This window comes from Lolium perenne, chromosome 7 (assembly GCF_019359855.2).
Source record: "Lolium perenne isolate Kyuss_39 chromosome 7, Kyuss_2.0, whole genome shotgun sequence".
Classification (NCBI taxonomy): Eukaryota; Viridiplantae; Streptophyta; class Magnoliopsida; order Poales; family Poaceae; genus Lolium; species Lolium perenne.
Genome location: NC_067250.2, coordinates 64,702,946 through 64,775,034, shown reverse-complemented (window position 1 = coordinate 64,775,034; position 72,089 = coordinate 64,702,946). Strand labels below are relative to the sequence as shown.

At 44.8% G+C, this 72,089-nt stretch overlaps 3 protein-coding genes across 3 annotated transcripts; all 3 read left to right on the top strand.

Moving 5' to 3' along the window:
* The first annotated feature begins 24,001 nt into the window (after positions 1-24,001).
* Positions 24,002-25,622, top strand: LOC127317249 (UDP-glycosyltransferase 89B2-like). The gene has a single exon (XM_051347774.2). The coding sequence runs from the start codon at positions 24,002-24,004 to the stop codon at positions 25,448-25,450; it is 1,449 nt and encodes a 482-aa protein (XP_051203734.2). The 3' UTR covers positions 25,451-25,622.
* An 11,795-nt stretch (positions 25,623-37,417) lies between these two features.
* On the top strand, positions 37,418-38,978 carry LOC127315980 (VAN3-binding protein-like). The gene is made up of 5 exons (XM_051346407.2): positions 37,418-37,658; positions 37,754-37,807; positions 37,909-38,425; positions 38,515-38,631; positions 38,715-38,978. The coding sequence occupies exons 3-5, from the start codon at positions 37,924-37,926 to the stop codon at positions 38,900-38,902; spliced, it is 807 nt and encodes a 268-aa protein (XP_051202367.2). The 5' UTR covers positions 37,418-37,658; positions 37,754-37,807; positions 37,909-37,923; the 3' UTR covers positions 38,903-38,978.
* Positions 38,979-48,008: 9,030 nt separating this feature from the next.
* Positions 48,009-61,657, top strand: LOC127317250 (uncharacterized). The gene is made up of 21 exons (XM_051347775.2): positions 48,009-48,292; positions 48,575-49,593; positions 50,159-50,810; positions 50,927-51,013; positions 51,955-52,001; positions 52,514-52,623; positions 53,070-53,170; positions 53,938-54,030; positions 55,485-55,568; positions 55,694-55,777; positions 55,906-55,974; positions 56,540-56,599; positions 57,072-57,143; positions 58,281-58,388; positions 58,551-58,627; positions 58,786-58,869; positions 59,056-59,170; positions 60,406-60,495; positions 60,567-60,632; positions 60,707-60,802; positions 60,986-61,657. Exons 1-21 carry the CDS (start codon positions 48,197-48,199, stop codon positions 61,109-61,111), a joined length of 3,336 nt encoding a protein of 1,111 aa, XP_051203735.1. The 5' UTR covers positions 48,009-48,196; the 3' UTR covers positions 61,112-61,657.
* The last annotated feature ends 10,432 nt before the right edge of the window (positions 61,658-72,089 follow it).

Genomic DNA, 72,089 nt, shown 5'->3' with positions numbered 1-72,089 from the left:
ATCCATGCTAAGCATGACAGTAACACACTGTTAAGCAACACAGTTAATCTATAGCCACTAGAACAAGTCTAGGTAGCTAAGATAAGCAACAGCACAAGTAAGCAACAGCACGGTGATGCTTGAGCATCAGCATCACCAGATAATTAACTCATATAGTCATAGTATTAGCCAGTAAGCAATCACTGACAATTAATTGATCAAATGGACCAATCATAGCAAGCCAAGTTACACAGAGAGGTTAACCAACAAGCAAGGAATGATCCAATGGATCATTGGCTTGCAGAGATAGCACTGAAGCATATCACAGACACCTCTGGCACACACACAAGTGTCACAGATGCAACACAAGTACACCTAGACAAGCAAGCATGATAGACCAGTAAGCATAGCAAGCTCATAAGCATGAACAACATGGTATATCAAGCCCATAAGCAAGCACAGCATAGCATAGCAAGGTCAGAGCATGCTAGAAGCAATAGATAATTACCACCTGGCATGTACAGCAAGCAAGGCAGCAGACGGTACCGAGAAATTGGTAGATTGGCCATAGCTTGCGTAAAAATGGAAGCACGGGCAATTTAGGCGATCATGGCAAGGCTCTGTGTGATCACGGGATCACCGAGAGAAGCGATAAAACGGGGAGGAAGAAGAGGCATAGTAGCTTGGGAGGAGCACAGACATGGAGAAGAGAAGGAGGAGGAGCAGAACACTTACATGCGCCTGGTGGCAGAGGCTATGGCATGGCGAGGCAGTGCTCGCGCGGCCATAGCAGCTGCAAGACCCAGGGTAGGCACCGGCGTTACACCGACGAGCACGAACACCACCACAGCAGCACGGCACGGAGACGACGGCACTGGTACTGCGAGCAGCACCGCACCAGGTTGGTCTCAGGGGGCGCGTACGTCGACGGCGAGGACGAGAATTCACCGGAGACCACCAAATCGTCCGAGGCGATTCTCTAGTGGATCCAGATCGGAGGCGATTCGCCAGGAGAGGACGAGAAGGGAGAAACTGCACGGACAGATCGATAGATCTGCTCGTGGCGGTTCAGGTTCGGTAGGTGGCTACGGCGGGGGAGCCCGGCGATGGCCGGAGCAGGGCGGCGGCCATGGCGGCGACGCCATCGCCACGGGAGTCGCCAGACGGTTAGGGTTAGACGAGCGAGTGAGAGGGCCGAGTGAGGAGAGTGAGGTGGGCCGCTTCGGCGCCACCGAACCCAAAAGGGGGCCAGCCTTATTGGGCCGTCCCTGGGTTAAGTTATTGGGCTGGGCCCAATAGGGGTCCAGAGGGGTATTTTGGTCTTTTTACATTTAATAAAAGATCAAAACTTTACCAAATTTTAATAAATCATAAACAACTCTAAAAATCCAATAAAAATTGGATTTATGAATGAAAAATAAATCTTAACAAGAATAAAATATGAAATGAAATTTATGAAACAAATTCAAAATTATGAATTTTTAGAATTTAAATAATAACTTGGAATTTAGAATTATTATTTCCTTGTAATTAAAATTCAAGGAAAAATCTCAAATAAGTTCAAATACTTATTTTCAAACATTTCAAAATGAAATTCTACTAATCCAAGTCATTTCTTTTGAAAGAGGGTATTTTTCCCAGAAAAAAATACTATACTCCTTTTTATTCCAAAAACTATAGAGTTCACTCTATAATTTCAAATTATTTTGGAATGACTAAGGTAATCATCAAGTAAAAATCATTTTACTTTGAATTGTTGTACTTTGTGTGAATCACAATGATTAATACTTTTAAATCAATTGTAAATTACCGTCAAAGACATAAATCTTAAATACAACCCTAAATTGTACTAACTCATTGGGGTAAAGGGACTCAACATAAAATAATCCATCCATGATTGCATTATTTGGATTTTTATAACATTGTCCTTACCGGACAATGATGCTTCTTCTGAGAACCCGAGGTCCAGGTTCCATCAACTGCATTGAACTGCACTATCTCGCAGTCCACAGGCAAGTTCACCCTTGCTCATGTCAACTTGCTTATTTTCTACTACTTTAATACAAAGCTATATACTTATCATTCCTGCATCGCAAATGAAATGTTATTTTCCAACTATGAATATGACTATGTGGCTGGCAATGGAACCATGGTATGTGTTGATATGGTGGAGGTTCCATTGCAATGGGTTATATCACCCTAGGATTAAATTACCAATGCCGTCCAGTGATTCTAGCGCCGTACAAACCGCGTTGACCATGAGATCTATAATGGCTCTGGAAAAGCCAGCTGTATCTTTTCCCTTCTGCACGCCAACGGATTGGTAGAGCCGGCGGGGTCTTTGGAGGCACCGCCGTAGGTTGGGATAGCCTTTTAAATCCCCATCCATTAGTGATGATGGCTCTACGATCTATGAAGGATTGTCCAAAGTACACCATGAGTAAAGCCGTATTATCGGGGAAGTCTGGAGGTGTGCGGGTGGACAAAAGGGTGGGTTTGCAGTCGCGGAGAAGGCGGTGTGGGCTTGGATCTTTATACCTGGCCTCACACCAAAGGAAGTGTGAACGGGGGCAAGTCCCTGCGGATGGCAAAAAGGGTGAGATCTCTTGTGGGAAAAGTAACGCACCTCTGCAGAGTGTATCAAATTGTGGCTGTCACTCCTTGTTCCGGGAAGGGAACTGCGAACGCGGCAGGAAAGGAACTCCACGAAGTTCTGGTCAACCTGTGAAGACTGACGGGCATAGTTTTCATAATAAAAGCAACCTTTTGAAGAAATGTTTTCAAAACATGCATTGACCTGCGATTTCCTGATCAATGGTCGTAGCTAGTGCATCAAACACCTTTTATTCTTTTAGAACTTGCTGAGTACCTCTGTACTCACTTTCTTTCGACACCCTTGCTAGACTGTGATCCGGAAGTGGAGGCTATCAACGATGGAGCACCAGAAGGAAGCTACGAGCTGGTCTACGAAGAACCTGATCTTACCGGCGGAGTGGAAGGCGTAGACTATGGAATAGTCTACGGACCAGATGACACGGAGGTGGAGGAGTAGTGACATACCCTAGCATCATAGAGCCGAGCAGCGTAGAACTTACCTAAATAAGTTGTTGAGCTCTTTATATTTGTTATGAGTTGTAATCGTACTTAAGTAGTATCTTAGGGTGTTCTCATAGGACCTGTGAGAATACCAACTTGTTAAGACAATGTTTGTAATAAAGTATGGAGTGTTATGACCTGCAATGTTTCTGTTATACCACTCTGAGGGATATGGCAATTTGTGAGGAAGCCCCTCCACAAGGATCATATCAACGACTTGTATACTACAACATGCAGTGGTATGCTGGGTCACCGCAGCTGGTATCAGAGCAAATGTTGCGACCTTAGGTTGGAAAAACCTAGTATAGGGAAGAAACCTGTAGGAGTCTAGTAGAAATAGTAAAGGATTCTCTAGAAATATGGTGATTATTCAGTTGAGAATAGCAAAACCATATATTTTAGTGCGATGATTCTTTATTATAGCTATTATGCTGCATTATCACCACTAATATTCTGCTTTTGTATACAGCCATAATGGCGAATACTTTTCCTAAGAGGACTTTGAGGAAGGTTGAGGGTTGGCTCGGTGATTATGATGGACCAATAACAGCTCTCCTGTGTGGGATCTTTGAAGGAACTTCATTGTGATCCACGGATACCTGTTATCAAGTGTACCTATTATGATGGGGAAATCCTAGCCAAGTGCAGAGTATCGGTTCAACTACCAGAAAAACTGCTGATGAGTCATATAATGCCATACGGAGAAGCCAAAACTATCACCACAGCCTACCATATGGGCCTATTCAAGGCAATCCTTGAGATAAGGCAGCACAAGTCAGTAGAACTGCTATGTTCAGAGTTTTCTCATATACCTCATGCCGAGGAAGATGAGGATCCCACTCTTAATCATTTAGTGTTAGCACACAGAAGTCCTGAAGCTGCAGCACAACACATGGATAGCTGTAAGTCTTTATTGACCACGATGTATCTTTTACACATGAAGATGAGAGGTGAGATTGACCACATGCTAGCTGAGTTCACGGACCCTGATAAAGTCCAAACTCGGATGCGTGATTTGAGGGCACAACCACAACATACTACACCTTTCTTTAACCCAGACAGCGATGTAGATTTGAGTGACCAGTGGTCCAAGAGAAATCCACTTACAAGAGATCCACTTACACCTAACTTTGTTCCGCACTATCCACACGTGTCAGCATCGTATGATACTGGATATGGGGGAGACCATTCATGGAACATAAACTGCTCGGAGTCACCGATTGAGAACTCGACGGGTTGGCGTTTCGGGGAACCTTTCGGTGATGAGGAGGAGCCAATTCCATGTGATACAGGAGATGAGAGTGATGCGGTTAACCAGAATGTTAACCAAAGCTATGGGCGAAGCGAAAGACACCAACTCCATTTCTTTAGATTTGGAGATGGGATTACCCAAAACATCCCAGTACGTCGTAGGTGAGAGCTCTGGAACAAAGAAAAAGAAGAAGAAGAAGATGAGGGGTCAAGTGAATAGGAATCCTCCATGGATGACTGGAGAAGAGGAGCTGTATTCCACTGGGGATATGTATGAGTCTTTATCTAGTTACTTTGGCATGACAGATCTCTGTCTCGGCACTTCGTCCGATTCAGACTACATACCTACGGGAAGAACTTTCATTCCGGACGGTCTTCGGAGGGACAGACCGTTGTACCGGATGGACCCCGAGGATGTACGCGGAGGCGAGCTATGATGAGGAGGAGTAGAGCTCCAGGGAAGAATAAAGTAATCTAGGTGGTATTGTAATAGAACGTATTTTAAATTCCCGTTGGCTTGGGCTTTGAGCCAAATAAGTGGTTTATATATACCACATGTAATATAAGTTTGTGAGTGTGTTATGTATTATACAAAGTATATACATAATAAATGTTTGCTTTGGATTTGCTTCTTGATTTTATTGTGTGACTAGTTACGGGCAATGAGTTGAGCTCAGAAAACATTCGCATGGTGTAATTATGAGTAATCGCTCTTTGTTGCAGGACTAGGGGGAAATGGCGTTAGTAGAAACCGAAGAGGCTCGTAGAGAGCGGGAAGCCAGAGAGAAAGAGGAGGCAGATGCAGCAGCTAGAGCAGAGAACGCACCACCACCACCACACCCAATGTTGCACCCAGACTTCCAACAAGATATGAGGTCAATGGAGGAGGATAGGAGGCGTTACCAAGAAAGCCAGAGCAAGAACATGCAAGATTTCTTTACCCACGTCATCAATGATAGGGGTAATGAAGGCAAGGGGGTAACACTATCGGACTTTCAAAATGCAAGACCACTACCATTTACATCAGCTCCAGAACCAATGGACGCTGAAGATTGGCTCATGGATACGGAACGGAAGTTGAAGACCGTTGGTTGCAACGATGAGGAGAAGATTAGATACACCACTTATCTGTTGTCAGGACCAGCAGCATCATGGTGGGAGAACCTTGTAGCAGTACACCCTCCAGATAAGGTATTCACACAGGAGGAGTTCAAGAAGAAGTTTCGGGATGCTCATGTTCCGGATAGCGTGGTGGAGCTGAAGAAGAGGGAATTTGAAGAACTAAGACAGAATACTGCACCAATCATGCAGTATGTTCGGGATTTCAATAGGTTATCCAGGTATGCACCGGAGGATGTAGATACAGAGGAGAAGAGGAAGAAGCGGTTCATGAAAGGCATGAATCCATACATGAAGATGCAACTGAGGTTGGCACGGACTGCCGAATTCCAGGAACTGATTGACTCGGCAATCACTTTCGAGGATGATTACCGGCAAGTTCAGGAGGACAGGAGGAAGAGGGCTCGTATAGAGCCAAGGAAGTACCCAATCGGTAAACCAATACACGATCGGAGTTTCAAACCCCGATACCGACCTACTACTGGTAACCAATACAACCGGGGAGGTCAGAGTCAGAACCCAATCAACCAGATCATCTGCAACAATTGTGGTCTAAAGGGTCATTTGCAGAAGGATTGTCAGAAACCCAGAATCATTTGTTATGGTTGTGGGAAGGAAGGACACATCAAACCGGAGTGTCCAAACAAGTCATCCTGGAGCGGACAGAGCTCTGGAGGACGAGGTGGAAACAACAACAACAACCGCAACAACAACAACAACAACAACAACAACAATCGCAACTACAACAACAACAACAATAAGAGGGGAAAGCCTTATGGAAAGCTGAATTGCACATCTTTGGAACAAGCGGAAGAGTCGGATCAAACAGTCTTAGGTACGCTAAGCATTCTTACTCATCCTGGCAAAGTATTATTTGATCTTTGGAGCAACCACATCATTTCTTGCATTGGAATTTGTGGAAAAATTCGGGCTTAGATGTTCTAAGTTAGAAACCCCTATAAACTGTTCTATCTGCGGGGGAACGATCTTAGTAACCCACGTGAAAGAAGCACAAGTCCTAACCATATGTGACTGTGTGTATTTCGCGGACCTATTCATTATACCCATGAAGGACATATCAGTCATCTTAGGGATGGATTGGTTGACAGAAAATGGAGCGGTGATTAACTGTGGAGACAAAACAGTATCACTTCGCAACTCCATAGGAGGTCGAATAGTGTTCCAAGGAGATAAGTACAGTGAGTTGGAGATCGGATTGGAACTCAATAGCTTGAAGGAAGTGAGAATTGAAGATATTCCTGTAGTGAATGAGTTTAAGGATGTATTTCCTAAGGAACTACCGGGAATGCCACCCGATAGAGAGATAGAATTCACAATCGATCGATTCCGAGCACAAGACCAATAGCACAACCACCATATAAGATGGGGCCAAAGGAGTTAGTGGAACTAAAAGCTCAGATAGATGAACTGGAACATAAGGGATTTATTCAAGAAAGTGTGTCACCATGGGGTACACCAGTTATTTTTGTGGATAAAAGAGATGGAGGAAAGAGAATGTGTGGAGATTACAGAAATTTGAACAATGTAACTATCAAGAACAAGTATCCTTTACCCAGAATTCAAGATGTTTTTGATCAAGTTCAAGGAGCAGGAGTCTTCTCAAAGATAGATTTAAGGTCAGGATACCATCAAATCAAGATCAAGAAGGAGGATGTACCAAAAACAGCATTTGTATCAAGGTATGGACACCATGAATACTTGGTTGTACCATTTGGACTAACAAATGCACCAGCAATTTTCATGAATTTGATGAACAAGATATTCATGAAGTACTTGGACAAGTTTGTGATAGTGTTCATAGATGATATTCTAATCTATTCCAAAGATAAAGAAGAACATGCCAAGCATTTGAAGATAGTTCTGCAAACTTTGAGGGAACATCAGCTATATGCGAAGTTCAGCAAGTGCAAATTTTGGTTAGATAGTGTTGAATTTCTTGGACATGTCATAACCAAAGAAGGCATAGCGGTGAATCCAAGCAAGGTTCAGTCCGTATTGGAATGGAAATCACCTAAAAATGCTAAGGAGATACGAGGATTTCTGGGTATGGCAGGCTACTATCGGAGATTCATAGAGGGATTTTCGAAGATTGCAGGACCAATGACCAAGTTACTCAAGAAAAATACTCCATTTGTGTGGACTGATGAGTGTGAAGTCAGCTTCCAAACCCTCAAAGATAAGTTAACCACAGCACCAGTGTTAGCAGTTCCTGAACCTGGAAAGGATTACACGGTGTATTGTGATGCTTCCAAGAATGGACTTGGATGTGTTCTTACGCAAGATCGAAAGGTAATAGCTTATGGATCAAGACAGTTAAAACCACATGAACACAACTACCCAGTACATGATCTCGAGTTAGCGGCAGTTGTGTATGCTTTGAAGAGTTGGAGACAATTTCTATATGGATCCAAGTGTGAGTTATACACCGATCACAAAAGTTTGAAATATTTCTTCACCCAGAAAGAATTAAACATGAGACAGAAGAGATGGTTGGAGTTGATTAAGGATTACGACCTTAAGATCAACTATACACCAGGCAAAGCTAATGTAGTAGCAGATGCCCTAAGTAGGAAGAGTACGGAGAATCAACCTACGGAATGGGAGATTCCAAAAGAACTTCGGAAAGAATTAGAAGATGCTCAAATTTTGTTTATTCAAGGTAACGTCAAAGGAAGTATAGCAACCATGAGGATTATGGATGAGATGTACTCCGACTTGAAATATGAGATTATCCGAAAGCAAACGGATGATTTGTTCATCCAAGAGGAAATCAAGAGGATTGGCGAAGGAAGACCATCGGAATTCCATCTAGGGGATTTTGATTCATTATACTTCCAAAAAAGGATCTATGTACCAGATGATCCAGAAGTAAAGTCAATCATATTAAAGGAAGCACATGAAACCCCGTATTCAATACATCCGGGAAGTACTAAGATGTATATGGATTTGAAGGAGATGTTCTGGTGGAACAACATGAAAAGAGAAATAGCACAATATGTCTCGGAATGTCATACATGTCAACGAGTAAAGGCAGAGCATCAGAGTCCTGCGGGATTACTCAAACCACTAGAGATACCGGAATGGAAATGGGATGAAATAGGAATGATTTTGTTACTGGTTTACCAATGACTAGTAAGAGGAAGGATATGATATGGGTAATAGTGGACAGACTTACCAAGAGTGCTCATTTCATAGCCGTAAACACAAAAGATACTGCAGAAAAGCTTGTGGATATTTATGTGAAGGAAATTGTGAGTAAGCATGGAGTACCAAAGAAGATAGTCTCAGATAGAGGTTCGATTTTCACATCAGCATTCTGGAAACAACTACAAGAATCTTTGGGATCCAAGTTGGATTTCAGATCTGACATACCATCCACAAACCGGAGGACAAACCGAAAGAACCAATCAGATACTTGAGCACTTGCTTAGAGCTTGTGCTCTGAACTTTGGAGGCTCATGGGAGGATCATTTACCTTTAGCAGAGTTCTCATATAATAATAGTTATCAGAGTAGCATCCAGATGGCACCGTACGAAGCATTGTACGGAAGGAAGTGTAGATCGCCAATTTGTTGGTATGAAACCGGAGAGAACAAGGAATTTACACCGGACTACATCAAGGAGAGACAAGACGTCATTGAGGTGATCCGGGATAGACTTAAAATAGCTCAGAGTCGTCAGAAGAGTTACGCTGACTTAAAGAGAAGAGATTGGGAACCGAAAGTGGGAGACATGGTTTATCTGAAGGTTAGCCCAATGAAAGGACTTAAGAGGTTCGGAGTAAAAGGAAAATTAAGCCCTCGATATATTGGACCATTTAAGATAATCGATCGAGAATCGAGGAACAGCTTTTGAGTTGGAGTTACCGGCACAACTAAGTCAAGTTCATAATGTATTTCATGTTTCACAACTCAGAAAGTGTTTGAAGGCACCGGATGATCCTATCACATATGAGGAAATAGAATTGCAATCTGATTTAACTTATGTGGAAAGGCCTGAAAAGATCTTAGAAGTACAATGGAAGAAGTTAAGAAACAGGGCAATCAAATACTATAAAGTGCAATGGCAACATCATCCGGAGCGAGAAGCAACTTGGGAGACGGAAGAAGAATTAAGGAAGTCTTACCCCGAGATGTTCAGGTACCAATCTTAACTTCGGGACGAAGTTTCAATTAAGGAGAGGCTGTAATAACCCAGAACATAGGAACAACGAAGGGTAGATTTAGAAATGGGATGTGCATTCCATCGCAAAACGGGGGAAATTTTCGCGCTTTATTGCAACTAAACCTAAGAGGGATCGAGGTTCTCTCTCATTTTGCACTTAGGGTTAGGCAATGTGAGTTAGGGCAATTTCGACATGATCTCTTTTGTATCTTGTTGATTTGGGGAATTGATTTCATTTGACAAGTGCTAATACATTTAACAATAAGCATTGAACAATATAAAAGGAATGCATAATTTAAACACAACTCATGAATTCAAACAACTTTGAATTTCAAAGTGAATCTTAAATACAATGTATATTCCAGAATATAAACATTATATACATCAAAAGCTCATAAACAAAAACTTGGGCTTTATTGATATCACAACACAAATTACATTGTCTTTACAAAATTCTTGATACAAGAATTGATGAATAATAAACAGAAATAAAAATGAAGATTACAATATGATTCCTAAACTAAAACCTAGACTATATGACTTGAAGTATTTCTTCATGGTCATGTCCATCTTCAAACACTGCAAAACAAAGAATCAACACTAGCCGAGAATGTTAGTGTTAGCCAAAGATTCAGTTTGGACGGTTAGCAAATAACACAAGATTCAGTTTGGACGGTGCAAGCTGTCACAAGACACTTGTGCTTGTCCAAAACCAAGGACAAGACAAGATAAGGGCAGCAGAGACCAAACCTGAGCACACCAGGGGCTCAAGTTTCAGAATATGAGAGCACACAGCTCAAGTGTGCTAGGCGACAACAAGAAGGCCATGCAACAGCATAGTCACCAAGCAAGCCAGGCTTGTGTGTCAATGCAAGGATAGAAGCAGGGTTCATATAAAAGGGGCACAAACCCTAGAAATCATAATCGATCGACCGAGATAAGATTCACCGAGGTAAGGGTGAAGCAAGAACAAGCTCAGTTCATCCAGTTCTGGAGCAAGAACAGAATCAAACCACACAACCACTTAAGCCACCAAAAATCATGGTGACCTAGAAGATCAACTAGACCTGGAGGTGAAGGGCTGTGAGCAAACCACAAGTCTGCATCAACACAAAATCTCATACTAGGAGCCGGAACAAGGTATACCAAGTTCTGGAGTAGATCCAATGGATCTAATCCATAAAATATGCATGACATAGTCATGGGGTTGAGCAGATGCTCAACGAGGGTGAATCATCACTTGGTTTTCACCAAGGATCACCGCTAGTCTAAAAAGCCACCAAAATAGAAACCATCTAGATACGAGATCTTGTGCACGAAGCAAGATCGATGCACGAATAGCACCGGTAGATGTATTGCAATAAATAGCAGCTAGTATAGACTACACGAGAAAATCCTAGGCACATAACCATCGGTAAAACCCTAGATTTCATCACGAGGCAAGCATATTGGCATTCATAGTTAGTATGATCCCCAAATATGCAAGCAAAGTTGAGTAGCCCACAAGATCCAACCAAATAAGTGAGCAACCAATCAGTAGCAAGGCTACTGAGGTCACATCACACATAGCATCAAATAAGAGAAAGCCAAATATATCACATCACTATCCAGAAATGGATTCAGATTCTATTTTGCTTGCTAGATAATCATGAACAGTCAAATCATTTGCAAGCAAGTAACTTAATCATCACTTTGCATAAGCGAGTTCATCATCATTTAAGTAATACAAGCATGAATTTATCACAGATCCATGCTAAGCATGACGATAACGCACCGTTAAGCAACACGCTTAATCTATAGCCACTAGAACAAGTCTAGGTAGCTAAGATAAGCAACGACACAAGTAAGCAACACAGGTGATGCTTGAGCATCAGCATCACCAGATAATTAACTCATATAGTCATAGTATTAGCCAGTAAGCAATCACTGACAATTAATTGATCAAATGGATCAATCATAGCAAGCCAAGTTACACAGAGAGGTTAACCAACAAGCAAGGAATGATCCAATGGATCATTGGCTTGCAGAGATAGCACTGAAGCATATCACAGACACCTCTGGCACACACACAAGTGTCACAGATGCAACACAAGTACACCTAGACAAGCAAGCATGATAGACCAGTAAGCATAGCAAGCTCATAAGCATGAACAACATGGTATATCAAGCCCATAAGCAAGCACATGACATAGCATAGCAAGGTCGAGCATGCTAGAAGCAATAGATAATTACCACACGGCATGTACAGCAAGCAAGGCGACGCAGCGATGCAGAAATTGGTAGATTGGCCATAGCTTGCGAGAAAAATGGAAGCACGGGCAATTTAGGCAAATATGGCAAGGCTCTGTGTGATCACGGGATCACCGAGAGCAAGAAACGAGGAGGAAGAAGAGGCATAGTAGCTTGGGAGGAGCACAGACATGGAGAAGAGAAGGAGGAGGAGCAGAACACTTACATGCGCCTGGTGGCAGAGGCTATGGCATGGCGAGGCAGTGCTCGCGCGGCCATAGCAGCTGCAAGACCCAGGGTAGGCGTCGGCGTTACACCGACGAGCACGAACACCACCACAGCAGCACGGCACGGAGACGATGGCACTGGTACTGCGAGCAGCACCGCACCAGGTCGGTCTCAGGGGGCGCGTACGTCGACGGCGAGGACGAGAATTCACCGGAGACCACCAAATCGTCCGAGGCGATTCTCTAGTGGATCCAGATCGGAGGCGATTCGCCGGGAGAGGACGAGAAGGGAGAAACTGCACGGACAGATCGATAGATCTGCTCGTGGCGGTTCAGGTTCGGTAGGTGGCTACGGCGGGGGAGCCCGGCGATGGCCGGAGCAGGGCGGCGGCCATGGCGGCGACGCCATCGCCACGGGAGTCGCCAGACGGTTAGGGTTAGACGAGCGAGTGAGAGGGCCGAGTGAGGAGAGTGAGGTGGGCCACTTCGGCGCCACCGAACCCAAAAGGGGGCCAGCCTTATTGGGCCGTCCCTGGGTTAAGTTATTGGGCTGGGCCCAATAGGGGTCCAGAGGGGTATTTTGGTCTTTTTACATTTAATAAAAGATCAAAACTTTACCAAATTTTAATAAATCATAAACAACTCTAAAAATCCAATAAAAATTGGATTTATGAATGAAAAATAAATCTTAACAAGAATAAAATATGAAATGAAATTTATGAAACAAATTCAAAATTATGAATTTTCAGAATTTAAATAATAACTTGGAATTTAGAATTATTATTTCCTTGTAATTAAAATTCAAGGAAAAATCTCAAATAAGTTCAAATACTTATTTTCAAACATTTCAAAATGAAATTCTACTAATCCAAGTCATTTCTTTTGAAAGAGGGTATTTTTCCCAGAAAAAATACTATACTCCTTTTTATTCCAAAAACTATAGAGTTCACTCTATAATTTCAAATTATTTTGGAATGACTAAGGTAATCATCAAGTAAAAATCATTTTACTTTGAATTGTTGTACTTTGTGTGAATCACAATGATTAATACTTTTAAATCAATTGTAAATTACCGTCAAAGACATAAATCTTAAATACAACCCTAAATTGTACTAACTCATTGGGGTAAAGGGACTCAACATAAAATAATCCATCCATGATTGCATTATTTGGATTTTTATAACATTGTCCTTACCGGACAATGATGCTTCTTACAGAACCCGAGGTCCAGGTTCCATCAACTGCATTGAACTGCACTATCTCGCAGTCCACAGGCAAGTTCACCCTTGCTCATGTCAACTTGATTATTTTCTACTACTTTAATACAAAGCTATATACTTATCATTCCTGCATCGCAAATGAAATGTTATTTTCCAACTATGAATATGACTATGTGGCTGGCAATGGAACCATGGTATGTGTTGATATGGTGGAGGTTCCATTGCAATGGGTTATATCACCCTAGGATTAAATTACCAATGCCGTCCAGTGATTCTAGCGTCGTACAAACCGCGTTGACCATGAGATCTATAATGGCTCTGGAAAAGCCAGTTGTATCTTTTCCCTTCTGCACGCCAACGGATTGGTAGAGCCGGCGAGGTGCTGGAGGCACTGCCGTAGGTTGGGATAGCCTTTTAAATCCCCATCCATTAGTGATGATGGCTCTACGATCTATGAAGGATTGTCCAAAGTACACCATGAGTAAAGCCGTATTATCGGGGGAAGTCTACTGGAGGTGTGCGGGTGGACAAAAGGGTGGGTTTGCAGTCGCGGAGAAGGCGGTGTGGGCTTGGATCTTTATACCTGGCCTCACACCAAAGGAAGTGTGAACGGGGGCAAGTCCCTGCGGATGGCAAAAAGGGTGAGATCTATTGTGGTAAAATTAACGCACGTCTGCAGAGTGTATCTAATTGTGGATTTGACTCATTGTTCCGGGAAGGGAATCGCTGACAGCGGGCAGAAAGGAACTCCACGAAGTTCTGGTCAACCTGTGAAGACTGACGGGCATAGTTTTCATAATAAAAGCAACCTTTTGAAGAAATGTTTTCAAAACATGCATTGACCTGCGATTTCCTGATCAATGGTCGTAGCTAGTGCATCAAACACCTTTTATTCTTTTAGAACTTGCTGAGTACCTCTGTACTCACTTTCTTTCGACACCCCTGCTAGACTGTGATCCGGAAGTGGAGGCTATCAACGATGGAGCACCAGAAGGAAGCTACGAGCTGGTCTACGAAGAACCTGATCTTACCGGCGGAGTGGAAGGCGTAGACTATGGAATAGTCTACGGACCAGATGACACGGAGGTGGAGGAGTAGTGACATACCCTAGCATCATAGAGCCGAGCAGCGTAGAACTTACCTAAATAAGTTGTTGAGCTCTTTATATTTGTTATGAGTTGTAATCGTTCTTAAGTAGTATCTTAGGGTGTTCTCATAGGACCTGTGAGAATACCAACTTGTTAAGACAATGTTTGTAATAAAGTATGGAGTGTTATGACCTGCAATGTTTCTGTTGTACCACTCTGAGGGATATGGCAATTTGTGAGGAAGCCCCTCCACAAGGATCATATCAACGACTTGTATACTACAACATGCAGTGGTATGCTGGGTCACCGCATATCCCTAGTGGCAACAACACATCCATAACCTTAGGGGTTTCTGTCACTCCCCCAGATTCACGGAGACATGAACCCACTATCGAGCATAAATACTCCCTCTTGGAGTTACAAGCATCAACTTGGCCAAAACATCTACTAGTAACGGAGAGCATGCAAGATCATAAACAACACATAGATTGATAATCAACATAACATAGTATTCTCTATCCATCGGATCCCAACAAACACAACATATAGCATTACAGATAGATGATCTTGATCATGTTAGGCAGCTCACAAGATCCGACAATGAAGCATAATGAGGAGAAGACAACCATCTAGCTACTGCTATGGACCCATAGTCCAGGGGTGAACTACTCACTCATCACTCCGGAGGCGACCATGGCGGCGTAGAGTCCTCCGGGAGATGATTCCCCTCTCCGGAAGGGTGCCGGAGGCGATCTCCTGAATCCCCCGAGATGGGATTGGCGGCGGCGGCGTCTCTGGAAGGTTTTCCGTATCGTGGCTCTCGGTACTGGGGGTTTCGCGACGAAGGCTATATGTAGGCGGAAGGGCAGAGTCGGGAGAGTCACGAGGGGCCCACACGCTAGGGCCGCGCGGCCAGCCCCTGGGCCGCGCCGCCCTACTGTGGCGCCGCCTCGTGGCCCCACTTCGTTAGTCCTCCGGTCTTCTGGAAGCTTCGTGTGAAAATAGGCCCCTGGGCGTTGATTCCGTCCAATTCCGAGAATATTTCCTTACTAGGATTTCTGAAACCAAAAACAGCAGACAAAGAATCGGCTCTTCGGCATCTCGTTAATAGGTTAGTGCCGGAAAATGCATAAATATGACATAAAGTATGCATAAAACATGTAGATATCATCAATAATGTGGCATGGAACATAAGAAATTATCGATACGTCGGAGACGTATCACCATGCAAGGTGGAGTCCCTCCGGGACTCCACTTTCCATGGTGATTTCTTTCGGACTTTTCTAGAACCTTCTAGAACCTGCCATAAATGCACCGGATCATTTCCAAACTTGGAATATGACTTCCTATATATGAATCTTATTCTCCGGACCATTCCGGACCTCCTCGTGATGTCCTGGATCCCATCCGAGACTCCGAACAAAACTTCGAACTCCTTTCCATATTCCATATCTACTTAAACGACATCAAATCTTAAGTGTGTCACCCTACGGTTCGTGAACTATGCAGACATGGTTGAGACTTCTGTCTGACCAATAACCAATAGCGGGATCTGGAGATCCATAATGGCTCCCACATATTCAGCGATGACTTTAGTGATCGAATGAACCATTCACATACGATACCGATTCCCTTTGTCACGCGATATTTTACTTGTCCGAGGTTTGATCATCGGTATCTCTATACCTTGTTCAACCTCGTCTCCCCAAGTACTCTTTTCTCGTACCGTGGTATGTGGTCTCTTTATGAACCATTCATATGCTTGCAAGCTAATTAGACTACATTCCACCGAGAGGGCCCAGAGTATATCTATCCGTCATCGGGATGGACAAATCTCACTATTGATCCATATGCCTCAACTCATACTTTCTAGATACTTAATCACACCTTTATAACCACCCATTTACGCAATGGCGTTTGATGTAATCAAAGTACCCTTCCGGTATAAGTGATTTATATGATCTCATGATCGAAGGACTAGGTAACTATGTATCGAAAGCTTATAGCAAATAACTTAATGACGTGATCTTATGCTATGCTTAAATGGGTGTGTCCATTACATCATTCACATAATGACATAACCTTGTTATTAATAACATCCAATGTTCATGATCATGAAACTATGATCATCTATTAATCAACAAGCTAGTTATACAAGAGGCTTACTATGGACTCCTTGTTGTTTACATATCACACATGTATCAATGTTTCGGTCAATACAATTATAGCATGGTATATTAACATTATCACAAACTCAAAGATATATTATAATAACCATTTTATTATTGCCTCTTGGGCATATCTCCAACAATGCAACCCTAAATCTAGCGACTTGCAGCGGAGCGAGGACGAAGAAGCCATACCGGAGGTGCGCAGCCACGTGAATTCGGTTGTTCCTCTACGAATCCCGGCAGATTCCATCGGTGTCAGCGGCGGATTTGCTCGAGGTTGCACCGCCCGATTCAGTCGATATAGGGTGTCTGCGGCTACGCAGAGAGGGTATGAGGGTCAAAGGAGCCTACGCGCAGTCGACGGTGGTCGGCTCTTGTCGCCGGACTAGTCGAGGAGCAGCCATCGTCGGCGATGTGAAATTTCGAGGGGGGAGGGGGCGGAGGCGAAGATGAAGGAGCAAAATTTTAGGCGAGCGACCGTAAAGGAGGATATTTAGGGGCCACGGAGGCCGATGAAGCAAAAAAAATTCTCCTCTAAAGCCGTTAGGGTTTCTGCTAGATTAGGTTCTCTTCTAAGGCCTTTTTTTTTGGCTTTGGCTAGAGATGCCCCTAAGGCCTTTAGAAATTCGTTTGTTTGATTCAAAAAGAAGTTTCACAAATTGATACCTTCGAGCTTAGGAAGGCCGAAGCACACGGAGACGCCGATGTATCCCGATGTTCACTTCCTTGAGGGGAAGCTAGTCGTTGTTGGAGAGGTGCGGTACCACGAAGGGCACCGAACGTCACGAAGGCACACCTTTTTCTCCGTGAGCTCCTTCCACGAAGTAGGAGCCCTTTTCCACTATGTGAAGACCTTAGGGAGGCCTTCGATCCCGTACAAACTTTCCGGCTCGATCACAAGTTGATCGCTCCCGACCACCGCTACTGACTAGGAGTCCTCAACCTCCAAGAGAAATAAGATCGGAGAGGGTAACTTGGTACAATGGCTCAAATCGAGAAGTGTATGGTTGATAGAGAGAGGATGAAGAGATCTTCGAGATGCACGGATGAACTCTCAAATTTGTTGGACGAATCTCTCAGAAATCAAGGATTTGAGGTGAAAGTGATAAAGTTCTTAAGACCTTTGCAAATCAGATCTGGATCAATTAGAATGGCAAAGGTAATAATCCCAAAAATTAGGGTTGCCTTATAAAGGAAAAAAGTAGCCTTTATAGGTATTTTTGTGCAGGAAAAAGTTAAGGCTGGTATAACCGGCTCTGGGCCCGGTTGTACCGGTCCAACCTCTTGAAAAACAGGAATATTGGGATGGTTATACCGGCCCGAGCGGCTGGATCGAACGGAGACGAGGCGAGCGAGCAGCGCGCGGACCAGACGGGGAATCGCGAGCGCATGCAGGCAGCAGGCGCGTGGGGCCAGGGGCGCGCGAGGCGAGGCATCACAACAGGGCTGAGATCCAGTGACATGTTGTGGGCATGTCACCGGTGAACAATGTCGTAACATGCGCTGCAGGCCGTTGGATCAAAAATGGATAGACAAGATCAAGCACTGTAGCGATGCACTGTAGATGATCATGTAGCGATGCACTGTAAACCCTGTAGCGGCTACTGTTCATGTTCATCTAGCCATCCATTTTCAATCCAACGATCAGAACATAGTTGCATGTCACATTGCATGTCACAGTACTGTTCATCCGTGACATGCATGTCACCTGATCTCTGTCCATCACAGCGGAGGAGCGGGAGCGGGAGCGGAGGCGACCAGCGTGCGGGAATTGAGGGAGTGCAGAGAGAGCGGCGCGGCGTGCGGCAGGAAAGCGAGTGGAGCGAGCAGCACGTGCGGCTACCAGCGGCAAGGGATCCAGCAAAACGTCTGGCTGCACAGTGCACTGCGTGCAAAAAGTACAGCGTGAGAAGAGATGGGCCATCCGGTTTGACTCCTTTTTTCTTTAATCTCTTTTGACAAAAAGCGGAGCAAACTTTTGAGTCTCTTTTAAATAAAATCTGAGCAAACTGAGAACCAACCTGAGGTTGAGTGGTTAGGAGGATGGTTGTATCCCCAGCCCACCAGAGTTCAAACCCCAGGTTTGACATCTGTGTGTCTCATAAAGGCGGAATATTCATTCAGTGGGAGGCGACGTTCCCGTAGACAGCGAGGCGCCTGTGGTGACTTCGTCAATTTCAAGATCCAATCCGCCGGCTCAGTCTTCCGGAGGTGCTCATAGGGGTAGGGTGTGCGTGTGTGCGTTCATAGGGGTGAGTGTATACGCGTCTATGTGAGCGTCTGCGTTTGTACTGTGTTTCTCAAAAAAAAAAAAAATCTGAGCAAACTTTAAATCATCATCGGGAGCAAAATATTGGAGAGAAAGAAAATAGATGTAATAGGTGAAATACTTTTGTGGCGAACAAGAAACGGTACAAAAGAAATGGCAAACACCGAGAAAAAAATCGAGCCACCTTTCGAGAGGCGGAAAAGAGGAAACCAAAGGTGACATTTGGTGGCCAAGATAACGTGGATGATAGATGACAAACGAATAGGATTGATTTGAGCCAAAGAACCAAATAACTGCTCCGACCCGACCCCCCTCTTAACAGTGCGGGGTCCTATACTCAAGAAAAACCGAGAAGAGGAGACTACCTTGTCGCGCTTCGCCTTCGGGCGCTCATTCGAACTTCGTCTCGAGCTCTTCCTCTCTCTTTTCACACCGTGGCCCGACACCATAAGAGGGTGAGAGAATTAACCGCGTCCCGCTTGATCTTGATGGCGGCGCTCATGCTTCGTTCAAGCTGAAACATTTAATTTGATTGCATGCTCTAAATCTTGATCACCAATAGCTCAATTCATGAGCCTTGAATGATTGTGACACCGACTTCGAGCCAAAGCTTCTCTCTTGACATCACATATCTTGAATCCAACATATGAACTTCAAGCAAAACCTATGGAGTATTCCTTCCAACAAAAACCTCAATATTGAAAACATTAGTCCATATGATTTATCATCAATTACCAAAAATAAACATAGGGGCAAAGTACCCTTTCAAATGTGGCAGAGGGGTGGTGGACCATGTCTTTGACGCAGGCCAGTCGGCAGTGGCTTTGAGAGGTGACTGGTCGTGGCTACACCGAAAGCTTCAGAGGTGGCGTCGGCAACGGTGAGCTCCATCCGTGGGCGAAGGAGGCCACAGTTCCGTTCTGGAACACGAAGCTTGTTCAAAAAAAAAAGACACGAAGCAGACTGCGAATTTGAGGAATTAAACTGTGCTGAATGTCATAAGAAAAACTCTGCTGAATTTGATTGTTATTTGATTTTCACCTCCATCCTCAACCTGTACCTGTCCATGCTGAATGTGCGAAGTTGCCGCTTCCTAAGTTGGCTGCATGCCTATTGTCATCGTTATAACATCATCATGCGGGATGAATTAGGATTGGGTCTCTCAGCGCAATGGATTTAGCTATCTTCTGTCGTGTGGCTTGCTTAGTTGATTATTTGGAGAGGCATGGGAAGACAGCGCGCAGAAGATCATATATAAATTTTGTCAGTCCGCTGAAGTGACGGTGATAGGGGTATTCCCTGATTCTTCAGGTTGTGTTCACTTCAGCAGCATTTGCATGTATGTATATCTCAGTGTATTAACAAATTATACCTTCGGGGCAGCCTATGTGGGCATCCCAGTAGCAACATACTAATGCTCAGCGTGTGCAATACGTGCTTCATTGCACACTGCAACGACCTTTGCAATAATCTGGAGATTATCAGCCATGCTCAAGCTTGGCCAGTTATGCATGTATCTTGCCATCACTCGGATCAGAATTGGTTCCATCGTTCTTAAAGTTCCTGAGAGTATCAGGCCACCTCCCAAGTCCCAACTGCCACAATCCTTTACCGCTGGCATCTGGTTGGTGGTCAAAGTTACTGCCATAATCAGTTTAAATTTGAAACCACGACACGTATTACAAATTGGAGGGGGTATGTTTTTTGGAAGTAGTACATCATCTTCTCATTAGTAGACTTGGTCTTAGGACATCTCAGCGCCCGACATAAAATGGACACCACAGTTTTGGTCGGGCCGCGGACACTAAAGAAGGTGGTTTTGAAACAAGCTTAAACAAGAAGAAGATATAATTAGAGTTCATGGCGAAGAAGATCACATTTTATTCATGAAAAACGACTCGCAGATGGTGCATGCAAAATGGGGCGAAGGTGATATCACAACCGTTCATGTTACTTATGTGTCTTGAGATTCGGTCAGACACGGTCCCACTTGAAAAGAGAATCTACAGCTGTCATATCTGTAAAATTAACAGTACTTTTGACAGGACTGTATGTACCATCTAATAAATTCGGACGGACTCTATAAATTTAGCACGCCATATCGCAGGACTACATAGTCATGTCATAGGAACTTCATGCGCAAATAATAGAGGACTCTATAGATATAGGTCACGAAATAAATTTTAAAATATTAAATATTACACTCATTTTGACGAGCTCGTCGCGAGGAAGTCAAATATGCAAATAAAATCTCATTTACATTTGTTCCCGGAAAGTTGTGCCCGTTTTTCAATTTGTAGTGTAGTTGGAGAAGGGAATCTAATGGTATGAGTGGTCACATGTGCGGTCCCCACTGGTGGACATCCCAATGACATGCAATGGCTCAGATTTCACTTGCGCCCCATTTCATAAGTGAGAACGCATTTTCGCATGAAAAATGTAAATAACTAATAGGATCGAAAGGCTCATTATCGAAGGGTTTTATCGCCGGGCGCCCATGTCGGTGGCAGTTCTTATGCTTCGTCGTCGGCGTCCCGTATGAATGCAACTTGGCAAGCATCGTCGATGACTTCCTTTGCCATAACGCGGTCCCACCAAGTTTTAGTACCTTCCCTAGTTCCGCGATATGATAGGCCCGTTGTTGCCTGTCATAGTGATCCTCTAGGAGCCACACCCTACATTTTTTCATAAATACACCATATTATCACCATACATGTTCTAAATTTGGGTTTTTCTAACAAATATGAGCCATTCCTAAGCAAATACTACCCATATGTAAGATAATAGGATGCATTTCCTAAGCAAATACTAGCCATATGTAAGACAATAAATGCATTTGCTAAGCAAATATTAGCCATTTCAACACATACATACATAGGATTTCAACATATACATGTAAAATTTCATATCTAGGGTTCCAACAAATCTATGGTTCAAACACATACATACATGAGGCTATGGCTTTCAACACATACACTACAATATAGATTCCACCAACCAAAATTTCAAATCTAGGTTCCATGTCTAAATCGAATTAAATCGGAGCAAAACTTGGAGGAATCGAAGGGGAATACCTTGAGAAATTGATGGGAAAGAATTTGGTCGGTCAGATCTGTCGAATTTGTGGCCAATTTGGTGCTGGCGGAGGAGAGGCGGCCGACGGCGGCGGTTCCGTGTCTCCAGAGAAGAAAAGAAGAGGGAAGAAGAAGAGGCTCGGGTTGGGGCAGTCTCGGGCGCCACACATAAGTGGATGTGTGGCGTCCTTCCGAACGGCGCCACACATATGTGGCGCCCGTGGAAACGGCGCCTACCACGTCGGCTGGTCAACAGCGCGCAGCGTCGACCGCGCCACCTCGGCCTGGATGTGTGGCGCCGTTCGCATGGGCGCACAAAGACAAGTGTGGCGCCGATGCAAGGACGCCACACGAAAGGGTTAGTCCAATAAAATAGTTTAGCTAAAGAATCATTCCGTGTTTTTCTTCGCAGAATGGGTTATTTTCGTTAAAATTGCCTCACTCGGATCAGAAGTGGTTCCATCGTTCTTAAAGTTTCTGAGAGTATCAAGCCACCTCCCAACTGCCACAATCATTTACCGCTGGCATCTGGTTGGTGGTCAAAGTTACTGCCATAATCAGTTTAAATTTGAACCAATTTAAACTAAAACCACGACATGTATTACAAATTGGAGCGCACATCTTCAGCGGCCCGGCATAAAATAGACACCACTGTTTGGGTCGGGCCGCGAACACTAAAGAAGATGCTTTTGAAACAAGCAGAACAAGATATAATTAGAGTTCATCAGATCATATTTTATTCATGAACAAATAAATAACTGATAGGATCGAAAGGCTCGTTATCGGAGGGTTTTATCGCCGGCCGCCCATGTCGGCGGCAGTTCTTAGAGCATCTCTAACATAACCCGTAAAACAGACAGGAACCGAAAAAGTCCGGCGGATTTACGGGTTCGGACTGAAACTGGACCAGAACGGAGCCCAAACTCGCGGCCTGGCCCGTAAAACGAGTTCGGGGGCCCGAGAAACTCGGTGGACACCCCGTATTAAAAGGGGCCGCGGAGGGGAGTTCGATTTCTAAACCCTACTCCCCTCCGCCGCTACCACTTCCGCCGCCCCCACTCACCCTCCTCTCCGGCGAGCAATTATGCCGCCGCTGACGCTGCTCCGCCACTGCGGCCACCACCCCTGGCGTGTGCGCTCCGATGACGCTTGGAAGCGGGCGGCACGGAAGTGGCCGCGTGCTTTCGCGCACCGGGCAGCACGCGAGAAGGCGCACGAATGAGAAGCCGAGGAGGCGCCCCCGCCGGCTCGTGCAGCCCGCCGCTACCGGTGCTTTCCCCGCGCGGCGACGGCAACGACGACGACGACACACCCGGGCCTCCTCTAGCCTGCGGGAGCTCGGCGGAGGCGGCGGCATTCGAGGTGGCCATGCTCATCTTCGCGTAGGAGTCGCCGGCACGGAAAACCGCCGCCGCAAGATCTGCTTCGGTGACAATCCGAGGCCTAATCTAATAGTTTAGGTCTAAAATTATTGAATATAGCTAGAACTGCTACGTATTTTAGCAAGTTTAATGTAAATTATTGACGAATGTTGCTCGATCGGAGCAAAATGGGTTCAATCTCGCAAAATCATCGTATCATAATTTTCCCGCGTTGTTTGATTTTAGCTTTTCAGTTCGCCTTTTTCGGTTTCTAATATGCGCCGAGACAAACAACTAAACTGAAGAGTTCGGAAGAACTTCAGATTTTCGGTTCGCAGATATACGAGGTCTGCTAGTGATGCTCTTATACTTCATCATCGAAGTCGGGATGGACGATGCCGGCAACCGTGGCCTCCCGTATGCAACTTGGCGATGACCTCCTTTGCCAGAACGCGGTCCTCTCCGCCTTGTTCTTCTCCGGCGAGACAGTGTGACGAGCAAGCCAGCCATAACGCCATTGCCATGGAGAAGAGGCAGAGTAGGATGAGTAGATTAATACGGAGTATAAACGTGTCAAAGATTAAAAAAGAAGAGCAACGTGCCATTGCTTGGCCTAGTAAACGTCAGCACGTTCTCCCGCTTGAGCGCAATCAATCAAGTGCTTCGGACAAAAACGCACACAGATCGACATCTTGCTGTCGCCGCTCACGGACTGCTCCGCCTCCCATGCCGATGGCCCCAGCCGCCGGCACCGCCGCAGCGCCACACGTCCTGGTGGTCCCGTACCCGGCGCAGGGCCACACCATCCCGCTCCTGGACCTCGTCGCCCTCCTCGCCGCCCGCGGCCTCCGCCTCACCGTCGTCGTCACGCCGGCCACCGCCCCGCTTCTCTCCCCTCTCCTCGCCGCCCACCCGGAGGGCGCCGTCCGCGCACTCACCCTCCCGTTCCCCTCCCACCCGGCCTTCCCCGCCGGCGTCGAGTCCGCCAAGGGCTGCCCGCCGGCCCTCTTCGGCGCGCTCATCGTGGCATTCTCCGGCCTCCGCGGCCCGCTCCTCTCCTGGGCCCGCGCGCGCTCCGACACCCCCGACCGCGTCGTCGCCGTCCTCTCCGACTTCTTCTGCGGCTGGACGCAGCCGCTCGCCGCCGAGCTCGGCGTCCCGCGCATCGCCTTCTCCTCCTCTGCGGCCTACGGCACCGCCGTGCTCCACTCCCTCCTGCGCCGGCTGCCCCAGCGCGAGGACGAGGGAGACGACGAGTGCTCCATCGCCTTCCCAGATCTCCCGGGCGCCCCGGCGTTCCCGTGGAGGCAGCTCACCATGCTGTACCGGACGTACGAGGAGGGCGACGAGGTCTCCGAGGCCGTCAGGAGCAACTTCCTCTGGAACCTCGACTGCTCGGCGTTCGTCACCAACACCTTCCTGCGGCTCGAGGCGCCGTACCTGGAGGCGCCGCTCGCCGACCTGGGCTTCCGCCCCGTGCGCGCGGTCGGGCCGTTGGCGCCGGAGGCCGATGCCGGGGGCAGCCGCGGAGGGGACACGGCGCTGGCCGCGGCCGACCTGTGCGCCTGGCTGGACCGGTTCGAGGCGGAGGAAGGCTCCGTCCTCTACATCAGCTTCGGGAGCATGGCCGTGCTGCAGCCGGCCCACGCGGCAGCTCTCGCGGCTGCGCTGGAGCGCACCGGCGCAGCGTTCGTATGGGCGGTAGGGCCGACGGTGGTGCTCCCGGAGGGGTTCGAGGGGCGCGCCGCGGCAGGCGGCAGGGGCAAGGTGATCCGCGGGTGGGCGCCGCAGGTGGCGGCGCTGCGGCACCGTGCCGTGGGGCGGTTCGTGACGCACTGCGGCTGGAACTCGGTGCTGGAGGCGGCCGCGGCCGGGGTGACCATCCTCGCGTGGCCCATGACGGCCGACCAGTTCGTGAACGCGCGGCTGCTGGTGGATGACCTCAGCGTGGCCGTGCCGGTGTGCTGGGGTGGTCTCGCGGTGGCACCCAGCGCCGACGAGCTGGTGCGCGTGCTGGAAGACACCATGATCGTTGGGAAAAAGGAGTGGGGCGGCGTGGAGGCAAGGGCGAGGGAGCTGGCCGAGCAGGCCGCCGCGGCTGTAGGGGAAGGCGGGAGCTCGTGGAAGGAGGTGGAGGAGCTGGCCCGGGAGCTTCGTCAGCTCGGGAACCCATCGAGATAGCAGGTCAAAGTTGTCAAAAACTAAGGATCAGTTTCTGCAGAATGCACCGAGGCGATATAATCTCGGCTTGGTTTCTTCGATAGATTCCGTTTCTTTATGGCATACCTGGCATTTGATTTCCTTGATATGCAACTATTTTTCCTTGATTGACAATTATTTTCTTTGCGTTTAACTCTGAGTTCAGGAGCTTCCTATTACCTCCATCCCAACTATATTTTTTGTAGAAAGTCAAATTATATTAAGTTTAACTAAACTTTTATAAAAAATCAATAACATGTTAAATAGAAAATTAATATTATTAGAGAGATAATGAAATATATTTTCATGTGCTATCTACAAAATATTATATTTATTGATAGATTGTTTTAAAATTTTGGTCAAACTTTATTTGCTTTGACTTTTCCAAAATCCAAAAAAATATATGCCTGAAGCCTTCATTCCAAGGCTTAAGGCCTACATTTTTCAGAAAGTCAAACTATATTAAGTTTGACTAAGTTTTTATAAAAAATCATTAACATGTGAGATACAGAATTAATATTATTAGATAGATAATGTAATATATTTTCATGTGCTATCTACAAAATATCATATTTATTAATATATTATTCTGAAATTTTGGTCAAACTTTACTTGCTTTGACTTTTCCAAAAATATATAAGCCTTAAGTCTTGGGATGGAGGTAGTATATGAAAAATAGGAATACGTAGTACACTGCCAATACCATTTTTCTTCAGTAAGAATATTCTTAGAGAGCAAATAACTTGCAATATTCTACAACTTATTACTGAATGATTTGAAAATAGACTGTAAATTGTTTTTTTAGCAACTGGTGCCTGTTCATTAAGAAGAGGGAAATAACACACACACGGAGGGCATGTTTATATTTAGGTGGAACATGCTGAAACCACCCCAAATATATGGTGAAAGCGTGCTAATCCGGTTCAGTGGGGATGACCGGTGCATAGCCATTGAAAGGCCGTTCTCTCTTTAGAATGACCTCTCTGGCAGTAGATGCCACTTCGATAAACATGATTCTTTGCCTAGTGAAGATCTCGCGGTTCCTTTTCCTTCCAGGCGTAGAGGAAAATAGAGTGGGGCGGCTTGGAGGCAAGGGCAAAGGAGCAGGCTGAGGAGGCCGCGGCAGCCATAAGGGAAGGTGGGAGCTCGTGGAGGGAGGTGGAGGAGCTGGCCCGGAAGCTTCATGAGCTCGGGAACCAGTCGAGACAGTAGGTCAAAGTTGAGAAAAAACGAGGATTAGTTTTTGCAGAATGCACAGAGGCGACATAATCTTTGGTTTGGTTTCCTCGACAGATGATTTTTGTGGTATACTCGGCCTTTGGTTTGCTTGATAGATAATTTATTTTTGGGACAACCTTCTATATGAAAAATAGGAGCAGTACATTGGCGATGTCATTTTTCATCACCAAGAATGTTCTAAGAGAGCAAATGACTGGCAATATTCTAGAACTTTGTACTGAATAATTTGAAAATATACTGCAAATTGCAGTTCAGCCAGTACCCAAAAAACTATCTGCATTGTCGAGCCAAGTACAATTAATGATTGTTCTGCATATCGCTCGCACCTCAAGAAGAAAGTATTAGAGCAAGTACAATAAGTCCTAGTCAACTGACTATAAATGATTAAAATAGTATATTATTTCTTAGTTGAAGGAGAGAGAAAATGAGAGAGAAGGATAGTGGGCTTTTATGCAAGAGTCGGCTCTAGTACGTGCTCATAGCACTTTGTGAGAGTGAAAGATGGATCATAAATTGATAAAGTACTACAATTTTATAGTTCACTATTGTATATGTTGACTCTAAGTTGGCTATATGACATGCTGGCTACACTATTGGAATTGCTCTTAACCTGTATAGCTTTACTTGGGCGACACAGAGCATCCACAATTACTCCCGACCGTTCTCAAATGCAAAGGTCCTGGACCAAGTGGATCAACCAGGTGAAGGTAAAATCTTCTGATTCATCCTAAGCTCTTCTGCTAAGAGTAGCTGTAATTAATCTACAACTAATTTCTATTTGTTCTAGCAGCTAGTAAGTCAAGTCTTGTCCATTGGTGATTCTGAACCATTCTGAATACACCATTGCAATGCCAATAGCTTATTACTTCACATTTGAATCAAACATTATACCGCCATGTTGCAACTATCGTGTAAACTTGGAAATGCCAATTAATCTTCTAACCTTGAAAAGTGAGCATTTTCAGCTCGAAAATGATTAAAACATAAGGTTATCACTGTTTTCAATTTTTCAATCTATGAGACTAATTTTATAAACATGTTTTCATAGACCTACAAAAGACCACACATGCAACCTTTTTCTTTAATAGACTTGACACTTTCTTAACAGAAGACTACCACTAGTAGGATATCTTCAATTCTGAGAATAGAAGTAAGAGGATATTGAGTTATTTTTACCTCCCTGTTTTTAAATGATAGTGGTTTATCCTCAACTATTTTTATGTTATCTAAAAAAAATATATTTAGAAATTAGAAACAATTACTCCCTACGTCTATAAATAGATGTATGAGATTTGTCTAAATCTAGATGTATGTACACACTAAATAGCGTCTGGATACATCCAGATTTAGACAAATCTCATATATCTATCGTAGTACTTCAGATTAAACAAAAGCTTCTCACAGATCTGATTTGTTTTTATCTATGAGAAGCTTAATCCTAACCTTAACTCTAACCATGGATGCCAGCTGCTTTTAAGGTGCTTGCTCACATCCATCGGATGACATGAATGGTTACCTGACGTTCTCAAATGGAAGACAACTCTTCTGATTCATCCTCAATTCTTTGATAGAATATCTGTGATTAATCTTATCACTCTTTCTATTTGTGGAAAGATCTTTTTTAGGATAGCTCCTGAACTCGAAGTTAGAAGCAAAGATTTTGAAACCATAACACTGCTGTGGTTCACCCCTGAGTTGTGTGTGTTTGTCCAATAAGGCAGCGAGAACATTAAGACTATAAGAAGTCAGGCTGTGTCATCTTGTTGTATGGAGAAAATTATCTTGCTATTGTTGCAACGACACTTTCTCTGTTTTATGCTACAACATCCCAAGACCCAAAGTATTTGGAATTAGAGAAGGCCGATATCCTGAAATTTTACTAGTAGGACGTATTTATACTACAGTACTTAATTGTTTTCAGTCTCTTGATTGCCTCAAAAGGAAGTTGGTCTATGCTTCCATGCGTGCTACATCACGACTGAGTTCTAAGTGTGTGCTAAAACTACGAAGCTGTGTTTCCAAGCCAGAACTCCAAATACCTTCACTGGATTTATGAAAATGGACCGGCAGAAAGTAACAGAATGTTGGGAAAATGATCGATAATTATCTTCTCTGTGACATACCCACAGCTGCCTGCAAAGAGGAGTGTGGACAGAGGTGAGGGCCTAACCTGAGGTAGGAGGCTGCAGGGAGGAACTCTCTCTTCTTAGGGTTACAGAGATAGAAGCACCTTATATATGTCAGGACTGGGCTGGGCCAAATGGGCCATAACAGAGAACAAGAAGACAGCCCAACAGATACACCAACAGTTGTCTAACACTCCCCCTCAAGATGGGTGATAAATGTCAATCATCCCCATCTTGGCACAGGCAAGATTACACTCCTTTGAGCCCAGTCCCTTTGTTAAACAGTCTGCCACTTGTTGTCCTGATCTCACATAAGCCAATGAGATAATCCCTGCATCAATCTTTTCTTTAATAAAGAATCTGTCTATCTCCACATGTTTAGTTCGCTCATGCTGGACAGGGTTATTTGCTATGTTTATGGCAGACATATTATCACACCACACTTTCAAGCTTTCTTGCCTTAAAATTTTCAGCTCTCTTAGAAGGTTTCGTACCCACAACATTTCACCCAGGCCCTGTGACATAGCTCTGTACTCGGCTTCTTTGTTGATTTCGAGACAACAGATTGTTTCTTACTTCTCCACGACACCAAATTTCCTCCAACAAAAACACAATACCCTGAGGTGGATCTTCAATCATCTAAGCAGCTAGCCCAATCCGCATCACAATATCCATCTACATTTAGGTGTCCATTACTTTTAAACAACACTCCTTTTCCCGGAGTGCCCTTCAAGTATCTCAAGATTCTTTGAGTACGCTTCCAGTGTCCATCCCTCGGATCATGCATATAGCGACTCACTACACTTACGCAAATGATATATCTGGTCTCGTGTGGCATAAGTATATTAGTCTCCCAACAAGTCTTTGATATTTCTCCTTGTTTATGGGTTCTCCAGATTCTCGTGATTTTAGTGTTCTGGTCAATAGGTGTTGAAGCCACTCGGCACCCCAAAGCATGCCCATATCATCTAAGAGATCCAATGTATACTTTCTTTGAGATAGTGATATCCCTTTTGACGATCTTGCAACTTCTATTCCAAGGAAGTATCTAAGTTTTCCCAAATCTTTCACCTCAAAGGCACGACTCAAGCATCCTTTCGGTTTGCGATTTCCACAACATCATCTCCCGTGATGATAATATCATCAACATACACGGCAAGGATAGTGATTTTCTGCTCCGATATGTTCAGAAATAAGGTATGGTCTCCATTGCATTGACCATAACCCATGCCACACACCCCTTGTCCGAACACTGTCAAACCAGGCCCGTGGAGATTGTTTGAGACCATATAGAGATTTCTTCGGTCTACATACCTTCCCTTTAGTTTTAGGTCTCGACAAATCCTGGTGGCATCTCCATATACACCTCCTCTTGAAGATCACCATGCGTAAATGCATTTTTGACATCAAGTTGATGCAAGGGCCATCCGAAATTTGCCGCACAAGAGATCAAAATTCGACAAGTGCTCATTTTTGCCACCGGTGCAAATGTCTCATCATAGTCAATGCCATAAGTCCGACTATATCCTCTTGCCACAAGTCTTGCCTTATATCTCTCCACTTTTCCTTCGCATTTTGTTTCTGAGAATAGATCCACTTACGACCCTCATATTCTTTCCTTTAGGGAGATCTGTTAACTCCCATGTTTTATTTTTCTTCAAGGCCTCTAACTCTTCCATCATAGCATTGCACCATCTCGGGTCCAACTTTGCTTCCTTCCAATCCTTAGGAACAGATACGGTTGCGGTGAAGCAACAAAAGCCGAAAAGTGGGTGACAATGCCTCGTAGGAAATATAATTTCCTATGTCATAGTCATCATAACTCGATCGCTTTGGGGGCCCAACATTTCTTATCCCTTTCCTTATTGCAATTGGCAAGTCTAGGCTATTATTGGACTCGGTCGAGATTGATTCTCCTCTGCAGAATCTACACTTGTACTTCCTTGATTTTACGGTCCAATGGGTTGCTCCCCACCTCGGTCTTGTTGCTCCTCAGGTGCATCTACTTGTTCCCTTTGTACTTGTCTTCTAGAGTACACAAGTGGATTCTGCAGCCCATCTTTGTGGTGGTACAGTCTAGGTGGTGTAGGTGTACCAGAATTGCAGGAATCTCCGCAACAATAGGAAATTGTTGATGTTGTTGTTGGTCACCATCTTGCTGCTCTTGATCAGCACCTTGCTTTGTGCTCCCCCTCTTGAGCATCACCAAGATGGTCAAGCCCACAGAACAAGCCACTAAGATCACTCTCACCGTCATAAAATGGTTCGACTCGCGAAACGTAACATCCATGCTTACAAATGTCCTCCGTCGGTGGGACTCCAACACTTGTAACCCTTCTCGTCTGGAGGAATAGCCAATAAAGATACATTTGATAGCCCGATGATCTAGCTTGCCAACAGATGGCTCGTGATCCCTTACAAAACATGTACACCAAAGAGTTTGGGTGGTACAACAAAGTCATTGTTATTTAGAAGGAGTTGGCAAGGAGACTGCATACCTAGAATCTTTGAAGGCATTCTGTTGATCAAATATGTAGCAGTCATAATCGCCTCACTCCATAAGAATTTTGGAACATTCATGGTAAACATAAGAGATCGAGCCACTTCAAGAATGTGCCTATTCTTCCGCTCGGCAACTCCATTAGGGAGGAGTGTCGGGACATGAAGTCTGCAGTGCGGTATACCTTGCGAAGATAAGAAAGCGACAAAAGGTTTGTTGATATATTCGGTACCATTATCGATTCGATCACTTGCACTCGAACATTGAATTGGTTTTTCACATAGGCACAAAAACTACGGGAAACAAGTGAACACTTCATCTTTGTGACGCATAAGATAGATCCAAGTCATTACGGAATAGCAGTCAATAAAAGTCACAAAGTACTTCATGCCACTTATCGACACAACAGACACGTCCATACATCGAGTGCACTAACACAAATGGGGATACACTTCGATCCCTCTACTAACATAAGAGGTTCTCGTATGCTTAGCATATTCGCAGGCATCACAACATAATTTGGTTTTGTCCACTCCATTCATTACATCAGGAAAAACTCGAAACATTTTATCAAACGCCATGTGACCCATTCGACAATGATGAACTAGTGCCATACTCTCCTTTCCTCCAACAATCGCAGCAAGCACGTAACTAGCATCATGCCCCATCTTGTCACGATCTATGTGCCAAAGACCTCTATGCCTGGTTGCGGTCCCAATCTTCTTGTCGCTCTCCCTTTCTGAATTAAACACATATATCTATCAACTATTATACGGTAGTCTCTTTGATCAATCAAGGCACTTAGAGATAGCAGATTTCTTTGAAAAGCAGAACATGTAGAAGCGATGACAATTTTATGTTGGGTGTACATTGCACCGACCCTCCCCTTTTATAGATTGTCTTTGTGCCATCACTGTTTGGATAGTGCCTCTATGTGTGGAAGGATACTGAGTATAAGAGTCAAACTCACTAATATTTCCAGTAACATGTTTGGATGCTCCAGAATCAAGAATCCAATCTGAATTAGCATTATGAGTGGCTATAGAAACTCTATCAATATTACCTTCATCTTTGTAGACATAGTGAGCAAAGTTCCCAAAGGTTGCTTCATTTTGTCCTTCTTCCTTTGATTGTCCCTGAGAGGTACTGGTAGTTGACTACGAAGGCTGCGCCATATGTGCCTTGGGTGATATAGCGTCTTTCTTGTCCTCCACCCACCATACTGATATCCATATGGCTATCCACTACCTCTGCCATAGTGCTGTCCACCACCTCTTCCATGGTGCTGTCCATATGGCTGTCCACTACCTCTGCCATCACCTCTTCCTCTGTAGCTTCCTCTGCCATGTGTGTATCCTCCTCTCCCCCTACTGGATGTAGCAAAGGAGGTACACTGATGCTTCAAGTGTCCCTTCTGCCCACAAGTATAGCAGTCTCTCATCTCTTGTCTCTCGTTAGTGTAGAAGGTTGGATGAGGGACAGAATCGCTTCCCTTTGTCATATTCAGACGCACTTCCTCTCTGGACATAGCTGCAATGGCTTCTTTGAGAGAAGGGGTAGTGGTTTGATGCAGTAAAGCAGCCCTTCTCCCCTCAAAATCTTGATTAAGACCCTTCAAGAACTTCATGACTCGCCGACGTTCAATCCAGCTTGCAAGCGGCACTCACACATTCCCCATGGGCAAGTTCCGGAGGATCAACATGATCTAAATCTCCCCAAAGATGCCGCAACTCAGCCACATATGCCATCACAGCTTTGTTTCCTTGTTGCAAGTCATGCACTTTATCCTCAATCTCAAAGAATTAACATAATGTTCCCCTTTCCAGTAATAAAGATTTGATAGGGTGTCCCATACCTCTGAAGCTTTTGTGAGTGCCTCTCTGAAGCGACAATGTTAGGAACCAAAGAGTTAAGCAACCATGCCACAATCAGAGAATTTATGGCATTCCACTGTTTCCATTCCGGACTGGTCTTGTCTGCTGGTTCTGCAGCTTCACCACTCACACGTTCATCCAGCCCTTTCGAGTTCAAAATCAACAGCGCCCTCCTTGACCACCGGAGATAGTTGACCACTCCTTCCAACTTGATTTCATTCGCCGGCAGCTCAAGTTTCTGACCGATGATGGTATGGGGAACGATTGCTCCCCCTCCAGCAGATCCTCCTCCATCTCCTTTAGTAGTGATAAGTTCTGCCAGCTTCTCCAGAGCCTTGGCCAAATCCCTGTTGTCCCCCATGCTTGACACCAAACTAACCTCTCAGAATCACCAAAGGACTTACCCGCAGGATGCCTCTTCGTCTCCTTACTTGTCACTGCCTTCCCCTCCTTGCCGCCGCAGCAGCCTGCTCCCTTCCTCTTCCTCTTCCTCCTAGCAGCCACAGCAGACTAGGCTTCCAGATCGGCAGTCCTTCCCGTCGTTGCCCTCACTGCCCCTTGCTCTGATACCATGTGGACAGAGGTGAGGGCCTAACCTGAGGTAGGAGGCTGCAGGGAGGAACTCTCTCTTCTTAGGGTTACAGAGATAGAAGCACCTTATATATGTCAGGACTGGGCTGGGCCAAATGGGCCACAACAGAGAACAAGAAGACAGCCCAACAGATACACCAACAGTTGTCTAACAAGGAGTCAACGAATTATATATGCCTTGACACAGTGAAATTTGGATAGATTAACTTTACATAGCACATAGATATTTACATAGAACCTCTATACTGAGATATTTACGTTGATCCATCAACTTCCACTTTCTGCCACGCACTTATATAATTGTGTCATAGGTTGTCCGGCTCCTCAGTGAGCTGAACTCCACGCAGGCAAAACCAGAGCTGGACGCATTGCCATAGGGCAAGTGGGCTCAACGCCCCCGAAAAATCGGAAATCCAGATATGATCAGCTAGAGCATGCTGCACCGTGCGGCGCTTTCGTAGTCGGCTCCTGACTAGCGCGAAGAGATCCGGCGCTAGTTCCTCCACCAATTTTCCATCTATCCACAAGGAATTACAGAGGCACGGCAATGCCTGCGATATTCTACAAGAAAATTTTAGAAAGTTAGTGGAGGCAAAGTTGAAGCCAAAATATTTGTTGTTTTAGATGCCAGCACAGTCCCAGCTGAGTGGATCGAAGAACCGAAGATCAAACTGACTGCCTACCATGCCACTCATACATCTTTTAGTGAGACAGGCGGTGCGGCACCAGCAGCACCACCAGTTTATACCATTCTCATATACCATGAGTGCCAATGGATTTTTTTTAACGCAATCCTAAACCATGTACCGCACATGCGTATGCCTCTAAAAACCCCACCATGACTACTACCCTCCAAAGTCCAAACCTTGGGCGTGACACCTTGCCAAATTGCCATGACTAGCTCTATCTCCTCGGCATCATCTACACCAATTTAGGCCTAGTTGATTGCTCTTCAGAGAACCATTTCAGAAGAAGCACTGTTAAATCTGTCCTTTTTTCGCAGTTTACTACTGTAATCGAGCAGAAGAGATTATGTACTCGAGATTCGTCCAACCAGATGTCGAAACGAAGACAGTTTCAGATATATTATAAGAGCAACACGGCTCTTTTGGTCTTGGGATGGAGATTATAGTACTAGCATAGTACTCTTAATGGCCGCTATTGCAGTGAAATCGCCGTTTGCGACGAACTTTCTAGTATGAGCCTCCGATATAAATACTTGAACCAGTGCAAGTGTCAACACATCAGTGCAGCCAAGTCATCCAAGTAAGGCAAGTCTCTCTTCTCTCATGTGCGTATCTTCAGGCTAATACTCATGTTAATTGCTTATTACTACTAGTGTACTTCTTCCTATCCTCATTTCACTTCTTGTTAAAAACTAGTGCATGCTCTTCTTAAATATATTAATATCTTTATCCTCCATCCGAAAAAAATAGTTTGTGCTAATCTTATTTTGTTGTTTCCCATGTATATGTTTTGAACTTATTGTAGACTAATATGCTAGTTCCAGTGATAAGGTACTGCTCATGGAAATATTGCAATTGCTAATCAGATACCCATGTAGCATGGGTTGTCTCACCTGAAACATGGTCTACAATAAATCTCCTATCCCCAGTCGATTAGGCAATGTTTTTTGTTTGTCCAGTAATATTGTCAGCTGATCTCTAGCAAATAGTCCGTATGGAGGGAGTAAGAGCTAGATGTCTCTTTTAGTCTTGGATGGCGATTATAGTACTAGCATACTCTTACTGGCCGCTATTGCAGTGCAATGGCCGTTTGCGACGAACTTTCTAGTATGAGCCTGTGATATAAATACTTGAACCAGTGCAAGTGTCAACACATCAGGGCAGCCAAGTCATCCAAGTAAGGCAAGTCTGTCTTCTCTCAAGTGCATCTCTTCAGGCTAATATTCATGTTAATTATTATTGTACGTCTTCCTGTCTTTATATCACTTTTTGTAAAAAAAAAACTAGTGCATGCTCTTCTTACGTATATTAATATCTTAATTCTCCTAACTATCCATCAGACAAAAAAGATAGTTTATGCTAATCTTATTTTGATGTGTTCCATGTATATACGCATATGCTGTTTTGTGTTGTGAAGTGTATATGTGGATTGCCTAGCCTTTTCCATCAGTTCGGACTTTTGGTTCAAGTGGCTAGTGCATGAAGCTTAACATGGTATCAGAGCCCCAGGTCTCAAGTTTAAATCCTAGCTTTCACATGGTTTTCGCAATTAAGCCTAAAAATTGTTGTTGCCCCCCTCTTTAGCCACCGCTGTTTCGGTGTGCTCTTCTTCTTTCACGTGTTGACTTTCTCTTCTCCCGTCACACGCGAGTGGGGGTGTTGTGAAGTGTATATGTGGATTGCCTAGCCCTTTCCATCAGTTCGGACTTTTGGTTCAAGTGGCTAGTGCATGAAGCTTAACATTTTGAACTTATTGTTGACTAATAAGGCTAGTTCCAGTCATAAGGTATTGCTCATGGAAGTATTGCAATTGTTAATCAGATACCCATGTATAATGGGTTTTCTCACCTGAAACATGGCTCCACAATAAATCTCTACCCTCAATCGATCAGGCAATGCTTTTTGTTTACTAAAGCTGATCTCTAGCAAATTATTCGTAGGAACCAATCGCGATACAATGAAGAATGAGTTTTACTGTTGGTAGGATCTTGATATAAAATGTGGTGGACGATAAGAACTTGTCCCTGACTATAAATAAGGCAGCATTATAGCTCTGTTACTCCACTCTCATTCATCAAAGAGAATCTTTGTTAAATATTCAGGCAAACTCCGGCTTGCGCTACAATAATGGAGTTTGGGAAGGTGTCCTTCCAGCGGTGCGACTCCTTGTCCCGTCAAATGGTAATGAAACTTTTCCGTTATTTCTTCTCATAAGCTATAGTATTTCCTCGTGCCCTAAATACTTGTCGCAGTTTAATGAATGTCGATATATAGCCTACATTTTAGCTAAATCTGCGACAATTATTTAGGACCGGAGTACTTAATTTGTTTTAGCACTTTACAGAATATAATATCCATTGATGTATCAAAATAAAACTCTCACAACTTTTTCTTAATTTTTTTTAAAAAATCTTGAATTCGGCAGAACTGCATTTTATGTCAGGATTCAGAAAAATGATCATCTGTTTTTTCCCTTTCGTCGTCCGCAGCTCAGCATGGTATCCTACATGTTTCGGAAACACTGTTACTGCATCTCTACCAGTATGATGTTCTCAATTCCTAGCTAGATAGAGGCAGTTGATCATTTTCTAAATGCCCAAAGCAGGCAGAGAGCATGCAGATCGACGCGCAAAAAGCGGGAATCCGTCGCAAGGGGAAGTTTTCGTTGCGGCATTCGATGTACGAAGAGATGCCGGCGATCCCTGAGCAGGCGATGGAGTTCCTCTCTCGGACATGGAACCCCTCCTCCTCGGATATCTTAGAAATACTCTCCCCCAGTGTACGTTTATCTTCGGTTCAATTCTGCATAGATGGACAAAACCTCCCATTTCATTAAACAACAGAGGACGTGAACACTAATCATCTTTGGAGCTACTCCATTATATGCGACTCATTCGGACGCACTGCATCTGTGTTACTCGGTGTGCTCTAAGACTAATAATAGGTTCGTCTAAGAGCACAAGCGGTAGTATTTTTTAGCTTGCTTGTACTTTCTTGTGCATTTCTCAAGTGTATAGACCAACTTGTGACGGAAGATTTCCTACCACAAAATAGTGCCTAGGAGCATCAGCAGAAGAGCATCATGAAGGTGGCGAGATAAAAGAAGACGAAGACATCGACGTGGTACAATTCCATGGCGGTAAAAGCCAATTGTTCAATCAGATTCAGACATGTGTAAGTTAGGGCTTTTGAGCTTTCAAAGCAGTTGCACAGCATCTTGTGGTATTCCTTATGAACGATGAGCAGCTTAATTTTCTTCTATCTGACAGGAAGTTCTGGCCAGTTGTGGGGGCTCCAGTTCCAAGCATCGTCGGCCTTTCTGGGTAAAGTTGATAACACAGTGAACTGATTAATTTCCTTTCGATGAAATGCTCCCTCTGCTATATCTAAAAATGGTACGTTGGAAACGCTGGTGTTTTCGTAGCTGAACGTTGGACAGATGAGGACGATCCTGAGAGAATACTTCCTGGACACCTTCTCCTTCACCGGTAGCCGGAGACGGCAGAGGCGTGACGACCTCCGGCTGCACTCGGCGCAGGCTCAAGCGGCCCTGTCGGTGGCTCAGCTCGCCGCGGCCATCGCTGGCGTTGTGTCGGCGTTCGAACCACGGACGAGACAGGGAGACAATGGCAAGTTGGGCGGGGAGTTGGCGTCCGCCGCCGCGCTTGTTGCAACAGTCTGCGCGGAGGCTGCGGAGTCCGCCGGAGCACACCGGCCCCGCGTGACTTCTGCCGTGAACACCGGCCTCGAGAGCCGCTCTCCCGCGGAGCTCCTCACACTGACCGCGGCCGCAGCGACGTGCCTGAGGGGAGCCGCCGCGCTGAAGCTCAGGGCCGCGGTCGTCAGAGGAATTGGCACCGCCGCCAGTGGCCATGGCAACGGCAGTCCCATGGCCGCCAGCATCCAGAAAGGCACGTCCCTCAGGGTCTGCCTGCCTTGCGGTGAGAGACCAACGACATGGCCCCGCGTGCGCCATGGTTTTGTCCTAGTGCGAACCGCAAAGAATCATCCGCCATTGATTACTCCGCAGGTAGAGTGCGGGTGAGGACGGTGGCCGTGTTCCCCCGGCGCGGGAGCGGTGGCGGCACGGTGGCGCTGAGGCTGGGGCAGAAGCGGCTGCGCGGTGTCTTCGCCACCTACGAAGACCGTAAGATATTGCGATTGACCATGTGCACACGGTATGCATCTGATTTGGCTGTGTACTGAATCGCGGTTTTGTCGGCCGTACAGACGAGGTCGTCGCGCTGTCTCCCGGTGGCGAGGCGGTGATCGACGGCAGGAGGTGCTTCGCGCTGGCGCTGAGCACGTCGGCAGGGACGACGGTGCAGCTGCTGCTGGAGGATCAGACGCACTGCGAGGTCTGGAAGGACGTCATCCAAGGCATGTTGTCCGATGCAAAACTCAAGGGTGAAAAGTAATTAATGACTAGCTCAATGCATGTGCGTCGTTATGGATGTATACTGATGTATTCGGCTTTTCCTTATGTCTCTTTTATACCCCACAATCGTAAGAAGTGGACTCCACGTGTTCCTCCTTTAGAGCATCTCCAACACAAGCTCTAAAATTTGGCGCTGTAAAAGTCGTTTCCAGCACGCTCGATCTAGATATAGCGCGCGGTGCCAACGCGAGCTTCGCCGGAGGCTCTATTTTACAGCCCAACCAACAAGCTAAAAACTAGCCCTTCACCAGAGGCTGTAAAATAGAGCTCCACAAACTAGTTTCTTCTACATACATACAACAAACAAGATCAAACATGTCACAAATAAATCTAAAAAAATCAACTAAATGAACTAAATCAACTAAAAATCAACTCCGGCGAGGCAGCTCCGACGAGCTTGCTCCGGCGAGGCCTTGGAACTGCGGCCAGCAGAAGCAGCTCGTCCCCGTGTTCATCCCGTGGCTCTCCAGGTGCAGCCCGTGGCCATGGCGCGGCGGGACATGGGGAAGTCGGGCTGGTCGGCCCTGGCGCGGCGGCCCTGGCGCGGCGGGAGGTGGAGGTCAGGCGCGGAGGCCCTGGGCGGCGGGAGGTGGAGGTCGGGCGCGGCGGGACATGGGGAAGTCGGGCGGGTCGGCCTCGGCGCGGCGGGAGGTGGAGGTCGGGCGCGGAGGCCCCGAGGCGGCGGGAGATGGGGGGAGGTCGGGCGCGGCGGGAGATGGTGGAGCGGGAGATGGGGGGAGGTCGGGCGGGGCTGCCATGGCGCGGCGGCCCTGGCGCGGCGGCCCTGGCGCGGCGGCCCTGGTGCGGCGGCCATGGCGCGACAGGTGATGGGGAAGCTCGGGCGCATCGGCCATGGGGGAGGTCGGGCGGGACAGGCCATGGCGCATCGGGCTTGGCTTTCAGCCTCTGGCCATGGGGGAGGTCGGGCGGGGCAGGCCACGACGCATCGGGCTTGGCTTTCAGCCTCTGTTTTCTTCCCGCGGTGGAGACGCCAGTTTACAGCGCGCGCCAGTCGACGCATCAAATATACCGCTTTGGATAGTGCAAACTACCGCGCGCACTAAAATATTTACAGCGCGATCTATTTTGCAGCGTCTGCTGGAGGACGCAAAAACGCGTTTGGGGCTGTATATTGACAGTTTTTTTAGCGCGCGCCCAGTTTACAGCCTCTGTTGGAGATGCTCTTACCCTGTCCCATTGTCACGTGTCCTCCTTGAAACAGAATATTTAAAAAATGTATTGAATAATGAATCATTCGGCATGTTTGAACTTTAACAGTCTAAATTGTACATGAGGTGTTTGATATTATCTTTATAATGTACCATTAATACTTATGGTTTTGAAAGATAATCACATCATGTTATTTCTATACGTCATTAATTCTACCTTTGTTCTATGGTTATTAATTTTCTTATTGAAAACATAATAACAGAAGAATGGTACGGGGACGAGAAAACTGATTCAAAAAATATAAAGGCATTGGATAGTAATTAAGTTGAAGTTGAATTAAGTCAAAGTTTAGAGAAGAATAGTGAAATCACATCACACAAAATCAAAGGTATTTTTTCTAAAAGTCAAGATAATAGAATTATGGAAATATATACTCCCAAACTACAAACCGATATTTTTCAAATTTCACTGAAGTAGCTCAAACATGTCATTTCTCCACCTATTCTAAAATCGTATTTTCATATTTAGTCCGAACTACGACTTTTACACTATGTTTGGATGCAATGAATTGGGAATCAGAATTCAGAATTCGGAATTGGATAAGCACAATTCATCTGTTTGGGTGATCACGGAATTAAGGCTTGGAAACTGGAGTCAATTCCACGTCCACACCCCACGCGCGTCCTCTATGCCTTGTGAGATTCTGAGGGTGCGAGCTCGGAAACTGCCTGAAATTTGTGCGAAGCGAAGTGGTATGCTTCGTCTAACAGAACTCGCGAGCGAGGCAGACCTCTCGAGGCCTGCGACCACGCGTACAGTGAGAACACTGGCGGCGTGGCTAAGGCCTCCCTTCCATGGCGACTCTCCTCCATGGCCTCCCTCCTCACGCCCTCTAGCCCCTGGATCTTGTCCCCATGGATGCCCTACTCCCAGACCGGTCCTAACCCTAGATCGTGGTACTAGTGGAAAATGGGGCTTTTGCACCGGTTGGTAAGGTGCTTTAGCACCGGTTGCCCAACCGGTGCAAAGAATTCAGAGCTAAAGCCTCCCGCCTTTAGCACCAGTTGTGTTACAAATTGGTGCTAAAGGGGTACCACATGGCGACTGTCGAGCGCCCGGGCGGAGGACACGTACCGGTGCGAAAGGTTTCTGCCGCAGCAAAGTTTTGGAGCGTTTCCCTGCCGCGACAAACTGTACTGCGGCAGGGAAGTGCACGAGGCAGCATTTTGGCTCCATTTTCCTGCCGCCACGCCCGGGGCTCGCTATTTGAAACACGTTAATGCACACATACATGAAACTATTATATTACACAACATCGTTATGAATATAGAGATCGAAGTGACATCTTTCATCGTGCTTGGCTGAACATATTACATAATGGTACGGTACACGTTCAATTACACTTAGCATCGAGTAAGCGTAGATTTAATGTGTTCAAGATAGTAACACTCACTGGAAGTTGTAAGGAAATAGTATTTCCCTTTTGTGTGCATATCTCCTTAATGCCGATACGAAGTTATCCTCCGTGTCCTTGGCATGGCGTTGGACACTATACTCATTCACGGTATATGGGTCAATGAACCCAATGTTATAGATTTGTCCTTTTCGGCATTCGCGGATCTTCATTCTGCATAGTATAATGAGTATAATTATGCATGCAATGGACGAGCCGCGGTAGAGACTAATTACATAAATAATGCTTACAGACAATAGGCATTGATCATAGATTTGTCGAGGGCGTCTTGATTGAATAACTGAAATAATTCAGAAAATTCGATGTTTATCACGTCATTTCCACGCCCGTAGTGCTCATCTTTAATTGCGAGCATGATCCAGTTCCGACCTTCCTTATTGGCATCCATGTACCACTTATGCAGTTTTTTGCATTTGTGTTGGTAGATGCTGCACCTCCTCAGATTTGACGAGAGGTCCCCCGTACCGGTATTTGTATGCTAATTCGACATCACCCGTGGGGAAGTCGACATGGCTTAAGTACTCAGGAATACTCATACCGCAAGCATCGACCTCATCTTTGTATAGTGCTACCATCTCCGGATCAAGGCAGTCCAGGACATCGGGATACACTTGGAGCGGGGGGCACGAGTTTTTCTGGTCTCCGAGCTGGGGAACTGATTTCCCTTTTCTTTACTACTTCTCGACCATAACTTTGCCGCCTCATTTGACTTGAGAATATAGCGTTCATAGTTTGATGAAAGCCATGGCTCGGGTTGATGAAGGTTCTTCATCATTTTCATCAATTTTTCCTTAGGTATAGGTGGCTCGGACTCGAGCTTTTTCTTGATAAATTGCTTTTCCATGTGTACCCTTGCGATCGCCGCATTTTCCTCTTATGTATAGTCAAAATGTCTATTGGGAGGAACCTTAGGTACTCTTGGGAGGGGATCCCGTTGACGTTTGGGTACGACTCATCGCTGTAACTGTGATGGTATGCTTCCGCTTTTGGCTCTCAGCCTTAGTGGGCTGCAGCGGCGGAGAAGGCTGACGCGCTGGAGACGGGAGAGGCGTCGGAGATGGCTGATGCACTGGAGACGGCTGCAACGACGGAGAAGGATGATGCGGTGGAGAGTACGAGAGAGGCGACGGAGACCTTGCTGGCGTCCAGTTTGGAATCACAATGCATTCCTTTCGCCGCCATAGAACTGTGGTGTTGTTGGCTTCTCCCAGCTCTAGCAAATCCCCTTCACCGGCAGGATAGTCAAGCTTCAGCGGCACATACCCATCCAGAACTTGATCCACCTCGGCAACAACGTAAACAAGTGGAATCGGTCCGCAATGGTAAGGTATAGCCGACCTCCGCCTTGATCGGTATGTTCATCACTTTGACATGTAGCTCAGAAGGTGTCGACTCAGTGATATGATCCACAGGGTAGCGAGGAGCTATCGCCGGATCCTCCGCATCATCACCCGACTGCTCTGTGGAAGCCACGCTGCTTTTCTGCTGAGATCCCTGGCTTGTAGCATCTAATGCAACTTCTATCTGCGGATGAGCTTGAGGTGGGTTGGTCAAGTGATGGCTATACTGGGATAATAATTCCCGATGCTCCCTCATTTCCTCTTCTAGCTTAGAAATGCAGTCTGCAACCATTTCTCTTTTTCTTTGACGGCTTCTATCGAGATATTTCTTCATTTCTGCAGAAAACCCAATATACCACAGTTTGGAGCCTAGTGTGGTTCGTGTTCGTCCTGGGTGTTCAGGATTCCCAAGGGCACGTGTGAGCTCGTCCTTCTCTCTGTCGGGATAGAACCTCCCCTCTTCAACATACTTTGCTGCACTTCTAAAGGCATCGATGGGAAGTGGGTTTTCCTTATGTTTTACTTATATATACACCTCTCTTGTGATTCCAACGTGCCCTCATGCGCGTAAAACCAATCCCTTGCCCGCTGGTTTCATTTAACACCTCTGGAGTGATCCCATTAAGAATTATTTCGTCCTCCATTTTCTTCCACTTAGGCCTGCTAGCCTTGTAGCCTCCTTGCCCCAAAATATGGAAGTATTTCTTATTAGAAGCATTTTTCTTATTGTTTGTTGATCTTGTCTTTGCTCTCTCTGATGTCTTGTACGCCACAAATTTGTCCCACTAGTCTTTTATCGTCTCAAAGGGTCGAGTGAACACCGAAGTCTTTTCTTTCTGGACAAAGTCCTTGTCCAAAATTTTCTTATAGTTGTTGAACTGTGTTGCCATCTTCGAAAGAGCCCACTTCTTGACTCTTCGTTGTATGATATTCAGCTCAGGATCCTCAGAGTCTGGCCTGTCATTTTTACGATCATCCTCATCTGGCTCCGGAAGGGTGAAATTTACCAGGAGCTTCCTAAATAATGTATCTTTGGATCTCTTGTCGACATAACTAACTCCTTCTGTCTTTGTTTTCTTCCATTCTTGAGTGGTGATCGGGATGTTGTACCTAACAAGAACTCCGCATTGACTTACAAACTTTCTTACGGGAGCTGCGGGAGCAATCGCTTCGCCATCTTCACTGATTTCTTCGATGATGAACCTTTCATAATCTTCCAACCTTTTGGGTGTGTCTCGTTTATTTGAAGTAGATTTGCTCGATCGGGATGTCTAAAAGAAGAAACAATGTTAATATATGTATATGCACAAATCGGGGGGTTTAATTTATGAATATATATACACCTCGCCGTCGGATTCTCCCTCACCGGAACCGGCGCCTTCTACCTCACTGGAGCCATCTCTTTGGTTTTGCTCATCTCTCTCACTAGAGATATCTCCTCAGCTTTGCTCATCTCCCTCACCGGATGGGTTCAGATAAAGCGAGGTGACATCTTCATCATCGCGGATAATGTCCTTGAGGATGTATTCCTTTTCTATGTCTCTGTCGTGTTCCATAGTTTCTGCAAAGACTTACAAGTTATTGTAATACTATAAACATAGTGAAGCAGTAATTAAGGATAATGCTCAAAACATGATCAAGATTGGAGTTACACATATATAGCTATTAATTAAGGATATGCTCAAAACAGAGATTGGAGTTACATATATAGCTCATGTTTATTTTTTATTTAACCCTAATACATCACTAGAAGACTCCCATGCATGAACCTCTCAATATCAACCGGGTGCTGAGCCGCGGGCGGTGGACAACCAAAGATACGGAACATCCACATGATCATAGCTCACGTGAGATCCCTGCATAATCGCCCATGTGTTTGGATACATGCTATCCAACACATGCATGGAACGACGAACGTGGTCGTCCTCCTCTCTGATACGGCGATGTACCACTTCCTCGGGGGTCGGCTCCCTCCGCACCGCTCATGGCCCATGCGACCGCCACCAAAGAAGATCCGGGTCGATGGCGGAACCCGGATCCCTCACCAAGTTGTGCGCCTCGAAAGGTAACACCTCCCAGTGCCAGCCCGGCGGAGCCCAGTCCTGAGCCTCGGTCATCCCGTCCAAAACGTGGCCACCGCCAAGTCCAAGTAGACGACGCGGGTGGGGCGTCGGCATCGTAACTATGAAAACTATGACATAAACTTAACTAATAAAATTATAAATATACCTATAACAACTATAACTAACAAAATAGACTAACTATATACTAAATCATCAAAACAAAATAACAACTGTAACTATAACTAAAAAATAAATAAATTAACTAAAATTACAACTAACATTTCTAACTCATTAATTATATAGTTAAACTATATAAAATTTATATAACTATAACTAACAATAACTATATTGTTAACTATATAGTTAAACTATATAAAATTTATATAACTATATTGTTAAATTTTATTTTAACAACTATAACTAACAAATAAACTCATTAACAAAATAAAACTATATAATTAAACTAATTAACTATATAACTATAATTACCTAACAAATAAATTAATTAACAAAAACAAAATGAAATAAAAACAACTAAAAAAATTAAAGAAACAAAAAAGAGAAGTGTTCTCTCACATTTGCCGGCCGGGCCAGAGGAGGAGGATGCGCGGCGCGTGGACGATCGTCGACGGTGGCGGCGGGAGTTGCATATGTTGGGGGCGCGGCGGGCGCGAAAAAATTCGGCAGCCTGACGGCGTCCGAGTGCTCCTCGCGCGATGATTTTGTCGTTAGCAGTTTTCGTGAGAGAATGGGGAAGAAGGATAGGCCGCGTATTTAAAGGGGGGAGGGCTTTAACATGGGTTCGTGCCACGAACCCGTGCTAAAGCCCCTTTAGCACCGAAAGAAGAGACCCTAAGAGCATCTCCAACCGTTGGGGCTCCCCGGGCCGAAATCTGGCGCTATTTAGCGCCGGATTGGACGAAAGTTTGGCCCGAGGAGCGCTGAAGTTCCAGCCGTCTCCCCGGTAGACACCCGGGGTTCGGTGTTTTTTTAGAGAAAAACGTCCCTAGATGCCAAATTTCCTGCATAATTCGGTGAATTTCACCAGTTTTGCCAACATTTAGCTTATTTTTATAAATAAAGGTTACAGTTCAACAAAACAAGACAAGTTTTCAAACAAATCAAATGGAAACTAGTTGGTGTTGCCTTGAAGCGTCCATATGTGCTCCACCAGATCATCCTGCAGCTGTTGATGCATTGTGAAGTCTCGAATCTCCTGACGCATAGCGCTGAACGCAACCCACGATGACGGCACCTGGTGGTTAGGCGGACCCTCTCTGTCATATGGTGTAGCTTGTTCGCTCAGAGGAACCGGATGCTTCCGCTCATCCTCGATAATCATGTTTTGTAAGCACACACAACAGTTCATCACCTCCCACATCTGATCTTTGGACCAAGTCAAAGCGGGGAACCGAACTACAGCAAATCTCTGCTGGAGGACACCAAACGCACGCTCGACGTCCTTTCGATAACCTTCTTGTAGCTTGACAAACTCCACCTCCTTCGGGACGACGGCGCCTGAGATAATCTTCACAAATGTTGCCCACTTTGGATAGATACCGCCTGCAAGATAGTATCCCTTGTTGTACTGTCGGCCATTAATCACAAAGTTAACTTGGGGAGCATGATCCTCAACAAGCTTGGAGAAGATCGGCGAGCACTGCAAGACGCTGATGTCGCTGTTGGATCCCGGCATACCAAAGAAGGAGTGCCAAATCCAAAGATCATGGGTAGTCACTGCCTCAAGTATCACAGTGCAGCCTTTTTTGTGACCCCTTGTACATTTCCTGCCAGGCAAACAGACAGTTCTTCCATTCCCAATGCATGCAGTCAGTGCTTCCAAGTATCCCTGGAAATCCTCGAGCTTCATTGATAGCGAGGATCTTAGCAGTGTCTTCGACAGTCGGTGATCTCAAGTAGATGTCCCCGAACACTGTTATCACCGCCCTGCAGAACCGGTAGAAACAATCAAGGGCGGTGGACTCCGCCATCCGAAGATAGTCATCGGTAGAATCACCAGGAGCTCCATATGCTAGCATCCGCATAGCCACCGTTCACTTTTGGAGGGCGGAAAACCCTGCCATGCCGGTGCAATCCAACTTGCATCTGAAATAGGAGTCGTACTCTCGAAGGGCATACACAATTTTCAGGAAGAGCTTCCGGCTCATCCTGAAACGACGCCTAAAAACAGCCTCACCGTGCAATGGATCGTCGGCGAAGTAGTAGGCGTAGAGCATGCAGTAGCCCTCCATTCGCTGCCTCGGCTTGCACTTTCGGCGACCTGGTGCCGACCCACCACGGCGACCAATGGCCGACTCAGCGTACAAGCCATACAGGCAAGCTAGGATCAGCAGGTGCTCCTCGTCTTGGGCGGCGACTGTCGTTTCTTCTTCAAGAAGCTCGGCGAACATCTGCTCCTCCTCCTCGTCGGAGTCCATGTCTGGCCAGGCAATTGGACGAACACCTGCCGAGTGTGTCGACGAGGAGCGATGCGAGGGAGCTGCCCGGCGGCGGAAAATAGGCAGAGGGCACGACGGGCGACGGAATATAGGCTGCTGGGTGGAGGAACGACGGAGTTGAGGCAACCGGCCGGCGGATTGGCGAGGGGTGGTGCCGGCGGCGACAAAGCAACGGGAGGGGAGGAGGGATTTGCGTCGACAAAGTGGTGGGGTTCATCTGTTCTCTCGCCGACAGAGCGGGTCCGTCCCCGTTTTTCTCTCGTCCGGAGTCTCCGAGTGCTCCCGGGGGGCCGGGGATGGCCTGGGCTCTCCGGACGGATGAAAGGTCTAATCCGGATGAAAAATGAGGATCCGGAGGCACGACTGGGCCGTTTTCGTCCATCCGAATGAAAAAAAGACGTTTTGGGGGACTCGTTGGTGAGACGGATGGAGATGCTCTAACTCAGAGGCAACAGCGAAGCACAAGGAGGATGGGATGATGGGCCGGAAGCCCACATAAGAACAGGCCGTTCCGTCGAATGCCAATTGCAGTCCACCCACACGTATTACCTTGTACCTCAAGAACACAACTGACCATCCAAACCTAGCGGGGGAGGCAGCAGCAGCAGCGATTCGGATATTTCCTTCCTTCCGCCATTGGAAGCCGCCTCCCACCTCCACCTCCACCTCCCCCTTCTCTTCTCCCCTATCCACTCCCACCTTAAACCCTAGCTACACCCCTCCATGCCCCCCCTCGCCTGAGCTCGCTCCCGCCCGTCGCCCCTCGCAATGGCGCTGCAGCTCCGCCGCCTCCTCCCGCACGGCTACGCGCACCGCGCCGTCACCCTCGCCACCAAGCCGTCGCTGCCGCCGGCGCCCGCCATGGTAATAACCCCCCTTCATTCGCCTCCTCCCCCTCCTCGTCACTAGCTCTAATTACCGTAATGAGACATCAAATTCTAATTTTGTGGGCACGGTACAAAGATTACCTTTTGTACTGCTGCTCTAAGTAGACCACTGCTTCTTGTATAGCATCATTCTGCTCCTACTAATACAACTGCGATTAAGATGACGAGAATGCTTTCCCCCCTGTACCACGCTTTTGCTCTACTTTCGTTTCTGTTGGCATGATTGAACATGATCACACAAAGATTTCTCTGCTTGCAGCTGCACTTTGGGACTTCTCAGAGATACGCGTGCGCCTTCACGCCTTATCCACCCCTCCGCCCCTGCCAAACGTGCGGAGTCACAGTGAGGAGTAGCTCAGCAAGGCAGATGTCTTCAGGAACCGGCTCGCGGCTCGCCCTGCAGCTCAAAAGTAGTACCTTTTTGACTACCGGGCTCCCAGGTTACCACGGCTTCGTAACATCCAGAGCCGCGGATATCCGCGGAGTTGCTTTGAATGCTACCGGTATCTGTACTTCATCGCGGCTCTTCTCGACAGCGTGCGGTAAAAGGCTAAGGTTTCTCGTTAGAAACAAGAGCTCATTTAGCAGTCCTAATGCGATTAGGAGAGATGGATCCGAGAGACGGCATAGCACACTAGCTGCGTGTAGCCCCGTCGCTGATGAGGCTTCCACATCTACGAGCAAGAGCAGGGAGAGTGATGCAGCTACTAAGAAGGGCACTGTCCGGAGGAAGAAATCTGCAGGCACCAAAAAAGAAGTTAGTGCGGAAATGGAAGAAAAGAAAGTACCCACCAAGAAAAAACCCAGAGCTGCTAAAACAGCAGCAAAGGCAACCGAGGAAGCTAGTGTGAACCAAGAAGAGAAGAAGGCCGCCGCTTCTAAATCAAAGAAAGGGGTTGGTACATCTAAAGAGAAAAAGACAGCAACAAAGCCGAAGAGATCTTCGAAAGCGAAGGAATCCGCTGCTGCTATTGCGGCTGCTGATGCCAAGAATCGTACGAAGACCTCTGCTGATGGTTCTGGCAGTGAGACAAAGCCACTTGTACCTCTTTATCCCCCCACAGCTAAATCAGTTGTTGTGGTTGAATCAGCTACAAAAGCAAAAGTTATTCAAAAATACCTCGGGGACATGTACGAAGTATTACCTAGCTATGGTCATGTGAGAGATCTAGCCGGGAGGTCAAGATCTGTCCGCCCTGATGATGACTTCAGCATGGTATGGGAGGTGCCTACTGCTGCCTGGACACACCTTAAGAGCATCAAAGTAGCATTGAAAGGGTATGTTCTCTAAGCTGTTGGTATCAGTAACATTGTTTACATTTCGTTCTTGACATGTACGTTTGTTTGTAGGACACTTGTCATGTAATTGATTACTTGTACGCTAATATGCTCCATCAAATCTGATTCGTGGAAAGTGGCGAATTGCGAACCTAATCATGAATCTGTCAACTATGAAATAGATTAACCGAACTATTTAAGTGTATACTTGAGTAACATTTGCTCCATACTTACAAAGTTAGTCATGGTGGTTCGTTTACTTGTATTTGTTTTAATCTTTTGCCCTAGCTGATTAAATTGGCTTCAACCGGAGCTTTGATTTCATCCTGAACTATGGATATTTTCTTCATTGCTACACATGAGTATACACTTATTAGCTAAACCTTTTTTCTGTACATCTGCCTTCCACTGATACTAAGTGTCATTGAAACTATAGCTAACTCTATATACTACATAAATTTTTAAACCGCAGTGCAAGTTGCCATGCCAAGTTTCTTTGCTTTCTGAAGTTGTTGATATACTACTGATTGTAATATGCTAAAATTTTCTTAATTCTTGTCTCCAGAGCAGAAAATTTGATTCTTGCATCTGACCCTGACCGTGAAGGTGAAGCAATTTCTTGGCACATAAAGGAAATGCTTGCACAGCAGGATGTGTTGGATGGCCGTGTTACTGTTGCACGAGTTGTCTTCCATGAAATCACAGAGAATGCTATTAAAAACGCTTTAATGTCTCCAAGACATATCGATATGGACTTAGTTAATGCTTATCTCGCACGCCGGTCCCTTGATTATTTGATTGGGTTTGGCATATCACCACTTCTATGGAGGAAGTTGCCTGGTTGTCAGTCAGCTGGACGAGTCCAATCTGCAGCTTTGGCCCTTGTATGTGACCGGGAAGCTGAAGTAGAACAGTTTAACCCTCAGGAATACTGGACTGTCGATACGGACTTCAAAACCCAGTGTTCAGACTCTTCAAAAGGCCTATGCCTCACATCCAGGATAAAGCATCTCAATTCAAAAAAGCTGGATCAACTTTCTATAAGCTCTCGAGAAGAAGCACAAGCTATAGAAAAGAGGATTTATTCTTGCCATTTTGAAGTAAGAGGTGTTAAGAGAAGCAACTCTCACAAGAATCCTCCGATGCCATATATAACATCTAGCCTTCAGCAGGATGCAGCAAACAAACTACATTTTGGTGCAGGGCATACCATGAAGGTTGTTTCTACTTAATAAAAAACTCAGATGCGTATATAGCGTGCTTACTATTATATTATTACTACCATTTACATGTAACAGTCTATTTACTCACATGGCTCATTATGTGACTGTAGGTAGCCCAAAAGCTTTATGAAGGGATCAATCTTTCTTCAGAACAAGCAACAGGCCTAATAACATACCTCAGAACAGATGGGTATCATGTAGGTACCATCCTACTTTAAGTTGATTACCAAAGTAGTCTTGCTGTTTATAAATGTACCATGCAGGTAGGATAAAAACACACTCCTGGTCTCTTTTATGTGATTCGTGTTTGTGGGTTAAAATGGGTGTATTCAGATAAAAAATGACCAAATTGGTCCCTCTACATGCAAGTGAAATTGTAGAGAAATATTCCACATGGCGATGGCTTTAAGTGGAGCGTGCCACTTTGATAAAGGAGATAGATTACAGAGTGAGATGATCCCGTTTCTTACTGAGAAAGTGACAATACTCATCTTTAGATAGGAAGAAAAGCTTAATTTGCAAGCTAAATGATATTCAAATAGGTTTTTTAAGTAGAGAGGCCAGCTTGATGCTATGACCAAGGAATGGGCACTTTTGCTTCATAGAAAGAACTTAGTTTATCAGCTTTGACATCTGATAGGGAAAATTGAGTTTGATAGGTCGTAGTAAATGTTATTCCATACAAACTGTCTGCCCTTTTATTTGTCTTGCTGTTCTCATTATTTTGTTCAGTTAATGTATTTCTAGGACCCTAGGTAGCGACAGTAGTACAATTTAAAAATGAACATATATTAGGGGGAACTCATATTTGTTTTAATAAAAGTATTAAATATGTACCGGAATTCAAGTGGCGATGACTTGAACTTAGGTGGTGGATTGTGCCTCCAGTCGCCCACCCAAATGAGCTAGCTGTAATCTTAGCTTGAGTTCAATCGCATGAAACACATCATGGGTGTATATGAACATGAACTCAATCTTGGCGACAATCTGTATTTTGTGTGCATGACCGATATGACTCTCTATTCCTCGATTTGAGAATTTTTCTTGTCAGTTATCAGTGATAGCAGTGTGATGTTGTATCCATTCTAATAACCTGACATTGTGGCCTCACTTGTTTATTCTGCCTTTTCCCTTGAAGATTTCCAATGAAGCTGCCCAAGATATTCGTTCATTAGTGAAAGAAAGGTATACTCTATTGGAACATGTGCCATCTTGCCTGTAGATTGGAATGTACACTAATTTCTTCTAGCACCAACCTGTTATCCACCCTCCCTGGAGGCATGATCCTGTAACAAACTCTCCTTCTTGGCAATGAAAAGAAAAGCAATGTCATTGCGTTTTCTCGAAAAAAAGGCCTGTTTTACTGAGTTTTTTCAGGGTTGCTAGTCTATCTTGTTTCTTGTATCATTTGTTAGTTATGTAGTTCCCAATAATTCAGATTTAGTGTTTGAATCATCAATTTCACAGAGCGGAAGTTTGCAGTTTTCATTTTTTTTCTCATTGTCCACGATTTATGGGACGGGTATTGTGTGAGACACAACAATTCAGATTACCAAATATTTTTGAGATTTTTTTTCTGTTGTTATTTTAGAAGCTAGTTTTGGACAATCAGTGTGTTGGGAGTTCAGAATTTTTCCTTCTGTCTATCAATATAACACCTGCGGATGTCCATTCCTGTTAACAAGTGTTTGTTCTAGGTATGGTGAGCAGTATGCATCAGAGGATATTAGGAAGTATTTGAAGAAGGTGAAAAATGCTCAAGAGGCCCATGAAGCTATAAGGCCCACCAGCATAAGGAGGTTGCCATGTAATGAACCCACCATTAGTTTTGTGTTTACTCTATTACAGATGCGTGTGCTATCTCTCAAGTTTTGGACTACTATTGATGGTTCTAAAAAACATAACAAATAGTGTTTTGCCATCTGATTAAAAACCTTGTTTATATCACCTCTTGATTCATAACAAATAGTGTTTTGCCATCTGCTGTTTTTAGCTGTCGTGAACATGCTTTATGATTGATCCCTTGATAATGAACTAAGGGTATGCTTGAAGTCTGTATGTTCTGTATGACTGAAAGAGCACCAGAAGCATGAGTTTCATTTTTCAGAATTAAGGGTTGCTGATGTTTTCTTTTGTTTTCACCAAATCTTCTGTAGCATCTTTTTTTTGAACCTTTTCTGTAGCATCTCTTGTTCTTACTTGAACATATTTTAGCATTATAGTTTTCGTTTCTTGTTTGATGTATAATTGCAGCATCTTTGGTTGGAATACTCAATGAGGATTGTTTGAAACTGTACACTCTAATATGGAGGAGAACAATGGCTTGCCAAATGGAAGCTTCCAGAACTGAGCTGGTTGGTTACTGTTTTACTTCATTTTTTTTATTTTTACCTGTTGTTGTTTATTATACTCCATTCTTTAGGATGTTATTATAAATAAATGTCTTTACCTATATTGTCTGCATTAATGTATTGCAGAACCTAGGTTTTGTCTAGGTCAAAGAATCTTACTCTGCACTTGTTTTTTAAGATTCGGGAATGCAAATAGTATATTATGCAAATCAATCCCCTCTCTTCATTAAAAACTGTGAATAATTTGCTTTCTGTTTGAAAGAAGTCTGAATTCAACAAGTTTGCTGCACATTGGTAGCGTGCTGCTCACATGTGCATATTATCTTTGCTGGTCCAGTTGACCTTAGGTTAAAATAACTCTCCGCTTGCTTTGAAAATCGTAATAGGTATTATAATTAATAGGGATTTGTAAGTTGGCGTGATGGTGTCAAGCAAACATATGTTCATTTTTTTCTGGTTCATCTACAGAGTTCCCCATTCATCTACAGAAAAGAACTGAACATAGGATTGCATTTTTTTCCCCCAAATCTGTGTTTATGACTGAACTTTTTGCCAAAATTGTCGGTCTTTTCTTCTGTTACCAGCATGAGCAATCTGTTTCACAACCATCACCAAACCATCTCTTCTCTTATGAAAAAACCGAAGAAGTATAGAACGCTGGCCATGCTAGCCATATAAGTGAATTTCCTTACCAATGAACTTTTTTTATTTTTAGTATTTTGCATATTCAATAACATTGCATGCTTAGTTGCTTACTAATTGCATTGTAGATCCAAGTTGATATTGGCAATCCTGAAGGAGACATGACATTTCATTCATCTGCATCAAGGCTTGACTTCAAGGGATACCAAGCCGTCTATGAGGTAGGCTCTTAATTTAATTCATCTAGGCTTCTTGATCCTCTGTTAGCTCAGTTATGTTTGCCTTTTTGTAAGAAAATTTGTTGATTGTTTCCTAATGTAGCCTTCCTCACTTTTCTTTATGTTGATTGGTCAGTCCATAAGTAGATTTGAGTAGAAAGGATGCTGTATCATCTCACTAGCGATATCATTTCATGCTTCAATGGATGATTATATAATTGCTTTGGCCTTTATCATCTGCGTAGCCTTAATTTGGCTTATGTCTGTTACGATGTGAGCTCGTCCACACAAACAGAAAAGGAGGTGCCCAGTGCCTGCTGCAAGATATAAATGTGATTAGGTTCCTTTTAATTAATTTCAGGGGCCTTAAGCGGATTAATTTGACCAGATTCTGTTTTTTTTCTATTACATGAACTTGTTAGGGCCTCTACGGCTCTACCCCTCTTTGAAAGGGGAGTTAGATTAAGCAATAATTAATGAGTTTCTCTCTTTTTCCTTGCCCCAACTGGGGCGAGTGTCCTCTCTTATTTTGGTTATAAATATAAGATAGATGAAAATACATCCTCAGTTAGATGCATATGTAAATCAGGAACAAGGCCAAGCTAAAATTTAGTATATGATTTGCCCATCCCATTTCCCTTCTGATTTTTCCTCTTGTATGTCTCCCAATTGTAGAAACCATTCTTTTTTGAAATAATTATGGAATCTTTTCCTCTTTTATTATACTCTTTCATGTGGAATATGGGTTTTGATTTCCAGAAGTTGGGTGTAAATCTCACAGATGGACGTTTCTAGTTTTCTGAGAAGCTTTTCTCTAGTGTCTAGAAGAAGGACAATCTGTTTGCAAAACCTAGTGGTTGACTGGTCGTATTGTATGCAACAAGGATAATACATGTATGCATAAAATACGGGTCAGGGTGTGCTTAACGGTCTCAACTCTCAACTGGTTATTGTTTTTAAAAACTAGTGTTTTTTTCAGTTGGTTCTTGCTCGTTGGTTTGTCATGTTGTAAAATTATCATGTGTATACTTCAAATTATACACTTAAACTTGTCTGAATTTTTGTCAAATTATCATGTTGAAGTTTTTTCATGTGTATACACATGACAAAAACTAGTGTGAATTTATGGTGTGAATTTGTGAAGTATACACATGACAAACATGTAATTCAGTCTTGTGTTGTGCATAACCATGTATTTTTTCATTGATTCCCTGCTGGAGTTTTCTATCTCCTTTTCTCCACAGGATGTCACTTCTCTTACCGTTGCTCAAATGCACGAATTTCTGTCACTATAATTTTAAGTGTTATATGCGTAAGCTTTCTAATTTTTCCCTCAAGGAGCCAATTGTGAACCTTCAGCATGGATATAAGATGGTTGTATGATACAAAAGGACTGTGCCGATTGTTCAGTTTATGAGCTTATTAAACCCACTAATTAGAGAATGTGTCACTTGTAGGATACTGAAGCAAGTGGGTCCAGTGAAAACCCTGAAGGAGAAGTTGCGCATCAGGATAACTTTGAGGCCTTGTCCAAATTACAGGTTAGCACCTGCTGGTTTGCCTCTGACCATACCCTTTCTGTATCCTTTTTTTTTTGTCATGTGACCACAGATTGTTGGCCAGCATTTAACCATGTCATAGTCATAGCACGTCTCCTTTTTCTCAGGTGAAGGATTTGGTATCTCCAGTTAACGTGCATCTTGGGCAGCACTTCACTAAACCTCCATTCCGTTATTCTGAGGGTGCATTGGTCAGTAATAACCTCTGGTTTGGATTTTCACTCGTTCCTCTGATCATTGTCCATCCTGAAACAAGGTTTTCTTATTATTTGTTTGTTCTGTAACCTATGATTTCCACCTTGTACCTTATAATCTCCAGATTAAAAAGATGGAGGAACTTGGAATTGGAAGGCCCTCTACATATGCATCTATAATGAGGGTGTTGCAGGTAGCCTAACATGCTATTTCTTCTGTTATGCCCAATATACACCACATTGCCTTTCTTGAATGGTCGTGTAGCTATTTATAATATGTCTGATGCTATTTGAGTTAAGTCCCATGAGCGCATACTGAATTACATGTTTGGGTTGGTTGGCTCATGTAGCTGCCCCTGTTGTGTTGCACATGGCCACATGCCATAAAGCTCACATGTGCCATGCAGTAATTTAGTAATGCATAACACAGTAAAATCTTTGGGTTGCTGGGAGAGTTGGTTTATTTGAGAACCTGACATACTCGACTGAAATTCTGGTAACAGACTAATAGGCCACCTCTGTGGTTAGTGGTTACTTACTAGTATGCACAATTGGGTAGTTTACAGGTGTAACTGGGCTGAATACAACTAACAAGTTTTAATAACAGTAACACATGGCCGAGCCCAACAGTGACAAAGGTTTAGGGATTCACTATGTGCTAGTTTCTACTTTCATTCATACCAATGGCGGTACTTTTTCATTCATTGGCAACTACTCTTGCAAATGCATAATAGTTTCTGCCATACTTGTGACATCCAGGACCGGAAATATGTGACAATAAAAAGTCGAGTTTTGCACCCTGAATTCCGTGGTCGAATGGTATGTTCTTGTTCCTTATGTGATCTTCACCCTTCTACAAATATCATCTTAGTTGTGATATCATCTGAAATTCCTTTATGTTGGTTTAAATAGAAATAATGCTGATTGCTACCTGCATTATAATCTCCAATGCCAGTGCATTTGTATACATGGTAGCAATGCATCCTGTTTGTAACTGTACAGTTATTACTCTTTCTCATGACTCTTATCAAGATGGATGAACTCACTAAAACCCGTACATCTTGATCTGTATATCATTTTCTCTTTACAAGGGTGAATATTTCATGGTTCTCCAAATGCCAAATTACACCTCAGCAGTTATTTCATCTTTATGCAGTTTAATTTGTCGCGTATGGTTTTAGCCTGTGTTTAGGGCATTCTTTCAGCTCTACTAGCTGATGTTGCTTATTATAAACTTATTTCAGTTTTCTTGTGTCTAATTTTGACATACTCAATGCCATCTGTTTCTCAGGTCTCAGCATTTCTTTCACATCTTTTCTCTGAGATTGCCGATTACAGCTTTACCGCTAACATGGAGACTGAGGTACTAAACATATTTTAGCCTATAGTTTTGTGTACATTTTCTTCTATACTTGTTCTTTACTATGGTTTCAGAAACCAGCTTAGCTGGCGGTTTAGGTAAATATGAAATTCCAGGAAATCTGGAGGTGTTAATATCAGTAGAAAGTGAGACCCACATACTTTGAAAAGAAAGGCTGTAACTTTGTTCATAATTTTCTTGCTGTAATGAATATTATCAACAATATTATCTAGATATGTGTTACTGGTTCAATATATGCAAAATTGAGTAGTTTTGGCCACCTTCTGCCTCACGTCCAGCCAGCATTACGGCTGCAGACCAGTATTGGAATTATAATTCTTTATCCGTTATGGGGAAACTTGTTGTGCCTAGTAGACATCAAAAGACTGAAACTACTAGTTGTACATTAAATTGAAATCCCCATACTCAATGTTGGCCATGTGCGCATGTGCAACCCTGTTCTTCCATTTGAGCAATATCAAGGTGCGCAGTGGAGTTGCACTAAAATCAGAATTTGAAGCAGGCTATTATGAAATGAATTGTGTAAAAGGATAAATGGGTTTCATCCCAATTAACTATTGAAATACTACATGAAGAAACTTGGGATGTTATCCAAATATGTCAATAAGCCTGTTTATATAGTGTGGTCTTATCAGAGGTGGACTTTAGGGATATGGCAAAGCTTCTTTGTTATTCTTTGCTTAATGAAAATAAATAACAATATGCGCAGCAACCTAAGTAGGATATCTACTGTGAGATATATCAACTAAAGATAATACTATATCTGAATTATCCAGATGCGAAATTATGCATCTAACAAATCTAAATACGAAGAGGCTCATTCCAGCAAGGTGGCCATGTGCACATTCTCCTATTTAGTGTGTTTGAACAAGCCCACAGCCATGAACTGTATATGCATCATTATTTATCCTTTCTTAAAATCTTCATCAATAATCATAAAGGGATCAAACATACAAAGTCAAGATGGAGTTATACCATAAGGCTGTGATTCCTAATCGGATTAGCCCTTTTCCTTAAAGATCAGTGATGATGATGTGCTGAATAGAAGATGTGGGGCTAGAAATAGTTTTCTTTGTTATAAGGATCCTATTAATTGTTCCTTTTCTGCTCCATTAATAGCTAGACAATGTTTCTGCTGGGTCAACTGAATGGAAGGGCCTACTGAAAGATTACTGGGAACGATTCAACAAATATTGCGGAGATGCTAGTCAATGGGATGTCAGAAAGGTAATGTTTTTCCTGGTACCTGGGAAATATCTGACCCTTGCACCCAGATGGTTATTCTCCTAGAACAAATAGTGCTCGAATGAGGTTATTGCTAAGTTTTCTGGCGCATGCCACTTCAGTATTGAAACCTGGATCTAATTTAAATCAGCCACTTTGTTGCAGGTAGAGAGAATGCTTGAAGAGAAATTCTCTTCTATCCTCTTTCCAGACCTTGCCAGCGATAGTAGGATTTGCCCTAGGTAATTTTAATTAAGATATTTAGGAAGTCTATTTTGGCATCCCCAAACATAGATGCACAATTTGATTTAATATGGGAATCCTTCGATGTTACCTTATTATGTGATGCATTAATTATGTTTCTTCCTTAATACTTAACATGCTTGTTGATTATCTGCAGTTGTTCTGAAGGAACCCTGAGATTCAAAGTTAGTAGGTATGGCGAAGGCTACTTTATTGGCTGTGATCGGCATCCGAAGTGCAAGTATGATCTTGCTATCCCCTCTAATAAACATTAAATACCTTCAAGTTGAGCTTAATTTCTGCTGTAACCCTTTGTTTTCTCCTGTTGCAAGTTGTAATTTGCACTGAAGTTGTAACTGAATATGGTCATATCTTTTATTGTGAGGACAATATCAATCGTACTTAATAACTAAACTAATTATAATAGGTACATCGCTCGCACATTATCAGATGAAGATGATGATAATGAAGCCTCTGAGGAAACACAACCAAGGTCTTTTGAGCCTAGGTTACTTGGTCTCATTCCTGATACAAGCGAACAGGTTGGTTTCAGTCTGTAATGTTTCTGGACTTATTTATTTCTCAGGTACTAAGTGGTTGTTTTGGTTAGACGAATTTAGAGTTAGTTTTTAGAAAACGAGTTTAAGCAGAATTTTTAGCAAAACCAGTTTTGGTTAGTTTTTCTGTTAGCATGCGTTTACCCAAAACTATGTTTGGGTGACTTGAGACACAATGCACATCTTCTCAAGCCGAACAGGAAAGCCTCGTTGAGCACCTTGTGCTCGCAGTCACGCCGTCATCGGGATACCGGTGCATGTGCCGCCATCGGTGGATGCCAAGGCCGGACCTGCTGCAGGACACGCCAACGCTAAGGCGTGAACTCAGCTCTGAGGAGCACCCACTCACCTCGTCCGCGCGGCTGCACCAGTCGGTGTCGACCATCGTTGTCGTCATTGACCCGGTGCCTCCCACATAATTCTTATCCATGTTGCCGCACACCATCCTACAGCCAACCGTATGTAAATTTGGCTATAAAGTGCAAGAACTGACGATGTAGATTACTTGGTGCGCATATGGATTTTCCATGGCTGAGAAGACACAGGTTCGCTAAGGGTATGCCCATCAACGTCAGGCTCGCCATGTGCTCCGTGCCGGGCCGACGACCGAGATTCGTCCTCAGGGCCTACTCCAGGGGGGAGCTGCCGCTGGTGATTCCGCAGTCGGTTTCCTGCAGCAGGCACTCCAAAAACTTTGGGCCAGCTAACCACGTTGTTGCCGTTCCGTGAGCGCATGCTGCCGGCGTCAGTGACCAAGCGTCCAAGCGCACCATTCTGCCTGGCAGGATCAACAGCACCGAGTGGTCCCTACGGCTCCAGGAGACCATGATGCGTTGGGGAAGGAGAGTGGGGAGGAGTTGGCAGAAGAGGAAGCAGCATGGGGAGGCTTTGGCGGCATAGGTGCATGTGCCTGGTGGGAATGGACGGTGGCAGATTCATGAATGGAGCCGGGCGAGCAGCTCCGCGGGTGAACTGCTTCTCACGACGAGGATCGGGTTAAACCCATTTTGACAAAAACGTGAAATAGTCGTTTTTCGCAATACTAGATTTTCTCATTTTGTGGAAGTCTGGTTTTAGCTATCCACGATTTCTTCCAGCTAAACAAACAGCGTTTTAGGTTGGTAGAGCTTTAAACGTGTTTTGCGAAACCCAGTTCTTCCAAAACCCGTAACCAAACAAGGCCTAACTAAGTGTATATGACATTTTTGGTCGTTCTACAGGTGTTTTTGAAACAAGGTCCTTATGGTTACTACATCCAGGTTGGAGAGGATAGAAAAGGATCTTCTCAGAAAAGAGCTCCTCTGTCCGAGGTAATTATTACCTTAGTTTGTACATTGTCCTTCCAGAAGCTTACCACGGATATCTTTTAACCTTCTTTCAGGTCAAAGATGTTGACTCTATCACTATTGAAGATGCAATTGAGCTATTGCAGTATCCAAAAAATCTGGTATGCTTTTTCTATAAATTTTAGGTCTTTGAAGGCGTTATTGAGTTCAAGCATGACATTATAGTTGCCAACAGGGAAATCACCCCGATGATGAGCATCCGGTGCTGATGACACATTCTAAAGCTGGATTTAGCGTCCGGCACAGGAGAACTCTTGCTCCAGTGCCAAAGGTATGTTTTGTTATTAGTATTACACATGTTTTAAATGCGAAATGGGATTTTGTTTTGGTGGAATTGTTGTCAACTTGTTATGAAGAAACTTTAATAAGATTCATATGCAATTACATTATATAGTTTTTGGTTTGAAATTCTCATCGCAAGTCTTAGCAATGCCTTGAAAATGTGTGATGACAGAGCGAAGACCCAAAGAAGATGACGCTTAAGCGTGCACTGAAGCTTCTGACGGGTAAAAATGTCAAAAAGTTCGGTCGACCAAAGGGAAAAAGTAACAAAGATGCAGAAGTCATTGAATGGCATTAAGTGATTGGCTGTTACAGTATCCAATCTGGAGACTTCTCACTCTCAGAACTAACAACGGTCCACGTAAGCCTGCGCATAAAGTTCAGACTGGATCAGCAGTAAGACAAGTCAGTATTTATGCAAGTGGTTCTGTGTGCCCAATACTGTCGATACATTCCCGGTTATGCTTTCCGAGAGAGGGGCATCAGTGCGTGACAGGGCAGCTGGGCAGATAAGCATATAAAGCCTGTGCTCGGATGCTCATGTTTTGTGAGCTGTATTTGCTGCTGGATTTCTTCATCCTAAGAGGATATGTACCCTAGACTTTCAAAGGCTGATCTCCCCTCACTTCATTCATTTATGGGACACAGTCAGCAACTGTACAGAAAACACAGATGATGAACAGCTTACTGGATTATACACCCATAGGTTTTGCTATTTCCATTTTGTAATTCTTAAATAGCTATGGTATCATAAAATTCCATGGTTGAATGTGACTGCCGTTTTTCCCTTGGCAATTGCACATTGTTGCGGCAATTAATGTAAAATTAAAGAGTTTTTGATTTAGAGTCCTCTGATTTTTTTTGCTTATACCTGGTTTGCCATTTATTCCAGCTTGTTCTTGGTGAAGGACAATTGAAAGGTCACAGCATTTAATGCCAACTGGTGAATGATCGCTAGTGACAGCATTTTATATACTCCTTATGTCTTTTGGATCCTTGTGCATATTTCAGGTGTATGTACCCAACCTTACATAAACTTGGTGATTATCTCAATCATTCGAATTCTAAAGAAATACATAGCAGGTGCCTTCTATAGTGCCGTGCATTTTTCTATGGCATTGCGATTGTAAGGATCATATTTGAGGTGGTCTTCTGACTCTCCGTTTACAGTTCTGTTGGTTTCACCATTTTTTTTTTTGCTTTGTACATTGCACATCAGAAGAGGGTGTTTCTGATTAATTAGGTTATATTCCACAGGTCTCATAAATATTGTCCGAGATTGTCAAATCTAAGATGTATCTAGACACTAAATAATATCTATATATTTTTATTTTTTGATAAATTCCAGACGACCTTCGTGGAACTGAGGGAGTATAAATTTTTTTTATATGAGGGAGTATAACTGATGTAAGGTTATATGTCATTGTCTGTGTTTTCCAAACGTTGAGTATGTAGACATGGGCAACGTTTTAGGGAACCCTTGCCATTGAACATTCAGATTAGTGTACCTCAAGCTTCCCCCCATCAGCATATACTAGGAAGCTTGCTGCGGCACGCCGCGCTCCTGTGTTGGTTATAGTATTGTAGAAGTACTATGGAAGTGGTGGCGTGGAAGCATTATTCAAGAAACATAAAAGTAGTACTGTAGTGGTATTGTTCCATCCTTTTCAAGTCCCCGTGGGTAATCATGGTGTGGTGAAAAATGAGGGCAATATGCCAATACCACTATCTATAGTGGCCAGAGCGAGGGAAACTCACACCAGTTAAAAGGTGTGACAGACAACTGAGCAAGTATTTTTTTTCGAAGGTACCATAAAGGCACTACTATTTTTCTCGACTAAAATAAGCGACACATGGTTGAGTGTATTTGTTTCCGGAGTTGCTACAAAAGAAAATGGTAGTATTTTCTCGGGTGGAAAGGTAGCGGGTGAAGTAAGTACACCTTTCTTCAGGTGCGGTAGAAGAATGTAATAGTATTCTTCCCAGGAAAAAGAGGCCACGGAAGGTGGAGTAAATTTTTTTTCCCGGATGTACCGTAGAAGGAAAAATATTATTTTCACTGGTTGAAAAAGGCGGCAAATGTTGGTACCGTCAAAGAATTATGCACCGGTGAAAAATCACTGGCAGGTAATTAACGTTCGGAAATACTATCAATGTTGAAGGTTCGTATAAATTTTACAACGCTTGTGTGCGCAAAAATGCCGTCACAAAAATATGCGCCCTCTCACTATTAAGTAATTACTGGTTTGTTTTTTTAGTTGACATCAGCACGTGAAAAAATACTTTAGAAGTTGAATATGTATACGGATGAATTACTGCAAAAAACCAGTGTTGCAACTGTAAATAATCGCGGTGCAGAAATAATACCTTTCTAAAGGTGCATTAGAAGAATTTAATAATATTATCCTAGGCAAAACAGGTGACGGAAGGTGGAGTAAGTATATTTTTTCGATGCTACCATAGAAGGGCATAATATTATTTTCACGGGATAAAAAAGCAGGAAATGTTGGTGTCGGCGAAGAATTATGCACCGGTGAAAAATCACTGCAGAAGTTGAATATTTATACGAACAAATTACTACGAAAGATTACTGTTGGCAACTGTAAATAACCGCCGCGGAAATATGAGCCATGCAAGGATTACTATTAAGTAGTTAAAGGTCTTTCGTAGTTGACATCGGTACGGAAAAAATACTACAAAAGCTGAATATGTGTAGTGACGCATTACTGCGGAAAAATCACTATCGGTAACTTTAAAAATACCCTGCAAAAAATGATCGTCCCTAAAGGATCGGATTTTGGACACCAAAATGGTCGTCCAGCAACTTTTATTCGTTTAGGCTAGATACCCTAGCGGCCCGACTTATTTTGGCCCAGTCTAGCCATTATCTTATTTTCTCCTTATTTTTCAACTCAAATGGCTCGTATGTACAAAAAACAACAATATTGAAAACAATTAGTATAAGTAACATACATCCAAGCAAACAACATAGTTCATAGGCAATACAGTGCAGCAAATTAAATAACATAGTTCATAATTAAACAAATAAAATGAGCTTGATGGTCAATCAAATCCGCTTGAAGATGATCGTGAATGTAACGATCACGGAGCTCAACGCACATATGGTGGAACTCCTCGAATGTTGATGCCCTAGGCTGCGGCTCAACCAACTCGCCTTGATATTGCCATCCTTGGTCATGAGGAGATCATAAACACGATCATGCTCAACGATCATGTTATGCATGATCACACAAGCGATCATCATATCCCACGTGGTATCAAGGCTTCATGTTTTAGTTGGGTGACAAACAATAGCCCACCAAGATTGAAGCACCCCAAATACCCGCCTCACATCTTTCCTGCAAACCTCCTGCTATTTAAAAAACCTCGAAACCTCTTGCTATTTGAAAAACCTCCTCCTAGTCTAGATGCCATCATGTAGATAATATGGCTTATCGTATGCATTATCGTTGATCTCATAGTGAACCACTAGAGCATTTCCTTCTACAAGCCCGGAGAATACAAGAGAGCGCTGGAGCATGTTGATGTCATTGTCAGAACCAACCATGCCAAAAAAGGGTGCCAAATCCATAGATCATGTGATGCAAGTGCCTCAAGAATGACAATGCATTCCCTCTGCATGCCCAATATACTGCTCCTGCCATGTAAATGGATAGTTCTTCCACTCCCAATGCATGAAATCTATGCTTCCGATCATCCCCAGAAACCCCTTAACTCGTTGATGGGAAATAGCCTAGCAGTGTCGGCAAAATTTGGCTATTAGAAGTAAACCTCGGCAAGCGCATCAATCATGACTTTGAAAAACTTGTACATCGACTCAAGGCAGGTGGTCTTGCTCATTCGCAAGTACTCATCAATGAGATCAACGATACTCTGTAAGCATGCAAATAGCTGCGGAACATTTCTGGTAAGAGTTGAAGCCTAGTTTACCGGAGGGAATGGGTTTGCACCCTAAGAAGGGGCCATGATCCCTCGCGCCTCGTGGAATTGCCAAGAACAATTATCTTGACATGCAATAGCGGCACCGGAATAGTGCTCCAGAAAGACTGGATTGGTGGGGTGGAACTAGTCCCTGGTGACCAGCTTCGCGAATGCCCTTCATATTGGCCTTGTGTGGCCTAGTTGAACCCTTGTGCACGTGCATCTTCCTATTAGTGTGCTCATCGATGAGCCATGCCACGACAACCATGAATTCTGGAGAGACGACCGACTCATCGTCCGATAAACCGTCAACCATGTTTTTGTAGAAGAATTGGATCGACCTGGTGAGGTCTATCTGCGTGCAACACGGACAGATTAATGGCCAATATCATAGGCGCAATTTTTCAACAAAATGGTCCTGACTCATACCTCAAACTCGGCCTCGCAAGTGGCCAAACAGTCCTGGAAACCGATGTTGGTGGGAGTATCCGAGCCGACGGGCAGCGGCCAAGGACCTGCCGTGGTGTCCGGAAGTGCGTGCTAGGGTACTGACACGAATCGTGGACTCCAAGATTGAGCGACGGCGGGGACCGTGTGCATCACAGAGCGCACCCCGATGTGGGCGGCGGTAGAATGTTGGGGTTTTAATTTCGGGGCGGACACTTGTCACAGGAGAATTCAACAGACAAACTTGCAGGTCATTGCTGAAGTTAAAAGACAGCATCAAAATTTTCTTCCCAAACATGGCGAAACTCTCTAGATGGATCTGTCAATTAAAGGAACAAATTTTTTTTACAGATGCAGCTTGGAAGACTAGGAAGGCTCCAGGTTTGGCGAGTGGCGACAGCTACTGCTACAGGAATTGGAGTATAAACAGATTCATCCAGAGAATTCCAGCGCCACGGTCATGATCCAAGCATCGACGCCCATGATTATCTCTGTTCTTCAGGCCAAAGCACAAGCTCTCATCTTTGCAGTTCGGCTGGCTAAGGCTATGCAGTTTCAGCAGCAAACGTTCCTGATGGATAATAGTGCTTTGGCCAAAGCTGCTCTTGCAAACTCCATTACAGAATCACAGGTTCCATGGGAGATCAGGCGTCACATAGCTGAATTCATAACTTTTACCAAATCTTCTATAACATCAGCTTACCAGATAAAGAGAGATCTCAATGGAGTTGCCCACAACTGTGCACATCAGGCTTTAAGACAATCTCCGTCTCAGCCTATCTTTAGTTGCTTAAATTCAGCTCATAAAAGTCTTACTTATCCTATACTATGCAGATCAACAGATGCAATGTCAAAGTGTTGTAATCCATGCTATAAACTGCTTATGACTTATGAGTTGAATAAAATTTGGCGTCTCTGGAGTCTCTCTTTGTGCAAAAAGAAATGCATTTTCTGCTATGCAGTTTTTAATCATGTCAGTTTTGAACGAAAGAAGTGCACAATTTAGTATCTCCCTTTATATAGTCACCATTTAAGGTAGATTAGCTTGAACCCGTCAAATTTAAAAAGTATGCTTCTATTTTTTTATACACATGTCTCTTAGAGTCTTAGTCATTGCTCTGCTATTAGCATAGTGAAACTTTGATCTTTTTAATAATCACATTGTTCAAAGAAGATCGCTTGTTATACCCATCATTCGAGAAAATAAATGACCATATGCTGTCCTTGCCTTTCACATAGCATTAACACAATAAGATACACGGGTAGTTCTGTTTGGTAGGATTTCTTTATCGCCGAGTTCGTCTGAAAACTATAAGTAGCACTCACTGCAGTTGTCTAGCTAGTTTCACCTAAATTGTAGCATGTCGTTAGGTTGTGTTTGAACAAGGCCAAATTAAGAGCGTCGCACCTCACTCTTAGTAATTATTGGAGCTCTACTATCTATCAGCTCACATGTTGGTGGTATAGGGCTGAGAGGCACCAGGAAATGCACACTAGTGTTGCTACGCTGAGAGTGCAAGGCTAAGTGTCCACAGTGTCCAGACGGTGTTCTTTTTCCGTTGGTAGTTCTCTCGGCAGAGACTTGGACGCAGAAAATCCCTGAAGCCGAGTAAGATGACACGACCTCGCCCGAAGCACGACTCACGTGTGTGAATCTTGTGAGATGGCGGTGACCGTGATCTCTTTCATCACCAAGCCGGCCAACTCGATGTTAATCATGTGCTCGTCCTCATGCCGTCAGATCTGCCTCCAATTTTTGCTGAGCCACTGCAACCATACTGCTCCCTTCTAGTCTAGCTGATGCGACAGTGGTGCTCCTGGTGGCTGGCAGTGAGGCGCGATACAAATGCTGGTGGCACTGGGTTTCACTTCACGCCATGTGCGACGAACATACTTCCTCAATCGCTGATAGACATGCTATTGAGTTGGCCACACCTCACCAATCTCCTGCGCCGCGATCCAGGATGAATTTTTAGTGGTCCGGCAATGACCACCCACATACCTCTCTGCATTGATTGGAATGATCCACTTAATTTGGGATTTGGTGTGGCAAACCAATACTCAAATGGTTGCCATAAATTGTATGGAAATTGCATGTTTTCAGTTACAAACGATATACTGATGTATCACTATGATACAATGAAACAGCTGAGACAACACAGAGCGAGGAACGACTTAGCAGATTATACACCCATAGGTTGTTTGCCACTTCCATTTGTGATATTCTTGAGCTTATAATGTTAAAATAAAGTGCATCTCCTACTCTGTTTTGGCAAATAATGTAAATTTTGAGGAGAGTTTGGGCGATTATTATATTTAAAGGTCACTGATTGTTGGTTTATACCTAGCTTCCAGTTTTTCATCTTTATGTTTGGGAGGCATCAAAGAATATGGCACTACATTTCTTTCCCGTCCATGCCCCTGACAGCTGCTGCTACATATCATGCAAGCGTGAATTTGAATTTGAATCTGGGATGCTCCTGGGGGCGGCCAGATCTTGGCCCGCGGGCCTAGATCTGGGCTTGGTGGGCCCGGTCGCCCTCACACCCTTGCCTTCCCCATCGTGGCCTCCCGTGTATGCTGCCGTCGCGCGGCTGGGGTTGATGGTGTCGGCTGAGCAGCGTGTTGTCCGTCCTGCGCGGTGGCCGGGGTCCGGCGGCCCTGCTTAGCTATGTCGGGACCTTGGGGGTTTCTGACTGTTTCGTTGTCGTTGTGGGCGACGTTCCTGCCGGCCATCCAGGAGTGGGTCCTTGGGCCGCGCGTGCTCGCCGGGGTAGGCAGCATGCTCGCTGCTACAGCTGCTCTCGCGGCTTTGGTATGCTTCCCCTCCGACCAGTTTGGTCGCATTCGCGCAGGTGGTGACGCTCTGGGGATGGTGGGGTTGTCGGGTTGCCGCCGATCTAGTGTCGTCGACGTCTAGATCTGGGTCTGGCCGGGCATTGCCAGCCAGTCTGCGTTCACCTTGCGCTCGAGTCTAGTTGGGGCTAGTGCTTAGTGCGGCTTCGGTTGGGGGCGCGGCAGCGATTTCTGCTTTGTCTGCTCTACGCCCTCGCGATGGCGTCCGGAACTTTGATCGGGTGTTTGGACCTCAGCGAAAGCTGCACATGGCAGTGGCCTGTGCCGGTGACGGCGGCACCTGCGGGTGTCGCTCCCTTGTTGAAGGCGTCCCGATGCTGTCTCTCCTATTCGAAGTGATGGGCTCCATCCCTCCGCCTCAATCTGCTCTCCTTGGGGGCCTCGCTTTGGGCATGCCTCTCTGGTAGTGTCTTGTGGATCACCCTGTGACCTCTTGCTGGTGTTTCAGCCCTCTCGCAACGTCGGCTTGGCTGTTTTTACACGGCTTGCTGCGGTAGCTGATGTCCTCCCTAGCGCCTTGGGGGGCTTTGCTAGGTCGGCGTCTGGTCGTAGCCTTTGCCGGTGTGCTTATCCCAATGCCAGGGGATGATGTTGTGTTCCAGGTCTGGACCTAGCTCGAGCTCCAGGGGTGGTGGCTCTTGGGTCTGGGTGAAAACTTTGCAGGACCTTCTGTCTCTGCCGGTGACGATGGCGCACTCCAGCGCCATTCCCCTTCTTGGAGGCGTCGCCGCAAGACCCCTCCTCCTTTGGCTCCTCAAGCTCTGTTAGGTGGTCGGCCCATCGTTGAGTTCCCCGTGGATTGCAGTCTTGGTGCGGTGGAGGTTTGTTGGTGCGGACATGGCCATGATTGCTCCGGTGCTGCAGAAGACAAAGCTCCCTTTTCATGGTTCAAGTTGACGCTCCGGCGGGCTGGACGTTCCTTGTGTTGTCTTCTGTTTTGTGTTTCGGTTTGCGCTTTGCGCGTGTGTGTTGTAACTTCTGGTGTAACTCCTAGCCGGTTGATGGCTTTGTTAATTCAAAGTCGGGCTCATTTCGAGCCTTCCGTTTAAATGTTGCACGGTAAATTTTACTGAAGTGGCTAAATTAAGCCTGTATTTTGACAACCGAGTCAATAAAATCTGAAAGTGTCGTTCTGTGCAAGCTAAGCTAGCTTTATAAGAAATGTGGATAGATCTAAACATCCTAAGCCATGGATTTGAAGCTGACACAGTGATATTATAATGTTAATACTTATCTAGTTCCATAGTACTCTTTCCATTAAGAGATATGTGAGAGAGAGGACTTACTGCTAAATTACAAGGTAGCTCGATCATAAATCGGTGCAGTCTCCAGGCACGTGGCTGCATTGTACCATATTTGATTAAGGGAAACCGTCGTTATTTGGAAGGAGGAAGGAAAGATATATATAGCTACTTCAGTATCCGAGAGTAACCTCACGTTGGACTGACAGAGAAGAGGTACATACCCATATGACATGCTGTTACTTATGCAAGTTCACATAGAATTTGTTTGGTACTGGGTGTGAGAGTAGTCGGGTAGGCATAATGTCGCATCCCATATTTCAGCTCTAAGTTTGGGAGACATTGAGGAATGTAGAGGCACATTGTGCTGGCCTATCACTACTTCTCATTCTGAAGATCGAGGCAGTGCCAAAATCTTCTCGACAAAGTATGTAATGTTTGTGGCCAGAGATAATCATCTGGAGAAATGATACACCAGATCTAGATGCAGCCTAGCTAGTTCTGACCAATCGACACAAAAAATACTTAAAGACACGAGAGAGTTAACTGAGATCCTAATCTTGACTGTAAAGTCAATAGTTCATTCAATTGTGTTACTACAATACCACATTTGTGAAGACAAGGGGACACACTTGTTGAATGTAGATGGGCTGCAGCCCAGTTTGGCAGCCCATGTAATCTACAATTCCTGAAATCTCAAGTCCCATCACGTTGGCAGCTTGGGACAGCCTTGGGGGACAAAGTTTAGTCCCACATTGCTAATTGGGAGAGAGTTGGAGTGGTATATAAGGGCTGCTGTTCTAGTCATTCCAAGTGAGTGAGAATAGAAGGAGCCCTCGCGCACTCCTCCTCCTCCGCCCGCCCCGCCTCGTCTCGTCATGCACGCACGTCGTGTTTCGTGACTCGAGTTCGAGTTCGAGACACAGTCAAGGAAGCCTAAATTTTTGCTTGGTGCACCAACTGTGCTGGGTACGTGTCGACCTGCATGTGCATGTTCGCCGCGTGTCCCTGGCCTCCTACGCGTGGCAACGCGGTCGGGTCGATCTAGAGAAAAACAGTTCTCAGAACTCTCTAGTCCATCTCTCTCGCGAAGTTCCTTTTGCTGCGCTACTCTCTAGTCTTCCCCATCCCGGCGTCTGCGTGCACAGCCGTCCGGGAGAGCAGGCCTCCGAAACTCCGTCCGTTGAGATCCTGCACCGGGAGACGGGCGATAAGGTTTTTGGGGAGCGTCTCGGCGCGACTGCTCGCTACTGTTTGTGCTCTTCTTCGACGGATCGGCTGCTTCATCGACAGATCCGACTACACCATGGGCGACATCAACAATACCCATGGTGGTGGTGCTGCTGCTGCTGGTGCGACCTTCCCGGTCGCGATGTACGTGTTTTTCCTCTCCTACCTTGCACTGCTACTTGTTCCATGTTCAGATCTGATGCATGTGCTTAGTCTGATGTGTGTGGTTAAGTATGCTTGTGCATCTGTAATGCTGCTTTCGGTAATTAATCTCATACAGAAATTGCCTAATAATCCACCAATCCAAAAACCTTATATGCTTAGGCAATTTTCACCGTCTGGTTTTGCTGCTGCGCTTAAACCGAGCCCGTTTACGGGTTCTCATTTCAAGAGATGGCAGAGTAAGACCCTCTTGTGGCTCACTTCTATGGGCGTGCACCGAGTTGCGGAAGGTACTCCCAGAGGTCCGCTTACTCCTGAAGAGGATAAAGCGTTCGGGGATGCCATCATAATCTTTGTGGGTGCTGTCCTAAGTGTGCTTGGAGACAAGTTGGTTGATGCTTATCTGCACATTCGAAATGGGAAGGAACTGTGGGATACACTGGACGCTAAGTTTGGTGCTGCCGATGCCGGAGGTGAACTGTATGCTATGGAGCAGTTCAATGACTACAGAATGGTTGAGAACCGATCTGTAGTAGAACAGGCTCACGAGATACAGATCATGGCAAAGGAACTTGAGCTCCTCAAGTGTGTGCTACCGGACAAGTTTGTCGCGGGATGCATTGTCGCTAAGCTTCCCCCTTCATGGAGGAACTTTGCCACTTCTTTGAAACATCAGAGGCATGATTTTTCTGTTGAGAATATCATGGGCTCTCTCGATGTTGAAGAGAAGGCGAGGGCAAAAGACAAACACACTGGAGGAACCGAGGGACGTTCTGCTGCCAATATGGTGCAGAAAAATGCCCACAAGTTCAAGGGAAAGAACAAGGGAGTCTCCCAGACTACCAACTTCAAAGGGGAAAACGGAGAAGAAAGATCCTTGCTGGGTGTGTGGCGAGATAGGCCATTGGGCTAATCGTTGTCCACAACGCAAAGGAAAGAAATATCAAGCTGGACAAAACTCAAATTCTGTCAGCATGGTCATTGGCAACACAGAGGAAGGAACTACAGGGTATGGTAATATGTTACCTACTGTTCTTTCGGTGTTTCAGCCCACGGAATGGTGGGTTGATATAGGTGCCAATGTTCATGTGTGTGCTGACATTTCCATGTTTACCTCTTATTAGGCTCGAGGTTCCTCAGTAATGATGGGGAATGGGTTACATGCTACTGTTTGTGGTGTTGGCATGGTAGATCTGAAGTTTACTTCGGGAAAGATCGTGCAACTGAAGAACGTGCTACATGTCCCCTCTATCAAGAAGAATCTCGTTAGTGGCTCCCGTCTTATGAAAGATGGGTTTAAGTTGGTATTTGAGTCCAATAAAGTTGTACTGTCTAAGGATGGAACTTTTGTTGGAAAGGGCTATGACTGTGAGGGAATGTTTCGCTTCTCTCTAGAGT

Coding starts and splice junctions, on each gene's coding strand:
- LOC127315980 (XM_051346407.2), top strand. CDS start 37,924: ATGAGGACGATCCTGAGAGAATACTTCCTGGACACCTTCTCCTTCACC. Junction 38,426..38,514: donor CAGGGTCTGCCTGCCTTGCG/GTGAGAGACCAA, acceptor ATTACTCCGCAG/GTAGAGTGCGGGTGAGGACG. Junction 38,632..38,714: donor CTTCGCCACCTACGAAGACC/GTAAGATATTGC, acceptor TCGGCCGTACAG/ACGAGGTCGTCGCGCTGTCT.
- LOC127317249 (XM_051347774.2), top strand. CDS start 24,002: ATGGCCCCAGCCGCCGGCACCGCCGCAGCGCCACACGTCCTGGTGGTC.
- LOC127317250 (XM_051347775.2), top strand. CDS start 48,197: ATGGCGCTGCAGCTCCGCCGCCTCCTCCCGCACGGCTACGCGCACCGC. Junction 48,293..48,574: donor TGCCGCCGGCGCCCGCCATG/GTAATAACCCCC, acceptor CTCTGCTTGCAG/CTGCACTTTGGGACTTCTCA. Junction 52,002..52,513: donor CGTTCATTAGTGAAAGAAAG/GTATACTCTATT, acceptor TGTTTGTTCTAG/GTATGGTGAGCAGTATGCAT.